The sequence below is a fragment of the Arachis ipaensis genome, chromosome B7 (genome assembly GCF_059453495.1).
Source record: "Arachis ipaensis isolate K30076 ecotype BB chromosome B7, ASM5945349v1, whole genome shotgun sequence".
In the NCBI taxonomy this organism is placed as follows: Eukaryota; Viridiplantae; Streptophyta; class Magnoliopsida; order Fabales; family Fabaceae; genus Arachis; species Arachis ipaensis.
The window spans coordinates 98,369,762-98,441,850 of record NC_142442.1 but is presented as its reverse complement, the minus strand read 5'-3'; the positions used below and the strand labels follow the sequence as shown (position 1 = coordinate 98,441,850).

The 72,089-nt window shown below is 39.4% G+C and overlaps 2 non-coding genes across 2 annotated transcripts; both read left to right on the top strand.

Annotated features, from left to right (window-relative positions):
* Positions 1 to 45,415: 45,415 nt before the first annotated feature.
* LOC148553476 (small nucleolar RNA R71) lies at positions 45,416 to 45,522 on the top strand. Its single transcript, XR_015893765.1, has one exon. It is a non-coding gene; the product is annotated as a small nucleolar RNA R71 (small nucleolar RNA).
* Positions 45,523 to 52,293: 6,771 nt separating this feature from the next.
* Positions 52,294 to 52,401, top strand: LOC148553475 (small nucleolar RNA R71). Its single transcript, XR_015893035.1, has one exon. It is a non-coding gene; the product is annotated as a small nucleolar RNA R71 (small nucleolar RNA).
* Positions 52,402 to 72,089: the final 19,688 nt, after the last annotated feature.

Sequence of the window (72,089 nt, the reverse complement as noted above, 5' to 3'; positions counted from 1 at the left end):
AGAGATAAAGAAAGCAAAAATAGGAATCAAACATCAACATTGCAGTTTAGGAACCAGGAAATCAAAAAGGATAAGAATACATGCCCTGGCATTCATGAATGGTTTGGTTAAAGCAGAGGAAAACAGAGTTCAAGATTCCAAAATCAAAACATGAATGAAAGTCAAAAAGATTTATAAAAATTTGGGCAGCATTCCGGCTAAAATTGGATTTTCCCGGAAAATAAATAGCAATCAAACAGTTCATATGAATTAAAAAAAATCAAGCTGCAGTTACATATAATGAACATAAACCTGAAAATTCACTGTAAAGAGCAGCAATATACAAGAAATACAGCATATGAACAAGATCACAGCAGCAGCAGATTTGCAAATTTGATAAAACAGAAACAAGAACAGTGCAAGTAAACAGACCTAAATCCACTAACCACATCCTAGGCTACCTAACAACCTAAAATCCACTACAACATACATATCTAACTATCCTAACATGAACATAAATGGAAAAATAAGAATAAACTACGAATAGATAAAAGGGATTGCGTGTTGTGGAACCTGGTAGGCGTAAGAAGGTGGTTGGGGTAGAGAGGTGGCTGGGGGGGTGGTGGAAGTGGCTGGCGGTGGTGCTGCGGTGGGGTTGCGGTTCAGAGGCAGGGAGGGGAGAAGAGGGGGTGGGTAATGGGGTAAGAGGGGAAGGGAGGGGGGAAAGGGGTTGGTGGTGCTGGTGGGGCACGACCGGTACGGACGGCGGCGGTAGGTGGTGGGCAGTGGCGGAGAGGGGAGGGAAAGCGAAGAAAGAAGAAAGAAGAGAAGAATGGGGGAGGGGGTGGTGCGGCGGTGGGGTCTGGGTGGTCGGCGGCGTCTGGGTGGTGGCGCGGTGGTGGCTGGGTGGTGGTTGTTGAGGCTTGGGGGAGAAGAGAGGGAGAAGAAGACTTTGGGGGGTGTCGCGACTGATGGGGTCTCGCGTGACTGAGGGGGTTATATTTTTGAATCCACGCGGCCGCGTGGGGCACGCGGTCGTGTGGTTGGGGTAATGGGGGTGACGCAATCGCGTGGGGCGCGCGATCGCATGGAGGGGGTAAAGGAAGGGATGACGCGATCGCATGGGGCATGCGATCGCGTCGCCGGAAATTGTGCTAAACTCACGAATCCAGCATCGTTCCAGCGCAACTCTCTGTCTCCTTTTGGGATTTGTGCAATCCATGCGATGCGATCGCGTCGCTCATGTGGTCGCGTGGGATTGGTTGTGTGCATGTGACGCGATCGCATGGGGCATGCGATCGCGTGGGCCATTTTGTGCTAGACGCACAATGGCCACACGATTCTAGCCCAACTTTCTGGAGGTTGGATGTTTACGCCGATCTCTAGGTCACGCGGCCGCGTGGATGACGCGGTCACGTGGGAAGTGTAGTTCGCCTTTTGACGCGATCGCATGGGTGATGCGGTCGTGTCGTGCACCCCTTTTTTTTTTTAGATATGCAGAATGCGGAATGCAATATGCAGAATGCAGTGCTTAATGTGAATGCTATGCATGATTCCAGGTTCAATAAAATAAGATAAAATTCAAAAACAAACAAAACTTAATAAAATTAAAATTGCAAAAGGAACAATCATACCGTGGTGGGTTGTCTTCCACCTAGCACTTTTAGTTAAAGTCCTTAAGTTGGACATTTGAAGAGCTTCCTGTTATGGTGGCTTGTGTTTAAATTCATCCAGAAATCTCCACCAGTGCTTGGAATGCCCATAGCCTCCGGGGTCCCAAACTAGGCATGTAAAGCTTCTGAGCAGCTTCAAATAGAGTCTCAGGCTCCCGGGGTGATGAATATCAGAATATTTTCCAGGATCCCAAACTTTGGTTCTAAATCCGCCTTCGTTTTGATCTATATTTTTCCATCCGGGCGGTTTAGAAAGTAAATTCTCCCCATGGTAACCAAACATTTTCCGAGATCCATTCGATTGATTTTGATGCCAATCCGTGCACTTCGAGTTAAAGCGTGGAACCTTATTGAACCTTGTGCACCAGCTCTGAGCACGAGCCATTTCCCTCTTACTCTTAAAGTCACAGAGAGCTCTAAGCTGGCCATCTATTTCAAGCAAACCGTATTCAAGTGAAAAAGTAAAGTTAAAGGTTAAGGATTGTACCCACTTGAAGCTTGTATTAGGTGGTAATGGCCTTGGGTAAGGTGTTTCTGGTGGTTCTGTAAGTTCTACTCCCCAGTAATTTTCTGTGAATTCCTCCACTTCTCTACAAGGATCTTCAAATGCATATGAGTCCTGGTCAAAGTCTTCTATATCTTCCTCATCACTTGAGTCATAGATTGGAGGTTGAGAGAAATCTAACTCCGCGTCATCTTCGTATTCACTTGGGGAAGATTTTTCGATCTCAGAGAATTCACTTGCGGATGCAAGTTCATTACTAAGAGAGCTTGACTTGCGACTATCATCATCAAGGGAATTTGTGTCCTGGGTTATTCCGTCTAGTTCTTCATAAAAGACTTGCCTTGGGGATTGTGCAATATCCTCCTTAGCATCAATTGTAACGTCCTTGACGGAGTTCTCCTCAGCTCTGGATTCCCATGGAGGTTCAGCATCTCCTAGATCTTTAACCAACTCTTCTTCTTGTACAATGACAGCTTCTTCCACTTGTTCTAGTATGAATTCATGCTCTGACTTGTCCACTGGAGTTTCTAGTGTCTCCTTCATACTACGCTCTTCATTAGATTGTCCACATGGGGCTGTGGTTGGTCCTTGAATGTTCGCGCGTCTAGAAGCTAATTGAATTACTGCTTGCTCTAGTTGTCGAATGGTTGCTTGAAGCTTATTTACTGTTTCCTTGAGGCAAACCTCTGATTCTCGGGGTGATGGATTTGGATATGAAACATAGGGAAGTGGTGGTGCTTGGGAGTGAGTGGATTGGAACTGGGGTGGGAAAGGATTATACGGTGACGAATGGTGAAGAGAAGCTTGTGAGTGTGGTGGTTCGAGGTGATGTTGAGAGGATGGTCTATAGGCACGGGGTGGGGCTTGTTGGTAGTTACAAGGTTGTCCACCATATCTATCAGTTGGGTATACATTGTAGAATGGTCGTTGTCCATGATATCTTGGAGGATGTTGTTGCCTAAAGGGTTGATTAGATCCTCTTGGCTCCATCCATCTTTGATTGGTCTGTCCTTGATACATATTCCTGCTGCAACTTCTATTTCCTTCAACAAAGTTAGAACCAAACTCAAAGCGAGAGAGGTGAGAGCTCATAGTATCAAATAAAATTAAAAAGGAAAAACAAAAATAAATAAACAAGCAAAAGAAAAATATTTACAATAACCAATAATGAGGCACACGTTAGCAGTTCCCCGGCAACGGTGCCATTTTTTGTCGTTAGTATTTTTGCCAGTAAAGAATGTCATAAAAACAGTCGCGTTGTAGACATAGTTTCTAAACTGACAGAAATCCCTTCGTACAAACGTTGTGGTTGTCACAAGTAACAAACCCCTTAAAATTGATAATCGAGTATTTAAACCTCGGGTCATCTTCTCAAGGAACTGCAGGGAAGTATGTTCTTATTATTGGTTATGGAGATTGTAAAATTGGGGTTTCAAGAATGAGGAACGAGTAATTTAATGGCAAGTAAATTAAATGGCAATTGAAAATAGATAAATACTATAAAGGAAACTCTTGGTAAGGTATGAGAAATTAGAGGTCCTATCCTAGTTATCCTTAGCAATGATGATGATGGTTGAATTCTAATTCCACTTTGTTAACCTTTACTAAGATAAAGGGAGATCAAGGGATTAATTGGTTTGATCTTCGAATCCTATTTATTTCTTAAGAAAAGATTGGGATTATGGAAGTTCAATTCAATTAACAAAGATAACAATTATCAATTATGCTGTTGAATTGGATAACTCCTGAATTACTGATTTCTTAACCAAGACCAAAAGGAGAAAAAATAAATCTACTTGGAATAAAAATGTCTTCAGAGTAAAAGTAACAATAGCATGAATAAGAGTAATCAATATTAAACTGAAATACCTCAAATAACATTAATAAAAGAGTAATCTGTAACATGAAAGGATTCATAAAGTAGCTTGCAAAAGTAAATAAAAGGAATATTGAACCTGATCTAAAGTGATAATCCTGAAAGTGAATAAAAATCCTAAATCTAAATCCTAATCCTAAAGAGAGAGAGAATCTCTCTCTAGACTAAATCTAATTCATGGAAAGTGGAAATTGGCGAGCTCTCCCTGAATGGATGCATTCCCTCACTTCATAACCTCTGGTCTATGCCTTCTGGATTTGGATTTGGGCTAAAAAGGGCTTCAGAAATTGCTGGGAGCATTTTTTGCAATTTCTGGTGCGTGGCCTCTGTCACGCGTCTGCGTGGGTCACGCGGTCGCGTCATTCGGAGCTTTTCTTGCCACGCGGTCGCGTCAGTCATGCGACCGCGTCATGTGCGTTCTGCTTAAGGCGCGCGGTCGCGTCAGTGATGCGGCCGCATCCCTGCTTTTTCGCGCTTGGCACGCGATCGCGTAGTACATGCGATCGCGTGGATGCCAGTTTCTTCAAGGACTCCGTTTTGTGCTTTCCTTCCATTTTTTATGTTTCCTTTCCATCCTTTGAGTCATTCCTGCCTTAGAAGATCTGAAACTACTCAACACACTGATCACGACATCGAATGGAAATAAAGGTAATTAAAATAATTAATTTTAAAGCATAGGAAACATGTTTTTCACATACATCACATAATAAGGAAGGAGAAGTAAAACCATGAAATTAATATGAATAAGTAGGTGAAGGATTGAATAAATCACTCAAACTAAGCACAAAATACATCACAAAATATGGGTTTATCAATAGCTATGCCTCGCATCGATTCATCGTTTAGATCTCGATTAAACTATGCCTATTCACAGTCATTAAGGTCCTATCCGCACCAAACAATCAACATTAAGGTGATCAGTCTTAATATCTCAAGTTAGGCACGAACATTCCCAAAATGAGCACTCATAGACATTCATGCCAAATGTATCTTGAAGATACCCTAACAGCATGAGACACACAAGCAGAGTATGCAATGAAGCATAGTCAGTCCACTCCCCAGGCTCTATTAGGAACAAACTGCTCTGATACCAAATTGTAACGACCCAACTCCCAGTATGCCATAGTCATACAAGAAGCCAAGTGTTACCAACTTGTTCTTCCTAATTATTAACTATTACTTAATATATGAGCCTGTTCCTTGTTAGAACGTTGCCAATTTTATGGGTAACTTTTTTTTTTACTTATATCCTTGCGAGCGAGGGAGTAAAAGAAATAAGCACACACTGATAGAAATAATAAGGAAGCACAAAGAAACATATAACTCAACTAATATTATACAACATGTATACTATAAAAAAACATATAGCGTTAACAAATGATTAAGTCAGTTTACATCCTCGTCATCCTACGTAGCTAATATATACACGACACTCCCAGGACCTGGCCCATACAAAAAGCCGCTAAGCTGGCGCCCAGGCTAGCCTAACCACTATATAACTCCTAGCTCTCGGCTGTACTAACATAAATGAGAGACTAACTAACAGATAACATTAGACTAGAGTGTCATCAAAAGAATTTCCCTACTGCTGTCAGACTATATCTACACGTGGTCGATCGGAAGATCGTCATGAGGCTCATCCATCTCCTCATCCTGCTCTATCTCTATCTCAGGATCCTCCTCCTCCTCATCGTCCACAGCTGCAGCCATACCCTCAGATCTACCAGAAACACTGCTGTCACTATGTATAAACCATTCGCGAGCACAGGTCCATTCGCGTAAATAGGAGCTACCCCATCGTCCGGTAGTGTCGGCTCAGCAGGCTGTGGAAAGTCTAGGATTGGCTCAGGGGAAAAGTCCCACTTTGGTAGAATCACAGGTACATAGTCAGCAGCTAACTCGGGCTCATCAGGTATGATAGGCTCAGGTGCCGCCTCATTCAAGGGTTGAGCTGGTATAGGGTGTCCGGTACTATCGAGAAAAGGATGCCCAGGTGCGTCAGGGTGTAACCAGGATAAGGAAAAGTCGTAATGAGCATCGGGGTCAAAATGCGGGATATACAAAGGATGTTGGAAGGGACGGTTTTGTAACGCGTAACGTCTCATACGAAGCTCCACACTCAGAATGTAGTAACCATAGTACACTGGATCGTCGTAAATGTATAGGTCGTCGACTCCATAGAATATCACGCCCGTTTCCATCTGAAGGGGAAGAAGGGAGAGAAGGGGGTAAGAACTAGGGAGTTCTTAGTAGGGTTGGGGTTATTAGTTACGTTCATTAATTCCGTGTTATTTAGCAGATAAATAGCAGAATACCGAGAAGCAGTGAACAGAAGAAACAGATAACTAGAGAAAATAGAGAAAACAGAAAGCAAAACACAAACAAGAGAATACAAGAAAACAAAACACAGACACAGTGAATAGAATACAAACAAAGAAAGCATACATTCCAACAACAACCATAACAGAGTAAATGCGCAACCAAGTATGACGCATGTCAAGCCCTAGTGCAGGTAATGAGCTCATCTGTCGATTTCTATCCGCTCCCGACGTAACCCGAAGCAGCTAAAACGGGTATGGCTTTCCAGTTGGCTATACCCCTGTGTATAGGAAATAACCCCTCTGGCACCACAGGGTCCACTGCAGGGATTTATGCCGACACACCTTCTGTATATAGGAAATAACCCCTCTGCCACTACAGAAATAGAACAGGTGGTCACGGTACTTCTGTAGCAGGAAATAAGCCATCTTCCTTACAGAAATGAAATATGGATCTGTACCGCAGGAAAGCGTTCTCAATGGTCGTACCACCATCTATCTGACTGCCTTCACGCAGCAGATCATCACATAATCATTCTCATTATCATCATTCATTATCATTCTCATTATTCATCATCACTTTCACATTCATATGTAGTACCTCTTTCTTTCTCTGTTCAATCATACTATACAAACTTTACATCTTTCACTTTTACAATATCTTAGCTCAAACCATTTCTCTTTATCATGTTACTCTTTTCTCTTTGTATCTCTTTACTCTATTTTGGTTTCTCTTTTCTCTGTATCTCTTTACTTTTCTCTGATTACTCTTTCTTCTGTATCTATATCACTCTTTTTCTCTTTATCTCTTTACTTTACTCTGGTTACTCTATTCTCTGTGTTACTTTATTCTGCTTTGATTTCTCTGCTTGACGTATGTATTTAAAGCTTATGTAAATTTCGGTATGAATAGTTAGTCTGTCCTAAGTATAGGTTCATTAAGTCTATACTGAGACATTTTAACTTTTCATATAATACCTAACCCTAGTTGTAACTCAAGGACTAACTATGTTGCCCTAGTTCGTTCACTAATCTCTGTTTGTTTTTCTGTCATTAATACTTTACAGACTTTTACTTCGATTTTTATCTTTTCTTCAACTTTTTTATCTTTCTTTTATCTTTGCCTCACTAATATGTTCTTACCACTCCCTAAGTGTTTTATGAAGGAAATTATGAGATTCTTCACTTAAAGTTGTCTTTTTAAAGCTTTTATAGAAAAATGCCTTTTCTGCATTATTTTATTATTTTTATTAAAATATTATTTTTAATTAAATATTATTATTTAATATTTTATTATTATTTATTATTTTATTAATATATTTTTGAAAATTACCTTCCTTTAACTTTTTACTTTATAAATTCACTTTTTACCACCCGTAACTTTTAATATTTATACTTTAACCACCCTAACTTTCAGAAATTACAAAATAACCCCTCAAACACCAAAATATTTACTTCCTTGCCCTTTCTAAGATCTAAAAGGTGTTCTTCAATGTTCTTCACCACACTCAAAGTGTTCTTCGTGTTCTTCATAAATTCTTCAGATTCTTTCTCTGTTTTTACCCGTTTTTCAGTCTTTTCAGCAACTGATTTTTACCATAATTCAAAATAAATTAGTAGCCACTAAAACCCCATCTTTTCTACATAATTTTAACACAAATTGAACCCCAATTTAAGGTTTAGGGTTCGTTTTTCCAGCATCCATGAAGAACACAAATTCAAAGTTGAATATCATCAAATTTCATCAAAATTTCACCAAAATTTTAACAAGAATCACTCATATAAACAATCAATTTCAAGCATAACCAAACCATATCATAATCACACAATTCAAACACAATCAATCAATATTAATTTTACCAAACCCTACCTGGTTTTGCTGCTCCAAATCCGGTTACTCTTTGAAGTGTTCTTAAAGCACTTTTTCCTCCTAAAACACATCAAGAACAACTTTAAAACTCTAAACCATCAACTAAACGAACTTTAGCACCATCTTAGGAAGGTTATCCTCACCTTAAACATGCAGAAAATCAAAGATCTTTGGCCCACAAGTCAAGCTAAGCAAGAGATCTAAGGAAGAACATCAAGAAAACACTTGTGTTAAGCATGTTTCCTTGAAAACCGAATTGAAGAGGGAAAGGGACAGCCATCTAACCTTATTTCCAGCCTTGATAAGTTACATGGTTATGTAGAGGAAGAAGAGAGGATCATTTTGGTGAAATCGGAATTTTGATTTGAGTTTTAGTTCAGAAGAAATCAAGCTTTGAAGATTAAGTGTTCATGAAGTTTTCTCTCTTTTCTCTCCTTTCAATTTTGGCCAAAGGGAGTAAATGACCAGCCTTGGATTGTCTTGGGGGTGTAAGGTGAGTTGTGATTGGTTGGCTTGGAGGTGGATTAAAATAATATTAAAATATCTCAGGTATATAACTACTAAAACTAGATGTATTGGAGCACTTGAAAAAACATCTCTAAAAATTATTTCTTGAGCTATTAGCATAAATGACACTAGTAAAATATTTATTATGAGAGTAAAAAATATATAATGAGACCTTAGCATTGCTAAAGTCATCAGAGAGTGCTGGTGCTAAGCTGCACCAGTAAACTGTGAACCCGGTTAAACCGATTTTTCTATTTTTAACTAAAACTGACCAGGTGATGTGTATTTTTGGAAAACGAATTCCAAACACACAAATCTAACCAGCAAGTGCAACGGGTCGCATCAAGTAATAATAACTCACGGGAGTGAGGTCGATCCCACAGGGATTGAAGGATTGAGCAATTTTAGTTTAGTGGTTGATTTAGTCAAGCGAATCAAGATTTGGTTAAGAGATTTATGATTTGCAGAATTTAAATTGCATAGAAAGTAAAGGGAATGGGTAAATTGCATGAAATTAAAGAGAACTGAAATTTAAAGTGCTGAATCTTAAAGAACAAGAAATTAAATGGCAGAAACTTAGAACGTAAGAAATGTAATTGCAGAATCTTAAAGTGCAAGAAATGTAAATGGCTTGAATTGTAAAGGGAATTGGGAATTGGATTTGCAGAAATTAAACAAGGAAAAGTAAAATTGCAACAAGCAGAGAAGTAAAGGATGACTTGAATTGAACCGGATCTTAAAACAGAAATGTAAATGAGCTTGAAAGCAGTAAACAGAGAATTGAAAATGGGAAATCCAGATCTCAGGACTCAAGAGACTAGATAACCAAGTCTAGATCTCAATGCCTTCCTAGATCCAACAAGAGTAATTGCAAAGGAAATGTAAATTGGAGAGAAAGTAGATGAGAGAGCAAGTAACAGAAACTGAAATTCAATTAAGCAGAAAATTAAACAAGATCCCAAGGTGAGATTGAAACAGAAGTTCTTCAATTCTCCACCCAAGATCCAAAGCAAGAAAATTAAAGAGTGCTGGGCAAGAACAAGGAAGAAGAGAGATCACTTCTCCCCAATTCTCTTGAATTAAAACAACAATGCTCGAATGTAAAAGTGAGCTCTCTACAAAACTACCCAATCAAAGCCGAAAAGAAAGCTCCTATGAAAACTAAAAGGGAAGCTCCCTGAAAAACTTAAATCCTATGCTATTTATACACTCTCTTCAAATGGTCTTCAAGCTTTCAATTGGGCCTTTGCTCTTGATGGAATTGGGTTGATAGAGGCCTTGGTTGATTGCTCTTGGAGTTTGGAGAAGAACCGAAGTGAACCGGGTTTGGAATCATGAAAGCTTGAGTAAAAGTTTGAGTAAAAGTTTGAGGCAAACTTTTACTCAAACTTTTCACATCAGCCACCCTATTTTGCTGCTACTAATGTTTGGGCAAAAGTTTGGGGTCAAACTTTTGCTCAAATGTTGGCCTCCCCTTGCACACTCACGGCGCCAACGTTTGCCAAAAAGTTTGAGGCAAATGTTGGCCCAAACTTTTGCTCTCCAGGGTGTGTTGTTCATGCGCCAACGTTTGCCAAAAAGTTTGAGGCAAACGTTGGCGCAAACTTTTGCTCTCCAGGGTGTTGATTTGTGATGCCAAAAGTTTGCCAAAAAGTTTGAGGCAAACTTTTGCTCAAGCTTTTTGCCCAAAAGTTTGCACAAAAGTTTGAGGCAAACTTTTGCTCTAGCTTTTTGCCCAAAAGTTCGCCCAAAAGTTTGAGGCAAACTTTTGGTCAAGCTTTTTACTCCCTGGTTCGTTTTCAATTACTCCAAAAGTTTGAGCTAAAGTTTGAGGCAAACTTTTGCTCAAACTTTTTGTCCTCTCTTCCTCCTAGCCATTCCATCTTGCTTCAACATTTCTCCAAGCTTTCTTCACATATCATTAATCAACCAAACACATCAAAGCTATGTTCAAAATCATGAGATATTCATTCTTTCATAATATGTGACAATTATAGCATAAAACCTCATGAAATTGCATTAATTCATCTATGGTTGATTAAATCAAAGGAAGCATGAAAATCTACCCAATTGGCTTGCTTATGGCTCAAGAAAGTGCATAATTCAATTGAAAACAAAAGAAAAAGGCTAGTGAAACTAGGCTAAGATGACTTGTCATCACAACACCAAACTTAAAGCTTGCTTGTCCCCAAGCAAGAAATGACTTATTGAGAAGAAAGAATGAAATGGAAGAGGATGTTCATGCTAGTAGAGTGTTATTGGTAGTTCATGGGGTTTTATGTGGATATGTAAACACTCACCTCTTATTGACTCTTAAGCCTAGAAAGTCTCCTTCAAGCTTCAAGTAACATACTGCTATGACCTCTCATTATTTCTTTATCCTTGGCTATTATTTTGTTCATAAGCTTTATTTGAGTGTCATGTGTAGCAAGTTCATTTCCTTTTCTTTATACTTGACACATTATTCACTATAGACACTTGGCTCACATTCCTTCTTAGAACATTGATGCCCAGCACCTCTTTGGGCTACTAAATGCCTTGTAGTTAGGTTGCTCTTGATAATGGACTTTCAGTTGATGATCTTGGGTTAGTTAACCCAAGTCACCAAGTGTTGATGCACTCCAAAGAGCTTAATAATCCAAGCAGATCCTAGTACAAAGACACCACAGGCATATATTCTAAGGTTCAAGCTATTGGTGTCTAGCTTTGTTTCTTTTTGTTTTTCTTTTGTTCTATTGCCATTTTTGGCTTTTCTTCTCTCTTTTTGTTTTTGTTTTTCTTCTCAACCAAGGACTTTTATTTGATTGAGATTCATAGACAGTAATCCACTTTCTACTTAGAGGGAGACATCCTAGTTCTTCTATTCACTAAAAGTGAGCTATTATACAATCACACATTCATACCACCACTTACTTTTATTGTACTTCTATCTAACAGAGAACTATCTCACTTCACATTCAAACATTTCTTTTATTGAATTAAAGATGCAGGGGACAAAGCATGCTTTTTGTTCAGTGAAAGTAAACACACAAGCACACACATAGGCTAGCTTACTTATTTTAAGAGTGATTCTACTTGTACTAGATGAACACTTTAGCAAGACACAAGTTAAAGCATTTTTCAACAGTAAGAGTTAAGTGTAGATACAACCTATTGGTTTGCAGTTCCTTTGTCCTTCCTTCTGTTGTGCCCTTTTGAGTTATGATGCATAGTGTCTTCAAATGGTAGTGAGTTCCCTGCACAATTCTCAAAAGTTGCTTGCTTCTCAAGCCCTTAGGTGACTGGTTAGTATGCATAAATTGAGTGTGGCTTTTGGGTTTGATTTGGTGTGGGAACACCAAACTTAATTCCTCGCCACTTCCTCTGATGCAACAGGTTGACTATATGTAAAATCTTGTTTCCTTACTAAAGGTTATGGAATTAAAACTAGAAATCAGTTAAGTAAGTGAATAACCTGTTTGATTACTTAGAGCTAGTATTGTGCAGGAGGTGAGAATGTGCTTTTAAATGAGGTTTTGGTGGAACACCAAACTTAGAATCCTTCATTCTCCCTTAAATTGTTTTGGTGTGCAACACCAAACTTAGCTCCTTGCAATGCATACCAATTATTCAACATTTTTATTGAAAAGGCTATGAAAAGAAAACTACCTCAGGTTGGGTTGCCTCCCAACAAGCGCTCTTTTAATGTCACTAGCTTGACATCTTGTTCTTTGATCATGGAGGTTGAAAATCATAGTGCCTCAGCTTTTCTCCTCTTACTGTGAACTTTCTTCCGGTCTCCTCTTTGATGATCTCTAGGTGTTCAAGTGAAAGGATCCGGTTCACAGTATAGCATTAAGATGATTGTGAGGACACCTTCATTGGTTGTCTGTTTAACACTACTTTATCCCCTGGTGAAAAGCCTTCAGTGGGGATTTTCTTGTTTTTCCACCCTTTTGGCCTCTTCTTCTTCTCTTCTTTCTTAAGAGATGATTCATGCCTTGGTGGTTCTTTATCTGGAATGTTGAGGTTCTCATCTGGGGGTTTTGGATCTAGTTCCTCCTTGATTTCTTTGGTCTGTTGCACCATCTCTACTTCTTTCAAGCATGGATGTAGAAGTCTTGGAGTTAACTCATTGAATGCCTCCTTCAAGCTTTGATCCTTGGCCTTATCCTTCATACAATCTTCTTCTTGAGTGGGCTCATGCAGGATTTTAAAAACATGGAATGCTAGGTGCTCATCATGCACTCTTAACAACAATTCTCCTTTTTCAACATCTATCAATGCTCTGCCCGTAGCCAGGAAAGGCCTCCCCAGTATGATGGGAGTGTTAGGGTCTTCATCAATATCCAGGATGACAAAATCAGCTGGGAGAAAGAATTTTCCCACTTTTACCAACACATTCTCCACAACTCCCAGTGCTTGCTTAATGGATTTGTCAGCCATTTGGAGAACTATTCGTGTGGACTTCAGCTCAGAAATTTGAAGTTTCCTCATTAGAGACAAAGGCATCAAGTTTATACCTGCACCGAGGTCACAAAATGACTTCTCAATTGTTATGTTTCCTATGGTGCAAGGTATGTAAAAACTCCCAGGATCATCTTTCTTCTCTGGCAACTCTCTTTGGAGGATAGCACTACATTCCTTTGTCATCTCAACAATCTGTCCTTCCTTCAGGGATCTTTTCTTTGTGAGTACTTCTTTCATAAATTTGGCATATAATGGCATCTGTTCAAGTGCTTCTAAGAAAGGAATATTGATGCTGAGAGTCTTGAATATATCCAGGAATTTTGAGTATTGCTTATCCTCGTTTTCTTTTTTGAACCTCTGAGGGTACGAAAGTTTGGGGACATCTGGCTTCACCCCTTCCTTCTTCTCTTGTAGCTGTGTTTCAAGGATGTCCTCATCTTTCTTTGAGCTTTTTGCATTCTTGGTCTTTCTCTCCTCTTCACTTTTCTCTTCTGTCTCTTCTTGTGGAACTTCTCTGTTGTGTTCTTCTTGATTGATGGCTTCCTTCTCCCTAGTTTTTTCACTTCCCACTATGATTGCTTTGCACTCCTCCCACTTTGTAGCTTTTCCTTTGTCCTTTGGATTGGAGATTGTATCACTTGGGAGAACATTGGTTGGCCGTTCAGCTTGTTTGGCCAATTGTCCCACTTGTCGTTCAAGGCTCTTCATGGTAGCTTCATTTCTCTCTTGCACTTTGACCAAGCTTTGAATGGACTGAGCAATTGCTTGTATGGCTGCCTCAAGACTTGAAATTCTACTTTCATGATGGTCTATTGGTGGTATGATGGGGGTGGAATGTGGTTGCTGGAAGTTATTTGTAGGGGTAGTGTGGTAGTTTTGGGGGTTAGATGTTGGTGCGGAAATGCTATTTTGATGAGTTTGTGGATTGTGGTGGGGTGGTTGATATGTATTTTGTGGTTTCTTGTATTGATTATTATTAGTGTTTTGCTGGTCGTGGTTTGAGTAAGTTGTGTTTCTTGAGTTGTTTTGGTTTGAGTTTTTCTGCCACAGTTGCTGGCTGTGGGTGTGGTTATCTCCCCATCTGAGATTTGGATGGTTCTTCCAGGATGGATTGTAGGTGTCACCATAGACTTCATTTTGGCCGGAGCTTTGGTTATGCACATATTGAGGTTGTTCCTGCTGCTGATCTTCTTGGTTTTCTTCATTTTGCCCCCATTTGGTTGATGGTTGGCTTGTATTCACTGCTGCAACTTGCAAGCTATCAATCTTTTTAGCCATCTGCTCAAATTGTTGTTGAATCTGCTCCTGCATTATCTTGTTTTGAGCTAGGAGGGTGTCAACCCCTTCCATTTCTAACACTACTTTCCTTTGTGATGGCTGGCGTTGTCTCTGATGAGCAAAGAAATATTGATTGTTTGCCACCATATCAATGAGGTTTTGGGCCTCTTCAGCTGTCTTCATGAGTTGCATTGAGCCTCCTGCTGAATAGTCAAGTGCCTCTTGAGCTTTCATTGTCAGTCCTTCATAGAAATTTTGGAGTTTATCCAATTCATTAAACATCTCAGGAGGGCACTTCCTGATTAGAGCTTTGTATCGTTCCCATGCTTCATACAGATTTTCAGCATCCAATTGTGTGAATGTTTGCACCTCAGTTTTTAGCCTGATGACTCTTTGAGGTGGATAGAATTTGGCTAGAAATTTAGTCACCAAATCATCCCAGCTAGTGATGCTTCCTTGAGGAAAAGTTTCAAGCCATTGTGCGGCCTTGTCCCTTAATGAGAACGGGAACAGCAGAAGCTTGTAGGTCTCAGGATTCACGCCATTGGACTTGACAGTGTCACAAATCCTTAAGAAGGTAGATAGATGTTGATTTGGATCCTCCAATGGTCCTCCCCCAAACGAGCAGTTATTTTGGACCAATGTAATGAGTTGTGGCTTCAATTCAAAGTTATTTGCATTGACATTAGGGGTGAGAATGCTGCTTCCACAATGTCTAGCATTTGCAAAGGTATAGGAGGCCAAAATTCTCCTCTGGGGTGGGTTGTTATTGTTGTTGTCTGCTCCACCAGGTGGATTGGTTGAATGTTCCTCCATATCTTGGAATTCTTCTTCTGATTCCTCTTCTCCAACAATATTTTTCCCTCTTTCAGCTCTTCTTAACCTCCTGAGAGTTCTTTCGTCTTGTTCATGAAAGGTGGGTATGGTTCTTCTTGTACCTGACATACAAGCAGAACATAAGAAACACACAAACCAGTGACACTTCAATCTACTGCTAGAATGAAGTTTTAGTTAGCTTAAGCAAAAATTCAAACAGTTAGCGGGTTAATTGAAAATTAAAGGACAGAAAAGAAAAAATGCTTGATCTAGATCTCTACCTCACTTAATCATTGTCAATCTAATCAATCCCCGGCAACGGCGCCAAAAACTTGATGTGTATTTTTGGAAAACGAATTCCAAACACACAAATCTAACCAGCAAGTGCACCGGGTCGCATCAAGTAATAATAACTCACGGGAGTGAGGTCGATCCCACAGGGATTGAAGGATTGAGCAATTTTAGTTTAGTGGTTGATTTAGTCAAGCGAATCAAGATTTGGTTGAGAGATTTATGATTTGCAGAATTTAAATTGCATAGAAAGTAAAGGGAATGGGTAAATTGCATGAAATTAAAGAGAACTGAAATTTGAAGTGCTGAATCTTAAAGAACAAGAAATTAAATGGCAGAAACTTAGAACGCAAGAAATGTAAATTGCAGAATCTTAAAGTGCAAGAAATGTAAATGGCTTGAATTGTAAAGGGAATTGGGAATTGGATTTGCAGAAATTAAACAAGGAAAAGTAAAATTGCAACAAGCAGAGAAGTAAAGGATGACTTGAATTGAACCGGATCTTAAAACAGAAATGTAAATGAGCTTGAAAGCAGTAAACAGAGAATTGAAAATGGGAAATCCAGATCTCAGGACTCAAGAGACTAGATAACCAAGTCTAGATCTCAATGCCTTCCTAGATCCAACAAGAGTAATTGCAAAGGAAATGTAAATTGGAGAGAAAGTAGATGAGAGAGCAAGTAACAGAAACTGAAATTCAATTAAGCAGAAAATTAAACAAGATCCCAAGGTGAGATTGAAACAGAAGTTCTTCAATTCTCCACCCAAGATCCAAAGCAAGAAAATTAAAGAGTGCTGGGCAAGAACAAGGAAGAAGAGAGATCACTTCTCCTCCCCAATTCTCTTGAATTAAAACAACAATGCTCGAATGTAAAAGTGAGCTCTCTACAAAACTACCCAATCAAAGCCGAAAAGAAAGCTCCTATGAAAACTAAAAGGGAAGCTCCCTGAAAAACTTAAATCCTATGCTATTTATACACTCTCTTCAAATGGTCTTCAAGCCTTCAATTGGGCCTTTGCTCTTGATGGAATTGGGTTGATAGAGGCCATGGTTGATTGCTCTTGGAGTTTGGAGAAGAACCAAAGTGAACCGGGTTTGGAATCATGAAAGCTTGAGTAAAAGTTTGAGTAAAAGTTTGAGGCAAACTTTTACTCAAACTTTTCACATCAGCCACCCTATTTTGCTGTTACCAACGTTTGGGCAAAAGTTTGGGGTCAAACTTTTGCTCAAATGTTGGCCTCCCCTTGCACACTCATGGCACCAACGTTTGCCAAAAAGTTTGAGGCAAACGTTGGCGCAAACTTTTGCTCTCCAGGGTGTGTTGTTCATGCGCCAACGTTTGCCAAAGAGTTTGAGGCAAACGTTGGCGCAAACTTTTGCTCTCCAGGGTGTTGATTTGTGATGCCAAAAGTTTGCCAAAAAGTTTGAGGCAAACATTTGCTCAAGCTTTTTGCCCAAAAGTTTGCACAAAAGTTTGAGGCAAACTTTTGCTCCAGCTTTTTGCCCAAAAGTTTGCCCAAAAGTTTGAGGCAAACTTTTGGTCAAGCTTTTTGCTCCCTGGTTCGTTTTCAATTACTCCAAAAGTTTGAGCTAAAGTTTGAGGCAAAATTTTGCTCAAACTTTTTGTCCTCTCTTTCTCCTAGCCATTCCTTCTTGCTTCAACCTTTCTCCAAGCTTTCTTCACCTATCATTAATCAACCAAACACATCAAAGCTATGCTCAAAATCATGAGATATTCATTCTTTCATAATATGTGACAATTATAGCATAAAACCTCATGAAATTGCATTAATTCATCTATGGTTGATTAAATCAAAGGAAGCATGAAAATCTACCCAATTGGCTTGCTTATGGCTCAAGAAAGTGCATAATTCAATTGAAAACAAAAGAAAAAGGCTAGTGAAACTAGGCTAAGATGACTTGTCATCACCAAGTAACCTTATAATATCATTCAAGAAGCTTCTAATACTAATATAATAATAATATCATCCTATTATCTCTCTTCTCTCACAAATCGAGTCTGGTTCGTCAAACTGAGACTATTTACGAAAAACCGAATCAAAACTCCTAACCGATACGGTTTAAAAACTAGGTTCTTCGTGACCGCGTTATCGAGTTTGCCTCGGAAGAGGTTCTAGCTTAAAGATAACATAATAACAATAAGGATTGAGATACTTGATAATATATCAAAGGTTTTTCCCTTACTGATCTTCCGGAGAAATCCGTACTTTCAGGAAAGATCTCGCGTACTCGAAAACTGAGGTTGTTACATTCTACCCTCCTAAAAGAAAATTTTGCCCTCAAAATTTTAGTTACCTGAGAATAGATGCGGGTAATCAGCTTTCATCTTATCTTCCAGTTCCCAAGTGTGCTCTTCTTCTTCTCTTGGTCCCCATGCTACCTTGACTAAGCGAACAGTCTTGCCTCTTAGTTGCTTATCACTTCTTTCTACGATCTGAACTGGTGATGCTTGATATGTCAAATCGTTTCGTAACTGTACTATTTCTGGTTGTAGAAAGTGACTCTCATCGGGAATATATTTCTTAAGTTGCGAGACATGAAAAACATCATGAAGGTTTGACAGATATGGAAGAAGGGCTACTTGATAAGCTACGAGACCGACTCTTTTAAGTATTTGGAAAGGTCCTATGTATCGAGGGTTAAGCTTTTTAGTCTTAAGGGCTCTACCTATTCTAGTAATCGGGGTTACTTTAAGAAAGACATGGTCTCACTCACTAAATTCTAAGGGTCTACGTCTATTATCGGCATAGCTCTTTTGACGGCTCTATGCTGTCTGGATCTTCTGGCGAATCCCCTTTATCTTCTCAGTAGTTTTTTGCACTAAGTCTGGACCTAAGACACTGGCCTCTCTGTCATCATTCCAACACAATAGTGTCTGACATCTCCTTCTGTAGAGAGCTTCATAAGGTGCCATCCCGATACTTTATTGGTAACTGTTGTTGTAGACAAACTCGACCAACGACAAATATTTATCCCAACTGCCTTGGTTATCCATCACACAAGATCTTAGCATGTCTTCTAATGTCTGGATTGTCCGCTTGGATTGTCCCTCTGTTTGAGGATGGTATGCTATACTCATGTGCAATTCTATCCCCAATGCTTTTTGAAAAGCTCCCCAGAATCTAGAGGTAAACCTCGGATCTCGATCTGAAACAATTGACGAAGGTATCCCGTGCAATCGTACGATTTCTTGAATATATATCCGTGCCATCCTTTCTAAAGTATAGTCAACTCAAATCGGAAGGTAGTGCGCTGACTTTGTCAACCAGTCCACAATTACCCAGATGGCATCGTGTCCTGTTGAGGTCCTTGGCAATCCTATGACAAAATCCATAGTGATCTGCTCCCATTTCCATTGTGGTATTTCCAAGGGTTGCAGGGTTCCTGACGGTTTCTGGTGTTCCACCTTCACCTTCTGGTAGGTTAAACATTTTGAGACATAATCAGCTACTTCTTTCTTTAAGCCCGGCCACCAGAACATTTGTTTCAAATCTTGATACATCTTTGTCACTCCAGGATGCATAGAGAATCTACTTTGATGAGCTTCTGCAAGAATCCTTTGCCATAAATCTCCAGAGCTAGGCACACAAATTCTATTCTTGTATCTCCAGAGACTGCTACGATCTAGTCTTACGACTTCTGGTTTCTCTACTTTCATCCGTTTCAGCATCGTCGTCATTTCTGAGTCTTGTGCTTGTGCTTGCTGAATCCTAATCTTAAAATTTGGTGTTAGCCCGATCGTAAATCAATCTTTGAGAACACAGTTGCACCTTTCAACTGATCCATCAAATCATCTATCCGTGGAAGTGGATACTTATTCTTGATAGTGACTTTATTTAGCTGTCGATAATCTACGCAAAGTCTCATTCCACCATCCTTCTTCTTTACTAGCAACACCGGTGCTCCCCAAGGTGATGCATTGGGACGAATAAATTTCTTTCCAAGTAGCTCATCCAACTGCTTCTTTAACTCTACAAGTTCCAGTGGTGACATCCGGTACGGTGCTATAAAAATTGGTCCAGTTCCAGGTACTAGTTCAATGCTGAATTCTATCTCTCGCTGAGGAGGAAACTCAGGTATGTCATTTGGGAAAACATCAGGAAATTCCTTCACCACTCGAATTTGTTCTAAGCTTAGTTCACTGTCACTCGAGCTAGCCGCTAATAGAACGTACCCCTCACAATCACTCCCGTCTAATGTAACTCTTACAGAATTCAGATATAAAGTATGAGACAGAAATGGTTTAATATCTAAACTATTAGATGGAATAACAGCAGTTCTTTCATAGCAATCAAGGAAAACATGATACTTGGACAACCAATATAATCCCAGAATAACTTCTAAACCACATAGAGGCAAACAGATTAGATCATGTATAAAAGTCCTATTCCTAATAGTGAATGGTACTTGCAGGCACACTAAACTAGTCAAAGCATTTTGGGATACAGGTGTATGGACAATTAGATCAAAGTTTAACTCAGAGAAATCTAGTCCCAACTCACGAGCAACAGTTAAAGAGATAAAGGAATGTGATGCACGCGAATCATACAGTACAGTTAGAAATCGATTTTTAACATAACACTAACCTTGGATCAGGGCGTCTGATTGCATAGGATCATCAGCAGTCATAGCAAACACTCGACCTTGTTTGCTGGGTTCGTACTGGATTCCGAACAAATTTTCTTGGGTAGATCCTAGCTGTGTGTCCAGATACCTCACGAGTAAAACAAGCGTTCGTTCCTTACAGCATCAAAATCTAACATAGCCATAGACATGGAGATCATAACAGCTATGAGGATAGCTGACGTTAGGATTTTTTCCAGTAAAGAATGTCATAAAAACAGTCGCGTTGTAGATATAGTTTCTAAACTGACAGAAATCCCTTCGTACAAACGTTGTAGTTGTCACAAGTAACAAACTCCTTAAAATTGATAACCGAGTATTTAAACCTCGGGTCGTCTTCTCAAGGAACTGCAGGGAAGTATGTTCTTATTATTGGTTATGGAGATTGTAAAATTGGGGTTTCAAGAATGAGGAACGGGTAATTTAATGGCAAGTAAATTAAATGGCAATTGAAAATAGATAAATACTATAAAGCAAACTTTTGGTAAGGTATGAGAAATTAGAGGTCCTATCCTAGTTATCCTTAGCAATGATGATGATGGTTGAATCCTAATTCCACTTTGTTAACCTTTACTAAGATAAAAGGAGGTCAAGGGATTAATTGGTTTGATCTTCGACTCCTATTTATTTCCTAAGAAAAGATTGGGATTATGGAAGTTCAATTCAATTAACAAGATAACAATTATCAATTATGCTGTTGAATTGGATAACTCCTGAGTTACTGATTTCTTAACCAAGACCAAAAGGAGAAAAAATAAATCTACTTGGAATAAAAATGTCTTCAGAGTAAAAGTAACAATAGCATGAATAAGAGTAATCAATATTAAACTGAAATACCTCAAATAACATTAATAAAAGAGTAATCTGTAACATGAAAGGATTCATAAAGTAGCTTGCAAAAGTAAATAAAAGGAATATTGAACCTGATCAAAAGAGATAATCCTGAAAGTGAATAAAAATCCTAAATCTAAATACTAATCCTAAAGAGAGAGAGAATCTCTCTCTAAACTAAATCTAATTCATGGAAAATGGAAATTGGCGAGCTCTCCCTGAATGGATGCATTCCCTCACTTCATAACCTCTAGTCTATGCCTTCTGGACTTGGATTTGGGCCAAAAAGGGCTTCAGAAATCGCTGGGAGCATTTTCTGCAATTTCTGGTGCGTGGCCTCTGTCATGCGTCCGTGTGGGTCACGCGGTCGTGTCATTCGGAGCTTTTCTTGCCACGCGGTCGCATCAGTCATGCAACCGCGTCATGTGCGCCTGCTTAAGGCGCACGGTCGCGTCAGTCATGCGGCCGCGTCGCTGCTTCTTCGCGCTTGGCACGCGATTGCATCGTCCATGCGATCGCGTGGATGCCAGTTTCTTCAAGGACTCCATTTTGTGCTTTCCTTCCATTTTGTATGTTTCCTTTCCATCCTTTGAGTCATTCCTGCCTTAGAAGATCTGAAACTACTCAACACACTGATCACGGCATCGAATGGAAATAAAGGTAATTAAAATAATTAATTTTAAAGCATAGGAAACATGTTTTTCACATACATCACATAATAAGGAAGGAGAAGTAAAACCATGAAATTAATATGAATAAGTAGGTGAAGGATTGAATAAATCACTCAAACTAAGCACAAAATACATCACAAAATGTGGGTTTATCAACCTCCCCACACTTAAACAATAGCATGTCCTCATGCTAAATCCAAGGTAATAAGTAAGGTTAAAATGATGGAATGTCATGCAATGCAATCTAATCTAAATGCAAGTACCTAAATGAATGATGCATCATGCAATTCTAATTTATTCACTCATATATAAAGCTTACAGGTAGTTAAATTAATTCACATTCTCAAGGAGTCATATATGTATATATAGCCAAGCCTTAGATAATCAATAAGCACTTTTTACAATTGAGATGGGAGAAAAAGTATTTTATGAACTTGCAAGACAATTAGATAATTCAAACAGAGATAAATGTTAATGAGCTATTGAACCCTCACTGGATTTGTGTTTACTCTCTAGTCACTCAGTGTTTATTGGGTTAATCACTCTATTCCTCTTTTTATTCTTCCTTTCTATAACTTTGTTCTTCATCTAAGCATTCAACAATTATAGAATAAAGTCATACCAAAATCATGAGGTCTTTAATTAAGGTTGTAATGGGGCCAAGGTAAAGGTAAGGATATATGTATAAGGCTAAGTGAGCTAATAAGTGAATCCTTAATTAGACTAAGATCTCACCTAACATACATACTTAGTAAAACAAAACTTCTTTACCTATTTTCCCATATTTTTCCCACTTTTGGATGTTACATGCTCATGTTTCAACTTTTGTTCTTATTCCATGTGCATTGCTTTTATTTTTGTATTTGGGGAATTCTTTTGTATCCCCTTTATTAAATACTGAAAAAAAAAATTTTTTTAATGCACATGGTAATTTAATCACTTTGATTTCTCATGAGCATGCTTCCCAAAAATTTCTTAAGTTGATTTATTTTATTCTTTTCAACTCTTCTACCTTTTGTTTTTATCATCCATGTTCCCAATAGGTTTCCCACATTTTAAACTATTCATAATTTTCTATCTTAAGCTAACCAAGGATTCAATTTGAGATTTTTTTTTTGTTTTTCTGCTTAAGGCTAGTAGTGTGGCTAATAGAATAAAAAGGGGATTTAAAGGCTCAAGGGGGCTAACAAGGGTGATGTGAAGGGTAGGTTATTTTTGGGATAAGTGAGATAAAATCAAATAATGGCCTCAATCATTCTTTTGGTATGTATCTATATTCTATATTCTATATTCTATAATTGGACATATAGATTAAAGCAAAGTAAAGAACATCAGAATATAAAAGAAGGGCGGAACACACAGGAATAAAAATTATGGTTTAAATGTAACCATACAATTAAGCTCAAAACTCACAGGCTATGTGTTCTCTAGCTCAAAAATCATTTATCACTTATGTATGTCATGCAGGTTTAGTTAAAAATTCTCATTATTCTCAATGTAAAACTTATATTGAATGGCTTTAAAGTTATAGTGTTTCTCCTTGATGAAGTGTTGTTAACTAACATGTAATGCTATATATACAAGGTGTGGGTTGTTTTGATTTTGTTAAAGTCTCTAGTTTACTTCCTTCTTCTTTTCAATCTATTCTTAGTTATTTTATGCTAAAAAGGATAAACTATACTAATCAATCCACGATTTCTATAACTAATAAGTTAGAATTGCAACTAAGTGGCTAAAATATGAACTAAAAATGCAAAATACAGAAGTAGAGTAAAAATACATAAAAGTAGCAATGTATAAATACTCAGAAAATAAAAATAAAAATAAAGAGAAAAATACAGAAAAATATCCAAAATAAAAGAAAAAGAGTCTATAGTGGTTCACCAAGATAATACGCCAGAGATGGCGACCTCCCCATACTTAAAATGAAGCATCGTCCCTGATGCTGACTCAAGCAGGGTGTGAAGGGGTGTCATCACTGGAAGGGATGGTAGCTAGTGTCTCTGTGGTGGTTGGCTGGGGGTCTGGCTACTGTAGAGGAGGGGCTGTCTGAATGGGATCTCAGGATCTGCAGCCTGGATCTGATGTGGGATCTCTGCCTGTAGTGTCGCCTGCTCGGTGTCGGCCTGGGGATGGGTCTCTGCCTCGGGCGCATCCGCCTCCTCCTCAGATGCCTCGGAAGGTGTGTCAGGCTCAGAGGGGATGTCGCTGGATCGTATCATCAGCTTCAGGTGCTCATAGCGTCGCTTGTTGCGACGCTCCATCTGGTCAAGTCGTCAAAACAAGCGGTGTACCAGATGATAGACAGACTCTGTAGCAGGTGGAGGTGCAGTGGTGGTGGCAGGGGTAGGTGGTGCAGCAGTGGAGGAAGAGGGACCGGCAGATGGTGTAGCTGTATCATCAGCATTGGCAGTCAGGAAAGAAGGTCTGTAGCCCAAGGCCAGGAAGTTCCTGCTGTGCGGGATAAGCTTCTTGCACTCTGCAGCAGGTGGCCTCTCATGAGCATCCTCCCATGGCACGTCAGCTCGACGGCCCAGCTGGGTAACCAGATAGGGAAAGGGAAGAGTGCTGCGGACGTGGACCCTGGCCATATAGTGCCGGATAAAGCGTGGCAGGTATAGGTCCTTGCCCTCCATCACACACCAAAGGAGGGTGATCAAATCGGCTGGTATCTCAGTCTCGTGAGTACTCGGCATAATGTAGTTGCTGAATATCTGATGCCATAGTTGAGCCTCATCGTTCAGGTAAATCCGCTTGATCCCTTTGGGCATGGTGGTGTTCTGACCCATAATCCAAGGAACTGTCGGGTCAAGGGCGATCCTCGCCTTTACTGCATCCCAGTCAAATCGCATATAGCGCATATCCTCCTCAGCTTTCTGATAGCCATCTGTCTGATCAGTTTTAGGCAGAAGTTTCAGAACCTCTTCTATTGCCTCCTCAGTAACCAGAATCTGCTTCCCTCTGAGGTTCACTGCATCTAGGGAAGTTTTGAAGTAGTTGCAGTAGAATTCCCTAACCCAAGATGCATTAACCTCAGTCAGAGGTCTCTCCAGATAGAACTAGCCTCTTTGTTTGATCTGATCAGAGGTGTATTGCTGGAGTTCTTCTGGGATCTTCAAAGTCCGCTCCAGGTATAGGTTCCTGGAGTTTGCAAACACCGGATACTTCAGCTCACAATATCGGTTTGCAAACTTTATTGGGTCAGTGGCAGGAAGTAGCTGGTCGGCCTTCTCCTGCGGGGTAAAGGCTTTCTCCCGCAAGGAGGCATCATGCATGAGGTCGATGATAGACACAGAGGCTTCTCCTCTTTTCTTTTTGCCAGAAGTGGCCTTGCCTTTTCCCCGTCTCTGGGAATCTGACATCCTGAAAAAACAGAAAACCAGGATATAATAAAAATAGGAAGGTAAATAGGCAAATAATCAAAGAAAACATAAAGTGGCAAAGGAGCAATAGGATAATGAATATGAGTTAAGTAAAATGTGCATTTAGGATTGTATAGGAGTGAAAAGTCTGAAAAGAAGAAATCACAATCCAAAATGTAATTGAATGCAAGTTAAATAGAAAAATTAACATCATGCCTTGGTTATAATGTTAAAAGGAAGTGAAAGAAAAAACAGAAAAAAGAAGTTTTGAAAAGGTTAGGTTGGTTAGAGTTAAAATTAGTGAGTTAGTGAAAAATAGGTTAAAGTAAGAGGCATAATGAAAATAGTCCAAGTAACAAGTAATCACAGGTAGAAGCTATAGGTAACTCATATTCAAACAAGTAAAACAGTTTGATGATGATTCAAATAGAGATAAAGAACGCAAAAATAGGAATCAAACATCAACATTGCAGTTTAGGAACCAGGAAATCAAAAAGGATAAGAATACATGCCCTGGCATTCATGAATGGTTTGGTTAAAGCAGAGGAAAACAGAGTTCAAGATTCCAAAATCAAAACATGAATGAAAGTCAAAAAGATTTATAAAAATTTGGGCAGCATTCGGGCTAAAATTGGATTTTCCCGGAAAATAAACAGCAATCAAACAGTTCATATGAATTAAAAAAAATCAAGCTGCAGTTACATATAATGAACATAAACCTGAAAATTCACTGTAAAGAGCAGCAATATACAAGAAATACAGCATATGAACAAGATCACAGCAGCAGCAGATTTGTGAATTTGATAAAACAGAAACAAGAACAGTGCAAGTAAACAGACCTAAATCCACTAACCACATCCAAGGCTACCTAACAACCTAAAATCCACTACAACATACATATCTAACTATCCTAACATGAACATAAATGGAAAAATAAGAATAAACTACGAATAGATAAAAGGGATTGCGTGTTGTGGAACCTGGTAGGCGTAAGAAGGTGGTTGGGGTAGAGAGGTGGCTGGGGGGTGGTGGAAGTGGCGTTCTGTGCGGTGGCTGGCGGTGGTGCTGCGGTGGGGTTGCGGTTCAGAGGCAGGGAGGGGAGAAGAGGGGGTGGGTAATGGGGTAAGAGGGGAAGGGAGGGGGGAAAGGGGTTGGTGCTGCTGGTGGGGCGCGATGGGTACGGACGGCGGCGGTAGGTGGTGGGCAGTGGCGGAGAGGGGAGGGAAAGGGAAGAAAGAAGAAAGAAGAGAAGAATGGGGGAGGGGGTGGTGCGGCGGTGGGGTCTGGGTGGTCGGCGGCGTCTGGGTGGTGGCGCGGTGGTGGCTGGGTGGTGGTTGTTGAGGGTTGGGGGAGAAGAGAGGGAGAAGAAGATTTTGGGGGGTGTCGCGACTGATGGGGTCTCGCGTGACTGGGGGGGTTATATTTTTGAATCCACGCGGCCGCTTGGGGCACGCGGTCCCGTGGTTGGGGTAATGGGGGTGACGCGATCGCGTGGGGCGCGTGATCGCATGGAGGGGGTAAAAGAAGGGATGACGCGATCGCATGGGGCATGCGATCGCGTCGCCGGAAATTGTGCTAAACGCACGAATCCAGCATCGTTCCAGCGCAACTCTCTGTCTCCTTTTGGGATTTGTGCAATCCATGCGATGCGATCGCGTCGCTCACGTGGTCGCGTGGGATTGGTTGTGTGCATGTGACGCGATCGCATGGGACATGCGATCGCGTGGGCCATTTTGTGCTAGACGCACAATGGCCGCACGATTCTAGCCCAACTTTCTGGACGTTGGATGTTTACGCCGATCTCCAGGTCACGCGGCCGCGTGGATGACGCGGTCACGTGGGAAGTGTAGTTCGCCTTTTAACGCGATCGCATGGGTGATGTGGTCGTGTCGCGCACCCCTTTTTTTTTTTTTAGATATGCAGAATGCGGAATGCAATATGCAGAATGCAGTGCTTAATGTGAATGCTATGCATGATTCCAGGTTCAATAAAATAAGATAAAATTCAAAAACAAACAAAACTAAATAAAATTAAAATTGCAAAAGGAACAATCATACCGTGGTGGGTTGTCTCCCACCTAGCACTTTTAGTTAAAGTCCTTAAGTTGGACATTTGAAGAGCTTCCTGTTATGGTGGCTTGTGTTTAAATTCATCCAGAAATCTCCACCAGTGCTTGGAATGCCCATAGCTTCCGGGGTCCCAAACTAGGCATGTAAAGCTTCTGAGCAGCTTCAAATAGAGTCTCAGGCTCCCGGGGTGATGAATATCAGAATATTTTCCAGGATCCCAAACTTTGGTTCTAAATCCACCTTCGTTTTGATCTATATTTTTCCATCCGGGCGGTTTAGAAAGTAAATTCTCCCCATGGTAACCAAACGTTTTCCGAGATCCATTCGATTGATTTTGATGCCAATCCGTGCACTTCGAGTTGAAGCGTGGAACCTTATTGAACCTTGTGCACCAGCTCTGAGCACGAGCCATTTCCCTCTTACTCTTAAAGCCATAGAGAGCTCTAAGCTGGCCATCTGTTTCAAGCAAACCGTATTCAAGTGAAAAAGTAAAGTTAAAGGTTAAGGATTGTACCCACTTGAAGCTTGTATTAGGTGGTAATGGCCTTGGGGAAGGTGTTTCTGGTGGTTCTGTAAGTTCTGCTCCCTAGTAATCTTCTGTGAATTCCTCCACTTCTCTGCAAGGATCTTCAAATGCATATGAGTCCTGGTCAAAGTCTTCTATATCTTCCTCATCACTTGAGTCATAGATTGGAGGTTGAGAGAAATCTAACTCCGCGTCATCTTCGTATTCACTTGGGGAAGATTTTTCGATCTCAGAGAATTCACTTGCGGATGCAAGTTCACTACTAAGAGAGCTTGACTTGCGACTATCATCATCAACGGAATTTGTGTCCTGGGTTATTCCGTCTAGTTCTTCATAAAAGACTTGCCTTGGGGATTGTGCAATATCCTCCTTAGCATCAATTGTAACGTCCTTGACGGAGTTCTCCTCAGCTCTGGATTCCCATGGAGGTTCAGCATCTCCTAGATCTTTAACCAACTCTTCTTCTTGTACAATGACAGCTTTTTCCACTTGTTCTAGTATGAATTCATGCTCTGTCTTGTCCACTGGAGTTTCTAGTGTCTCCTTCATGCTACGCTCTTCATTAGATTGTCCACATAGGGCTGTGGTTGGTCCTTGAATGTTCGCGCGTCTAGAAGCTAATTGAATTACTGCTTGCTCCAGTTGTCAAATGGTTGCTTGAAGCTTATTTACTATTTCCTTGAGGCAAACCTCTGATTCTCGGGGTGATGGATTTGGATATGAAACATAGGGAAGTGGTGGTGCTTGGGAGTGAGTGGATTGGAACTGGGGTGGGAAAGGATTATATGGTGACGAATGGTGAAGAAAAGCTTGTGAGTGTGGTGGTTCGAGGTGATGTTGAGAGGATGGTCTATAGGCACGGGGTGGGGCTTGTTGGTAGTTACAAGGTTGTCCACCATATCTATCAGTTGGGTATGCATTGTAGAATGGTCGTTGTCCATGATATCTTGGAGGATGTTGTTGCTTAAAGGGTTGATTAGATCCTCTTGGCTCCATCCATCCTTGATTGGTCTGACCTTGATACATATTCCTACTGCAACTTCTATTTCCTTCAACAAAGTTAGAACCAAACTCAAAGCGAGAGAGGTGAGAGTTCATAGTATCAAATAAAATTAAAAAGGAAAAACAAAAATAAATAAACAAGCAAAAGAAAAATATTTACAATAACCAATAATAAGGCACACGTTAGCAGTTCCCCGGCAACGGCGCCATTTTTTGACGTTAGGATTTTTGCTAGTAAAGAATGTCATAAAAACAGTCGCGTTGTAGATATAGTTTCTAAACCGACAGAAATCCCTTCGTACAAACGTTGTGGTTGTCACAAGTAACAAACCCCTTAAAATTGATAATCGAGTATTTAAACCTCGGGTCATCTTCTCAAGGAACTGCAGGGAAGTATGTTCTTATTATTGGTTATGGAGATTGTAAAATTGGGGTTTCAAGAATGAGGAACGAGTAATTTAATGGCAAGTAAATTAAATGGCAGTTGAAAATAGATAAATACTATAAAGGAAACTCTTGGTAAGGTATGAGAAATTAGAGGTCCAATCCTAGTTATCCTTAGCAATGATGATGATGGTTGAATTCTAATTCCACTTTGTTAACCATTACTAAGATAAAGGGAGGTCAAGGGATTAATTGCTTTGATCTTCGAATCCTATTTATTTCCTAAGAAAAGATTGGGATTATGGAAGTTCAATTCAATTAACAAAGATAACAATTATCAATTATGCTGTTGAATTGGATAACTCTTGAGTTACTGATTTCTTAACCAAGACCAAAAGGAGAAAAAATAAATCTACTTGGAATAAAAATGTCTTCAGAGTAAAAGTAACAATAGCATGAATAAGAGTAATCAATATTAAACTGAAATAACTCAAATAACATTAATAAAAGAGTAATCTGTAACATGAAAGGATTCATAAAGTAGCTTGCAAAAGTAAATAAAAGGAATATTGAACCTGATCAAAAGTGATAATCCTGAAGGTGAATAAAATTCCTAAATCTAAATCCTAATTCTAAAGAGAGAGAGAATCTCTCTCTAGACTAAATCTAATTCATGGAAAGTGGAAATTGGCGAGCTCTCCCTGAATGGATGCATTCCCTCACTTCATAACCTCTGGTCTATGCCTTCTGGACTTGGATTTGGGCTAAAAAGGGCTTCAGAAATCGCTGGGAGCGTTTTCCGCAATTTCTGGTGCGTGGCCTCTGTCACACGTCTGCGTGGGTCACGCGGTCGCGTCATTCGGAGCTTTTCTTGCCACGCGGTCGTGTCAGTCATGCGACCGCGTCATGTGCGTTCTGCTTAAGGCGCGCGGTCGCGTCAGTCATGCGGCCGCATCGCTGCTTCTTCGCGTTTGGCACGCGATCGCGTCGTACATGCGATTGCGTGGATGCCAGTTTCTTCAAGGACTCCGTTTTGTGCTTTCCTTCCATTTTTGTATGTTTCCTTTCCATCCTTTGAGTCATTCCTGCCTTAGAAGATCTGAAACTACTCAACAAACTGATCATGGCATCGAATGGAAATAAAGGTAATTAAAATAATTAATTTTAAAGCATAGGAAACATGTTTTTCACATACATCACATAATAAGGAAGGAGAAGTAAAACCATGAAATTAATATGAATAAGTAGGTGAAGGATTGAATAAATCACTCAAACTAAGCACAAAATACATCACAAAATATGGGTTTATCAATAGTTGTGCCTCGCATCGATTCATCGTTTAGAGCTCGATTAAACTATGCCTATTCGCAGTCATTAAGGTCCTATCCGCACCAAACAATCAACATTAAGGTGATCAGTCTTAATATCTCAAGTTAGGCACGAACATTCCCAAAATGAGCACTCATAGACATTGATGCCAAATGTATCTTGAAGATACCCTAACAGCATGAGACACACAAGCAGAGTATCCAATGAAGCATAGTCAGTCCACTCCCCAGGCTCTATTAGGAACGAACAGCTCTGATACCAAATTGTAACGACCCAACTCCCAGTATGCCATGGTCATAAAAGAAGCCAAGTGTTACCAACTTGTTCTTCCTAATTATTAACTATTACTTAATATATGAGCCTGTTCCTTGTTAGAACGTTGCCAATTTTATGGGTAACTTTTTTTTTTTACTTATATCGTTGCGAGCGAGGGAGTAAAAGAAATAAGCACACACTGATAGAAATAATAAGGAAGCACAAAGAAACATATAACTCAACTAATATTATACATCATGTATACTATAAAAAAAACATATAGCGTTAACAAATGATTAAGTCAGTTTACATCCTCGTCATCCTACGTAGCTAATATATACACGACACTCCCAGGACCTGGCCCATACAAAAAGCCGCTAAGCTGGCGCCCAGGCTAGCCTAACCACTATATAACTCCTAGCTCTCGGGTGTACTAACACAAATGAGAGACTAACTAACAGATAATGTTAGACTAGAGTGTCATCAAAAGAATTTCCCAACTGCTGTCAGACTATATCTACACGTGGTCGATCAGAAGATCGTCATGAGGCTCATCCATCTCCTCATCCTGCTCTATTTCTATCTCAGGATCCTCCTCCTCCTCATCGTCCACAGCTGTAGCCATACCCTCAGATCTACCAGAAACACTACTGTCACTATGTATAAACCATTCGCGAGCACAGGTCTGTTTGCGTAAATAGGAGCTACCCTATCGTCCGGTAGTGTTGGCTCAGCAGGCTGTGGAAAGTCTAGGATTGGCTCAGGGGAAAAGTCCCACTTTGGTAGAATCACAAGTACATAGTCACCAGCTAACTCGGGCTCGTCAGGTATGATAGGCTCAGGTGCCGCCTCATTCAAGGGTTGAGCTGGTATAGGGTGTCCGGTACTATCGAGAAAAGGATGCCCAGGTGCGTCAGGGTGTAACCAGGATAAGGAAAAGTCGTAATGAGCATCGGGGTCAAAATGCGGGATATACAAGGGATGTTGGAAGGGACGGTTTTGTAACGTGTAACGTCTCATACAAAGCTCCGCACTCAGAATGTAGTAACCATAGTACACTGGATCCTCATAAATGTGTAGGTCGTCGACTCCATAGAATATCACGCCCGTTTCCATCTGAAGGGGAGGAAGGGAGAGAAGGGGGTAAGAACTGGGGAGTTCTTAGTAGGGTCTGGGTTATTAGTTACATTCATTAATTCCGTGTTATTTAGCAGATAAATAGCAGAATACCGAGAAGCAGTGAACAAAAGAAATAGATAACTAGAGAAAACAGAGAAAACAGAAAGCAAAACACAAACAAGAGAATACAAGAAAACAAAACACAGACACAGTGAATAGATAACAAACAAAGAAAGCATACATTCAAACAACAACCATAACAGAGTAAATGCACAGCCAAGTATGATGCATGTCTAGCGCTAGTGCAGGTAATGAGCTCATCTGTCGGTTTCTACCCGCTCCTGACGTAATCCGAAGCAGCTGAAACGGGTATGGCTTTCCAGTTGGCTATACCCCTGTGTACAGGAAATAACCCCTCTGCCACCACAGGGTCCACTGCACGCAGGAAATAACACATCTGCCACTACAGGGATGTATGCCGACACACCTTCTATATACAGGAAATAACCCCTCTGCCACTACAGAAATGGAACAGGTGGTTGATAAACCCATATTTCATGAGTTCTTTTGTGCTTAATTTGAGTGATTTATACAATCCTTCACCTACTTATTCACATTAATTGCATGGTTTTACTTTCCCTTCCTTATTATGTGATGTAAATGAAAAACATGTTTCCTAAGCTTTAAAATTAATTATTTTAATTACCTTGATTTCCATTTGATGCCGTGATTAGTGTGTTGAGTAGTTTCAGATTTTCTAAGGCAGAATGACTTAAAGGATGGAAAAGGAAACATACAAAAATGGAAGGAGAAAGCAAAACGGAGCTTTGAAGGAAACTGGTATTCACGCGATCGCATGGATGACGCGATCGTGTGCCAAGCACGAATCAGCAGCGATGCGGTCGCATGACTGACGCGACCGCGCGCCTTAAGCAGAACGCACATGACGCGGTCGCATGATTGACGCAACCGCGTGACAAGGAAAAGCTCCAAATGACGCGATTGCGTGACCCACGCGGACGCGTGATAGAGGCCACGCACCAGAATTTACAGAATACGCCCCCAGCGAATTTTGAAGCCCTTTTGGCCCAGATCCAAGTACAGACAGCATAGACCAGAGGTTATAAAGTGTGGGAATGCACCCATTCAAAGAGAGCTCGCATATTTTACTTTTCAATGATTTAGATTTAGTTGAGAGGGAGATCTTCTCTCTCTCTTTTAGGATTTAGGATTTCTTCTTGTTTTAAGAGTAACTCTGGATCCCAGGTTTAATGTTCTTTTATTTTAGTTTTATTTATTCCAACATTTGAATTGATTATTATAATTTGATTTATGAATTATTCCACGTCACTGATTGTTCTTTGAATTAATGATATTTGAGGTATTTTCAGTTTATGATTGTTCTCTTTGATTTAAGTTATCATTGCTTCCCATCTAAGGACTTCTTTATTATTTCAGCAATTTTACTTTTTTTCCCCTTTTGGTTCTGGTTAAGGATTTAGTAACTCAACAGTTATTAAACTCAACATAATTGATAATCATTATCTTGCTAATTGAGCTGAACTTAAGTAATCCCAACCTTTTCTTAGGAAATAAATAGGATTCAAAGGCCAGATTAATTAGTCCATTGACTTTCCTTTGCCCTAGTAAAGGTTTACCAAGTGGAGTTTAGATTCAACTTTCATTATAGTTGAGAGAGATAACTAAGTTGGACCTCTAATTTCTCTTATCTTGCCAAAAGTTGTTTTATAGTTATTATTTATTTTTAATTTCCATTTAATTCACTCGTCATTTAAATTACTTGCTTCTCACCTTCTAAACCCCGATTACAACCTTTATAACCAATAATAAGAACATACTTCCTCGTAGTTCCTTGAGAAGACGACCCGAGGTTTGAATACTCGGTTAATTGTGTGTTTTCTTCTCTATAATTGCAAGGTTTGCTTTGTTCCATTCTATATGTCCATTATTTAGTGTATTTACATGCTTGCATATGATTGAGGCCATTATTTGTTATTAGCTCACTTATCCCAAATAAGCCCACCTTTTACATCACCCTTGTTAGCCACTTTGAACTTTTTAACCCCCTTCTATTTCATAACCACATTACTAGCCTTAAGCAGAAAAACAAAATAAAAATCCCAAGTTGAATCCATGGTTAGCTTAAGATAGATATTGTGTATAATTTAAGTGTGGAGAATTTTATGGGAACATGTGATGATATGAAAAAGTAGGGAATTAAATTGAATAAGTTATTTGAAAATTTGGGAAGCATGCTCATATGAAATCAAAATAATTAAATTACCATGTACATTGAAAAAAAATATTAAGTAATTAAATAAGGGGATTCAAAAAAAGGAAAAAAAAAGAAAGAAAAATAATATTACCTCAAATGCAAAATAAAAAGAATCAATGCACATGGGACAAAATTCAAAAATAAGTTTGATACATGAGCATGTAATACAAAAGTGGGAAAAATTTGGGTAGCTAGGTAAAGTATTTTTAAATTATATAAAGTATGTATATATTAGGTGAGATCTTAGACTAATCAAGGATTCATTTTGTTAGCTCACTTAACCTTATATATATATATGCCCTCACCCTTACCTAAGCCCCATTACAACCTTGAAAAAATCTCATGATGTTTCCATTGGTATATTAAATTTTTGTTGATTGGTTAGATGAAGAACAAAGTTTAGAAAGCATGACTAGAGAAGAGTAGAGTGATTAACCCTAGACACTTGAGAGTTAGAGTGATATACACTACCAGTAAGGGTTCAGTGCTTAATTCTATGTTCCCTGCTTTCATGAGCTATCTTCTTACAAATTTATTTGCTTTTTATTGTATGATTTGAATTAGTGAAATCTGATTTATGTTTGTCTTAAGAGCTTATTTACTTTTAACCAAGTAGGTAGAAACATTTTGCATGTAGTTGTATTCATACAGATAGGTTGCATTTCATACATTTTATCATTCCTCTTCACTTCTTTATAGCTTCTCTTGAGCTTAGCACGATGACATGCTAATGTTTAAGTGTGGGGAGGTTGATAAACCACTATTTTATGCCTGTCACGCGGGTGACCCGGGTTTGATCCCCGGCAACGGTGCTATTTTGAAGAACTGAAGAATGATGGTTTAGAAGTTATAGTAAACTCTCGTTGCAAGTATAGTTACTAAACCAAGCAATTAACTTTTCTTACAAACGTTTTGGTTGTCACAAGTAACAAACCCCTTTAAAATTTATAACCGAGTATTTAAACCTCGGGTCATCTTCTCAAGGAATTGCAGGCAAGTGTTCTTATTATTGGTTATGAGTCTTGTAAATTGGGGGTTTTGAAAGTAAGGAAGAAGTATGTTAAATAATAAGAAAAATAAAATAGTAATAATAAAATAAACTCTTGGCAAGGTATTAGAACTGGAAGTCCTATCCTTATCAATTGTGATGAGAATTGGATTTTAATCCCATTTTGTTAACCTCTAACTATAAAGGTAAATCAAGTGGATTAATTAGCTTGATCCTCAGGTCCTAGTCAATTCCTATGGAAAGACTAGATTTATTAGAGCAACTCCCAATTTCAACCACTGCTTTATTTGACAGCTCAAACGTTACCAATTACTTAACCAAAGCCAAAAAGAAGAAAATATCTAAATTAAATTAAAAGCATCAATATAAATAAAGCAAAACAATCTTAAATCTGAAATACCTCAAATAATATTAATTAAGAAAATCATAACATGAATGTAGCATAAGCCAAATTGAAAAGATAAATAATAATTAAAAGTATATAATAAAAGTAGAAAATAAATAAGAGGAACATTGAACCTGTGATGAAAAAGAAATAATCCTAAATCCTAAAACTAAATCCTAAGAGAGAGGAGAGAGCCTCTCTCTCTAAAAACTACATCTAAAACCTAAAACTATGTGTTGTGAGCTTATTCTCATGAATGAATGGATTCCCCCACTTTATAGCTTCTAATTTGTGTTTTCTGGGCCGCAAATTGGGTCGAAAACAGCCCAGAAATCGCTGAAGAAGAAATCTGCCACGCTAATTTTTGCCACTACGACGCGTCCGCGTAGAGCACGCGTTCGCGTCACCTAGCATCAAGGAAACTATGGTATATTATATACCAAATCGAAGCCCAAGACGTTAGCTTTCCAACGCAACTGGAACCGCATCATTTGGACCTCTGCAGGTAAAGTTATAGCCGTTTGAGTGCGAAGAGGTCATGCTAGACAGCTTAGCAATTTCTCCAACTTCTTGTATTCCTTCCACTTTGCATGCTTCCTTTCCATCCTCTGAGCCATTCCTGCCCTGTAATCTCTGAAATTACTTAACACACATATCAAGGCATCTAATGGTAATAAGAGAGGATTAAACATAGGGAACTTAAGGCCAAAGAAGCATGTTTTCAATCAAAGCACATAATTAGGAAGGCAAATGTAAAACCATGCAAATAGTATGAATAAGTGGGTAAAGAGTTGATAAAAACCACTCAATTAAGCACAAGATAAACCATAAAATAGTGGTTTATCAACCTCCCCACACTTAAACATTAGCATGTCCTCATGCTAAGCTCAAGAGAAGCTATAAAGGAGTGAAGAGGAATGATAGAATGTATGAAATGCAACCTATCTGTATGAATGCAACTACATGCAAAATGTTTCTACCTACTTGGTTAAAAGTAAATAAGCTCTCAAGACAAACATAAATCAGATTTCACTAATTCAAATCATACAATAAAAAGCAAATAAATTTGTAAGAAAATAGCTCATGAAAGCAGGGAACATAGAATTAAGCACTGAACCCTTACTGGTAGTGTATTGATGCACGGAAAACTTGCCTCATAACAAATTTCCTTCAGCAAGTGTACCGAATTTGTCGTCAAGTAAAAACTCACAATAGAGTGAGGTCGAATCCCACAAGGATTGATTGATCAACCAACTTTAATTAGAGGAATGTTCTAGTTGAGCGAATCAGAATTTGGGTTTAGAGTTGCAGAAAATTAAATGGCGGGAAAGTAAATAACAGAAAAGTAAATGCTAGAAATTAAGAGTTGAATGTAGATGACGGAAAGTAAATTGCAGAATCTTAAATGGGAATGGGGAAATTGCTCATAAAAGTAAATGACTGAAATTAAAGAGAATGGGTAAGATCAGAAATGGGGAGTTCATTGGGCTCAGGAGATGTTGCATTCTCCGGATCAATTTCATTTTCATCTCTTCCTCAATCAATGCACTCATTGATCTCCTTGGCAATTTTAAGTGATCGAATTACAATTCCTTGTAATTCAATCTCTCAAATCTTGATCAATAGCCAATTCCTTGGTAAATTTCTCATGAGAAGAGATGAAGTATGGTCACTGATTATACCACATGCATTTTCCAAATCAAGTGTTGAGAGGATTATAGTCACATATCCATCCAAACCTAATTTGGTCCAGCATGAGAAAGCATTTCTAGCATGATCTCTTCATTCCTCTTTCAAGGTTCAGAAGAGATCCAAGTTTGAATAGCTTCTTTTCCAAGATAACTACCCAATTGGATGAAGATCGAAAGCTTTCAAGTAAAATCAGGAGAAAATATAGAAGAAGAATAATGAAAACTAGTATTGATCCATCAAATTACAACAGAGCACCCTAACCCAATGAAAGGGGTTTAGTTGTTCATAGCTCTGGAAAATGAAAACAAAGATGGAGAATACATGAAGAAACTAGAAGTGCAGAGAAAGTAAAATACAGAGAGTATTTCTATGCCAAGAGGCTCCCTATAATTTCCAACTCCCAATTTAATTCAAAGCTACTCCTATATATACTACTCTTCTGTTCTTCTAGTTGGCTCTTCAAGTCTTAGGTATGGGCCTTTGGATCTTAAGTTTGAAGCACTTCTCTTCTTCATTGGGCTTGGTTTTACTTGCAGAGAGAAAGTGTGAAGTGGGCAGGGACTTTAGCTCAGGACGTTAGTGGTGTTAACGTTCAGTGAAAATATGGGTTCGAGAACGTTAGTGACAATCGCCTTTTTCACTAACGTTCCTCACCAAAGTAAGAGCCACGTTAACTTCAACGTTAGTGGCACAAATGTTGCCACTAATGTTGCCTCTTTGTCCTTCGCACACGTTATTGGGACTTGCCTTTCCTAATAACGTTGAGAAGTCTCCCTCTTCCCTACGTTAGAGTCCACGTTAACTTAGTTAACCTGGCACATAGGCTTGCCAATCTTCGAGAACGTTAGTGACACTTACCATTGTCACTAACGTTCCAATGTGCCCCTATTTCTCATGTTAGAGTCCACGTTAACTAGGTTAACGTGGCTTCTAACGTGGCCATGCTAGCCATCTCCAATGTTAGTGACAAAGTTGAGTGTCACTAACGTTGGCTCATCATTCCCTTATCCACGTTAGCTTCCACGTTAACTAAGTTAACGTGGGAGTTAACGTGGCTCATAGTGGCTTGTGTGGGCTCATTCCAACGTTAGTGACAATGTTGGGTGTCACTAACGTTGGCGATCACCTCCCTTCTTCACGTTAACTTCCACGTTAACTAAGTTAACGTGGGAGTTAACGTGGCTTATTGTGGCTTGTGTGGGTTCCTTCCAACGTTAGTGACAATGTTTGGTGTCACTAACGTTGTCGACCACCTTGTTTCTTCACGTTAGCTTCCACGTTAACTAGGTTAACTTGGGAGTTAACGTGGCTTATTGTGACTTGGCCAACGTTAGTGATAAAGTTGAATGTCACTAATGTTGGCTTCCCCTTTACTTCTCAACGTTAGAGGCAACGTTAACTAAGTTAACGTGGCCACTTATGAGCTTGGTCCAACGTTAGTGATAATGTTAAGTGTCACTAACGTTGGCTCCATTTCCTTTCTTCCACGTTAGAGTTCATGTTAACTTAGTTAACGTGACTCTTAACGTGGGCAATGATGGCTTCGAGAGCATTATTGGCAATTACTTTTCTCATTAACTTTGCAAGTTACTCCCATTCCACGTTAGTGTTAACGTTAGTGTAACTAACGTAGCCACTAATGTGGTTCTTCTTTGCTTCCTTTGTCCTGAAATCAAGCAATAAAGTGCATCAAAGTTCTAATCCAAGTCATGGGAAATGCAACATCCAATTTGTCATTACATTCATGCAAAATCCTCATGAAATCATGTAAAGTGCACAATGTATGCTTGAATCAAGATGTAAGTGAATATCTACCCAAAACTAGCTTATTTCCTAAGGAAATGCATGAAACTACCCTAAAAATAGTAAAAAAAAGGTCAGTGAAACTGGCCAAAATGCCCTGGCATCACAATACCAAACTTAAAGCTTGCTTGTCCCTAAGCAAGTACTAGAACAAGAGAATGATGAATGGAATTCCAAGAGAAATGAATCATTCTTGTGGAAGTCATGTCCCTGGTTTTATGATGGTTTCATGCATAGCAACTTAGGTTCATTCCTGGCTTTCAGACCTTTATCATGTCCTAGAATACTCACTGTGATTGCATCCCATGAGACTTTTATTCATTGATCCTTTTATTGTTATTTCAGGGATTATTTGTGTTCTTAGGCTAAGTGCTCTGTAAGGGGGCGACTCTTTAAGATAAGCTTTCAGTCAACACTCCCGAACCAGTTGGTTCAAGGTGCTGGGTGTTAAGACACCCCTAAGGACTTACTCCCTCAAGTCTCTTTCCCCCATACATACACACCACAGGCATATAGTTTATTTTTTTTTTCTTGAGTCCTTGGTGTCCAGCACCTCTTTGGGTTACTAAATGCTCTGTAGTGATGGTTACTCTTGATAGTGGACTTTCAGCTGATAATCCCGAGTTAGTTAACCGAAGTTATCAAGTGCTAAGGCACCCCTAAGAGCTTATTCATCCAAGTAGATCCCTCATACAGGAGCACCACAGACACATGCCTCAAGATTAAAACCATTGGTGCCTAGCCTCATTGCTTACCCTTTTTCTTTTATTTTTTTCAACCTTTATTGTTCTTTCCCTTTTTCTTATTAGGATCTTCTTAATTAGCTAGTCTCATGGGGTGTGTCTCAAGCATAGTATTCATGACAGATAGTTGTCCTCCAACCTTGTGGTTGAACCAACTTAGCTAACTTATGACTATACCATAAACTCATGAACTTCCTCCATAATATGAACTCCTCTCTGGTTTTTAAAAACACTCATTCTCTTTTCATTTGATTCAAAGGGACAAGCATACAAGTAAGCAAAGTAAGGATGCAGTGACATAAAGACTAGCAAACATAGACCTCTTCAACAAAAAACTTAAAAGACAGAATTTAAAAAAAAAAAAGGTTCAAACTAACATTTAATTATTAATCAAGATTGCATTTGGACTTCCAGTTTTCAACATTCTAAGTACATGGAATTAAGTGACAATACAACCTTTAGGGGATGGTTTCTAGTTGCCCCCTTTTTGTCATCATCCTGGTCTTTGTTACCTCACTTCCTTGGGTGAAGGTGCACCATTTCCTCATAAGATTCCTGCAAAGTTATTGGAAGTTGCTTGTTCCCAAAGCACTTGAGAAATAGTTAGATTGCATATATGCTTGTGACTTCTGAACTTAATTTAGTGTGTCAACACCAAACTTAGTTCCTTGCCCAGTACAGAACCTTGCATATATGCAGAGAACCTCATATCTTGTTGTTTAACAAAACAATTATCAACTAAAACCTAACTAAATCTAAGTGGTTTCCATTGATTGATTGGAGCTAGCAATGTGCTTTGGGAATGGAGTGTGATTCCTTTGGTGGAACACCAAACTTAGAATCACACTTTCACTCTTGAATTGTTTTGGTGTGGAACACCAAACTTAGCTCCTCGCAATACAGAGGAAACAACTTGCGATCCTTATTGAAATAAAGATGAAAAGGAAACTACCTGAGGTTGGGTTGCCTCCCAACAGAGCGCTCTTTCATCGTCGCTAGCTCGACGGTTCCTCCTTTACATGAGATGGTAATTCACTCTGGGGTTTTCCCCCATGTTGCCCAGATAATGCTTGAGTCTTTGTCCGTTCACTGTAAAAGTCCTTTCTGAACCTTCATCCATGATTTCGATGTGTCCATATGGCGAAACTTTTGTGACAAGAAAAGGTCCGGACCACCTTGATTTGAGTTTTCCTGGGAATAGTCTCAACTTGGAATTGTAAAGGAGTACTCGCTGCCCCTTTTCGAAACTCCTGGGTGCAAGATGCAGGTCATGTCTTCTCTTTGCCTTCTCTTTATACATCTTGGTATTTTCATAGGCTTGTGACCTGAATTCCTCCATCTCTTGCAGCTGCAAGATCCTCTTTGCACCAGCAGCAATGCTGTCAAAATTTAGTATCTTGATAGCCCAGAGAGCCTTGTGTTCCAGCTCCAGTGGTAAATGACAAGCCTTCCCATACACTAGTTGATATGGGGACATTCCAAGTGGTGTTTTGAATGCTGTTCTGTATGCCCAAAGAGCATCATCCAGCTTCTTCGACCAATCCTTTCTTGATGCACCCACAGTCTTTTCCAGGATCCTCTTTAGCTCTCTGTTGGATATCTCAGTTTGTCCACTTGTTTGGGAATGGTAGGGCGTGGCTACCTTGTGTTTTATCCCATATCGTAGGAGAAGAGCTTCTAGTGGTCTGTTACAAAAATGGCTCCCTCCATCACTGATGAGTGCTCGTGGGACTCCAAACCAGCTAAAGATATTCTTCCTGAGGAAGTTTATGACTAGCCTGTTATCTTTCGTTGGGGTTGCAATAGCTTCTACCCACTTGGAAACATAATCCACTGCTACCAGGATGTACTTGTTTGCATATGAGGTTGGGAATGGTCCCATGAAATCGATTCCCCACACATCAAACAATTCTAGTTCCAAGATGAAATTTTGTGGCATCTCATTTCTTTTAGGCAGGTTTCCAGATCTTTGGCATTCATTGCAGCTCTTTACTAGTTCTTTGGCATCCTTGAAAAGAGTGGGCCAAAAGAATCCGCTTTGTAACACCTTAGTTGCAGTTCTATCCCCTCCAAAGTGGCCTCCATAGCATGAGCCGTGGCAATTCCATAGGACCTCTCGTCCTTCTTCTTCTGAAACACATCTTCTAAGGATTCTATCTGAACACTTCTTGAATAGATATGGCTCATCTCAGACAAAGTACTTTGCATCATTCATGAGCTTCCTTTTTTGATGTTTATTAATCTCTGGAGGCAATGCACCAGTTACCTTGAAGTTGGCAATGTCTGCGAATTATGGTGCTTTGTGAACTATCATCAACTGCTCATCAGGGAAGAACTCGTTCACACTTGTATCAGGTGTTCCACCTTTATCATGAGGAATCCTGGATAGGTGATCTGCTACTTTGTTCTCCACTCCTTTCTTGTCTCTGATTTCAATATTGAATTCCTGCAATAATAAGATCCATCTTATTAGTCTTGGCTTTGATTCTTGCTTGGCAAACAAATATTTAAGTGCTGTGTGATCTGTAAAAACAATCACTTTAGCACCAATGAGGTACGATCTAAACTTGTCAAATGCAAAAACTATTGCCAGCAACTCCTTTTCAGTAGTGGTATAATTTCTTTGAGTATCATTAAGGACTTTGCTCGCATAGTATATCACATGGACTAAGTTATCTTTCCTCTGTCCCAGCACTGCCCCAACTGCAAAATTAGATGCGTCACACATCAATTCAAATGGTAAATTCCAATCAGGTGGGGAAATGATAGGAGCAGAGGACAACCTCATTTTCAAATTTTCAAAGGCTAACATGCATGTTTCATCAAAGATAAATGGTGTATCAGATACAAGGAGATTGCTTAAGGGCTTGGCTATCTTTGAAAAATCTTTAATAAACCTTCTGTAAAAACCAGCATGCCCTAAAAAGCTCCTAATTGCCCTGACATCACTGGGTGAAGGCAGTTTTTCAATAAGTTCTACTTTGGCTCTGTCAACCTCAATGCCTTGGTTAGAAACTTTGTGACCAAAGACTATTCTTCCTGTCACCATAAAGTGACATTTCTCCCAGTTCAAGACCAGATTAGTCTCTTGGCATCTTTTTAATACCAAGGCGAGGTGATGTAGGCAACTAGGAAAGGAATCTCCGAATACCGAGAAGTCATCCATAAAAACTTCAATGAATTTTTCTATCATATCTGAAAAGATAGAAAGCATGCAGCGTTGGAAAGTCGCAGGTGCATTACATAGCCAAATGGCATGTGTCTGTAGGCAAACACTCCATATGGGCAAGTGAATGAGGTTTTCTCTTGATCTCTGGGATCAACCACTATTTGGTTATATCCTGAATAACCGTCGAGAAAACAATAATAAGCGTGCCCTGCGAGTCTTTCCAACATCTGATCCATGAATGGAAGGGGGAAATGATCTTTTCGTGTAGCCTCATCGAGCTTCCTGTAGTCTATGCACATCCGCCATCCTGTGACTGTCCTTGTAGGAATTAGTTCGTTCTTCTCATTGGGAACCATGGTAATTCCTCCCTTTTTTGGGACAACATGCACGGGGCTAACCCAGGGGCTGTCTGAGATCGGGTAGATTACCCCTCCCTGCCATAACTTCATAACTTCTTTCTGTACCACTTCCTTCATGATTGGGTTCAACCTCCTTTGGGATTGAATGGATGGTTTGGCATTATCTTCCAGCAGTATCTTGTGCATGCATATGGCCGAACTTATCCCCTTCAAGTCAGTAAGAGTCCAACCAATGGCATCTTTATGGTTTTGCAGTACTTTGAGTAGTTCATCCTCTTGATCTTGGCTGAGGCATGAGCTTATGATTACTGGGTAATTTTCATCTTCTCCTAAGTATGCATATTTGAGAGAGGGTGGCAGTGCTTTCAGTTCAAGTTTGGGTGCTTCTGACTTTTCGTTCTCTTCCTTTGGTGCACCTTGTATTTGAATCTCTGTTGTTGCAACCTCTTCACTGAACGTAGACTCCTCCTCTATTAAACCTTCAGGTTCTTCTTCTTCAAAACTTTCTTGCACTGCATCTTCAAGTGAGTCCAACCTTATACAGTCTCCCAATTGCTCTGGTGGGTAACTCATGGCCTTGAACACACTGATCGTCATCTTTTCATTGTGTAATCTCAGGGTGAGATCTCCTTTTTGTACATCAATGACAGCTCCAGCAGTGGCCAAGAATGGCCTTCCCAGGATGATGGAAGCCTTGGCTTCCTCCTGCATGTCCAGCACTACAAAGTCTGCTGGGAAGATAAAATCTTCCACTTTCACCAGCAAATCTTCTACGACACCAAGCGGGAACTTGAACGATCGGTCTGACAATTGTAAGGCCATCTTTGTTGGTTTAGCTTCCTCAATCTTCATCTTTCTCATCATAGCTACCGACATCAAATTGATGCTGGCTCCTAAGTCACAAAGAGCCTTTTCCACTATGATTTCCCCTATAATACAAGGGATCTGAAAACTCCCGGGATCCTTCAATTTCTGGGGTAGTTTGTGCTGAATGATAGCACTACATTCTTCGGTTAATATCACAGTCTCGTTGTTTTTCCAGCTTCTTTTCTTAGTCATTAGCTTCTTTAAAAACTTGGCGTAGAGTGGCATTTGTTCTATTGCTTCAGCAAAGGGTATGTTGATTTGTAGTTTCTTGAAGATCTCCAAAAATCTCGAAAACTGGTTGTCATCCCCCTTCTTCTTTAATTGCTGAGGATACGGGACTCTTGGTACGTCTGGCTTCAGTACTCCTTCCCCTTTTTGTGAACTCAGATTAGGAACTTGAGCTCCATCCTGCTCTTCTTTCTCTTTATCTGAGTCCTTTTCTTGTGGTTTCTGGGGAGTTTCCTTCAGTTCCTTCCCACTCCGAAGGGTGATAGCCTGACACTCCTCCCTCCTCCCTTTGTGTTGAGCAAGTATTGCTGCGAAGGTTGTGGCTGGAAATTTGCTTGAATAAGTAGCCAATTTGTGTCTCAAATTTCTTGATAGCAGCATCCTGATTCTGCATATTGAACATCACTTCTTCTCGGAACGTTTTACTATCTTGAATCTATTTGCCTATGCCTTCAAGTAGATTCTCAATCCTTGAGAGTCTGTCATCAAATGATTGTAGATCGGGATTAGAGGTGGAAGGATGAGGTAAGTTATTTTGGTTTTGATGTGGATGTGGAGAGGTGTTGTTCTGGGGGTGTTGATATGGTCTAGATGTGAAATGTTGGTGGCTCGCATTGTTGGGATTTGGGCATCTTTGATCAATGCTTTGGTCTTGTTGATTTTCCCACCCAAAGTTTGGGTGATTCCTCCATCCAGGGTTGTAGGTCTTGGAGTATGGATCATGGTCTTGCCTAGGTGAATTCCCAATGTAGTTGGCTTGCTCCTGACTACCTTCTGCTTCTTCATTCACTCCTTCTTGGGTTGTTGATGAAGTGGAGATTGCTGCTACTTGGTTCCTCTCCATCTTCTTGGTGAGGTCAGCCAGCTGCTGGGTAATGAGCTTGTTTTGGGCCAGCAGAGCATCTACATTGTTTAGCTCCATCACTCCTCTAGTGTTTCCTCTTTCGGAAGCATAGAAGTAGTCATTCTCTGCTACAGTTTCAATGACATCTATGGCTTCCTCAATGGTCTTCTTCTTGTTCAAAGATCCTCCGGATGAATGGTCTACTGCCATCTTTGATTCATATGACAGGCCTTCATAGAAAATGTGCAGCTGCACCCATTCGTTGAACATATCTGGTGGGCACCTCCTTGTTAGGTCCTTAAACCTCTCCCATGCTTCATAAAGAGTCTCACCATCTTGTTGCCTGAAAGTTTGGACCTCAGCTCTCAGCCTATTGATTCGTTGAGGAGGGTAAAATCTTGCTAAGAATTTGTTCACCACATCTTCCCAAGTTATCAAGCTCTCCTTTGGGAAAGACTCCAGCCACTTGGCTGCCTTATCCTTGAGTGAGAATAGAAATAAGAGCAGTCTATAGGTGTCAGGATGAGCACCATTAGACTTTACTGTGTCACATATTCTTAGGAAGGTGGTTAGATGTTGATTGGGGTCTTCTTGGACACTTCCTCCAAACGAACAGTTGTTCTGAACAAGGGTGATGAGCTGTGGCTTCAGTTCAAAATTGTTGGCGTGGATGGTTGGCTTTTGAATGCTACTTCCACAGTTTCCTGGGTTTGGATTGATGTAAGAGCCTAAAACCCTTCTATCCTCCCCAGCATGATTTGCTCGACCTCTTTCGCCATGGTTGTGAGTCTCTTCTTCATGATGGTTTTCCATGTTTTCTTCCATGTTTAGTTCAAAGTATTCCTCCTCTTCCTCAGCACCAACTACTCTTTTTTCTCTTGCTTCCCTTCTTAATATTAAGAAGGTCCTCTCAGGTTCAGAATCAAAGGAAGTTGAAGCCCCGCTTCTTCTCCCTGTCATACAACCAACAAGTACAAGCAAGGAAAATAGATGCAGAAAGTATTTCTGTCAGAATTACTGTTAATGTGAGTGATGCAATATATCAAACAGTTAGTGGGTTAGTAAAATAAATTGTAAATAACAAAGAAAAAGTAAGGGGAAGGGAAGAAATGAACTAAAACAGAAAGTAAATTACTCAAACAGAAAATTAAATCAAACAAAACAAAAATGCTCAATCTGTTATCTTCCAATTTAATCATTGTTGATGCACAATCAATCCCCGGCAACGGCGCCATAAACTTGATGCACGGAAAACTTGTCTCATAACAAATTTCCTTCGGCAAGTGTACCGAATTTGTCGTCAAGTAAAAACTCACAATAGAGTGAGGTCGAATCCCACAAGGATTGATTGATCAAGCAACTTTAATTAGAGGAATATTCTAGTTGAGCGAATCAGAATTTGGGTTTAGAGTTGCAGAAAATTAAATGGCGGGAAAGTAAATAACAGAAAAGTAAATGCTAGAAATTAAGAGCTGAATGTAGATGACGGAAAGTAAATTGTAGAATCTTAAATGGGAATGGGGAATTGCTCATAAAAGTAAATGACTGAAATTAAAGAGAATGGGTAAGATCAGAAATGGGGAGTTCATTGGGCTCAGGAGATGTTGCATTCTCCTGATCAATTTCATTTTCATCTCTTCCTCAATCAATGCACTCATTGATCTCCTTGGCAATCTTAAGTGATCGAATTACAATTCCTTGTAATTCAATCTCTCAAATCTTGATCAATAGCCAATTCCTTGGTCAGTTGCTCATGAGAAGAAATGAAGTATGGTCACTGATTATACCAATGCATTTCCCAAATCAAGTGTTGAGAGGATTATAGTCACATATCCATCCAAACCCAATTTGGTCCAGCATGAGAAAGCGTTTCTTGCATGATCTCTTCATTCCTCTTTCAAGGTTCAGAAGAGATCCAACTTTGAATAGCTTCTTCTCCAAGATAACTACCTAATTGGATGAAGATCGAAAGCTTTCAAGTAAAATCAGGAGAAAAGATAGAAGAAGAATAATGAAAACTAGTATTGATCCATCAAATTACAACAGAGCTCCCTAACCCAATGAAAGGGGTTTAGTTGTTCATAGCTCTGGAAAATGAAAACAAAGATGGAGAATACATGATGAAACTAGAAGTGCAGAGAAAGTAAAATACAGAGAGTAGTTCTATGCCAAAAGGCTCCCTATAATTTCCAACTCCCAATTTAATTTAAAGCTACTCCTATATATACTACTCTTTTGTTCTTCTAGTTGGCTCTTCAAGTCTTGGGTATGGAACTCTACCATTGAAAATACATAAGTGAAGGGTTCAGGCATGGCCGAGAGGCCAGCCCTCAAACGTGATCTAAGATAGCATACAACTGATCAAAGATATCTAATACAGTAGTAAAAAGTCCTATTTATAATAAACTAGCTACTAGGGTTTACAGAAGTAGGTAATTGATGCATAAATCCACTTCCGGGGCCCACTTGTTGTGTGCTTGGGCTGAGCTTGAAGTCTACACATGGAGAGGTCATTCTTGTAGTTGGACGCCACCTTTTGTGCCATTTTGGGCATTGAACTCCACTTTGCAACTTGTTTCTGGCGCTGGACGCCAGAATTGGGTAGAGAGCTGGCGTTGAACGCCAGTTTGCGTCATCTAAACTTGGGCAAAGTATGGACTATTATATATTTCTGGAAAGCCTTGGATTTCTACTTTCCAACGCAATTGGAAGCGCGCCATTTTGAGTTCTGTAGCTCCAGAAAATCCATTTTGAGTGTAGGGAGGTCAGAATCCAACAGCATCAGCAGTCCTTCTTCAACCTCTGAATCTGATTTTTGTCCAAGTCCCTCAATTTCAGCCAGAAAATACCTGAAATCACAAAAAAATACACAAACTCATAGTAGTGTCCAGATATGTGAATTTAACATAAAAACTAATGAAAACATCCCTAAAAGTAACTAGATTCTACTAAAAACATACTAAAAAACAATGCCAAAAAGCGTATAAATTATCCGCTCATCACAACACCAAACTTAAATTGTTGCTTGTCCCCAAGTAACTGAAAATCAAATAGGATAAAAAGAAGAGAATATACTATAAATTCCAAACTATCAATGAAACATAGCTCCAATCAGATGAGCGGGACTTGTAGCTTTTTGCCTCTTGAATAGTTTTGGCATCTCACTTTATCCATTGAAGTTCAGAATGATTGGCTTCTATAGGAACTCTGAGTTTAGATAGTGTTATTGATTCTCCTAGTTCAGTATGATGATTCTTGAACACAGCTTCTTTATGAGTCTTGGCCGTGGCCCTAAGCACTTTGTTTTCCAGTATTACCACCGGATACATAAATGCCACAGACACATAATTGGGTGAACCTTTTCAGATTGTGACTCAGCTTTACTAAAGTCCCCAATTAGAGGTGTCCAGGGTTCTTAAGCACACTCTTTTTTTGCTTTGGACCTTGACTTTAACCGCTCAGTCTCAAGTTTTCACTTGACACCTACACGCCACAAGCACATGGTTAGGGATAGCTTGGTTTAGCCGCTTAGGCCAGGATTTTATTCCTTTAGGCCCTCCTATCCACTGATGCTCAAAGCCTTGGGATCCTTTTTATTTGCCCTTGCCTTTTGGTTTTAAGGGTTATTGGCTTTTTGCTCTTGCCTCTTGGTTTTAAGAGCTTTTGGCTTTTTCTGCTTCCTTTTTCTTTTTCTTTCTATTTTTTTTGCCTATTTTATTTTATTTTTTTCTGCAAGCTTTGTTCTTTGCTGCTTTTTCTTACTTCAAGAATCATTTTTATGATTTTTCAGATTATCAAATAACATGTCTCCTTATCATCATTCTTTCAAGAGCCAACATATTTAACATTCTTAAACAACAACTTCAAAAGACATATGCACTGTTCAAGCATTCATTCAGAAAAACAAGAAGCATTGTCACCACATCAATATAATTAAACTAAGTTCAAGGATAAATTCGAAACTCATGTACTTCTTGTTCTTTTGAATTAGAACATTTTTCATTTAAGAGAGGTGATGGATTCATAGGACATTCATAACTTTAGGACAAAGTTACTAACTACTAATGATCATGTAATGAAGAAACAAACATAGATAAGCACTTAACATATAGAAAACGAAAAACAGAGAAAGTAAGAACAAGGAATGAGTCCACCTTAGTGATGGTGGCGTTTCCTTCTTGAGGAACCAATGATGTCCTTGAGCTCTTCTATGTCTCTTCCTTGATCATGGTTCTTGGTGATCCATGCGTTGGCATAGAATTCTTGAACCATTAGGATGCCGACTTGTTGGATGGGATTTGTTAGAACTTCCCAACCTCTTCTTTGAATTTCATGTCGGATCTCCGGATACTCATTTCTTTTGAGTTTGAAAGGAACCTCGGGGATCACCTTCTTCTTGGCCACAACATCATAGAAGTGGTCTTGATGAGCTTTGGAGATGAATCTTTCCATCTCCCATGACTCGGAGGTGGAAGATTTTGTCTTCCCTTTCCCTTTTCTAGAGGATTCTCTGGTCTTAGGTGCCATCAATGGTAATGGAAAAACAAAAAGCTTATGCTTTTACCACACCAAACTGAGAATATTGCTCACCCTCGAGCAAGAAAAGAAAGAATTAGATGAAGAAGAAGAAGAAAATATGGAGAAGAGGGAGGAGGTGTGTTTCGGCCAAGAAGGGAAAGAGAGGGTTGTGTTGTGTGAAAATGAAGAAGAATGGAGGGCTATATATAGGGAAGGGAGGGGGGTTAAGTTTCGGCCATATAGGGTGGGGTTGGGTGGGAAATTGATTTTGAATTTTGAAGGTAGGTGGAGTTTATGAGGTAGGTTTATGGGGAAGAGTGGATGGATGTGAGTGGTGAAGAGGTGATGGGGAAGAGAGTTTATGGGATTGTGTGAAAGAGGGGTGAGAAGAAGTAAGTGGAGGTAGGTGGGGATCCTGTGGGGTCCACAGATCCTGAGGTGATCCTGTGGGGTCCACAGATCCTGAGGTTCTTAAGGATTTACAACCTTGCACCAAATTAGGCATGTAAAATGCCTTTGCACACAACTCTGGGCGTTCAGCGCCAAATTGGTGCTTGTTCTGGGCGTTGAACGCCCATTTGTTGCCCATTTCTGGCGTTGAACGCCAGAACCATGCTTGTTCTGGGCGTTCAGCGCCAGCTCTTCTCCAGGGTGCATTTCTGGTGTTCAGCGCCAGAACCATGCTCTGTTCTGGCGTTGAACGCCCAAAACATGCTTCTTACTGGCGTTTAAACGCTAGTAAGGCCTTCCTCCAGGGTGTGATTTTTCTTCTGCTATTTTTGATTCCGTTTTCAATTTTTTTGGATTTATTTTGTGACTCCACATGATCATGTACCTATAAAGACATATAACTAATAAAAATATAATTAAATAAAAATTGGGTTGCCTCCCAACAAGCACTTCTTTATTGTCAATAGCTTGACAGTGGGCTCTCATGGAGCTTCACAGTTGTGCAGAGCTTTGTTGAGACTCTCCAACACCAAACTTAGAGTTTGGATATGGGAGTTCAACACCAAACTTAGAGTTTGGTTGTGGCCTCCCAACACCAAACTTAGAGTTTGACCGTGGGGGCTCTGGTTGTCTCTGCAATGAGAGAAGCTTACTGTGCTTCCTCTCCATGGGTACAGAGAGAGATCCTTGAGTTTTAAACACAAGGGTGTCCTCATTTAATTGAAGGATCAATTCTCCTCTGTCCACATCAATCACAGCTCTTGCTGTTGCCAGGAAAGGTCTTCCTAGGATGATGGATTCATCCTCATCCTTCCCAGTATCTAGGACTATGAAATCTGTAGGGATGTAAAGGCCTTCAACCTTTACTAACACGTCCTCTACTTGTCCATAAGCCTATTTTCTTGAATTATCTGGCATCTCTAATGAGATTTTAGCAGCTTGCACCCCATAGATTCGCAGTTTCTCTATTACAGAGAGGGGCATGAGGTTTATCCCTGAACCAAGGTTACACAGAGCCTTAAAGATCATGGTGCCTATGGTACAAGGTATTATGAACTTTCCCGGATCCTGTTTCTTCTGAGGCAATGTCAGTTGATCCAGATCACTTAGTTCATTGGTGAACAAGGGAGGTTGATCTTCCTAAGTCTCAATACCATAATTTGGCATTTAGCTTCATGATTGCACCAAGGAACTTGGCAGCTTGCTCTTCAGTAACATCCTCATTCTCTTCAGAAGAGGAATACTCATCAGAGCTCATGAATGGTATAAGGAGGTTCAATGGAATCTCTATGGTCTCTAGATGAGCCTCAGAGTCCTTTTGTTCCTCAGAGGGAAGCTCCTTATTGATCACTGGACGTCCCAGGAGGTCTTCCTCCTTGGGATTCACGTCCTCTCCTTCCCTTACAGGTTCGGCCATGGTGCTTATGTCAATGGCCTTGCACTCTCCTTTTGGATTCTCTTCTGTATTGCTTGGGAGGGTACTAGGAGGGATTTCAGCGATCCTTTTACTCAGCTGGCCCACTTGTGCTTCCAAATTTCTAATGGAAGACCTTGTTTCATTCATGAAACTTACAGTGGCCTTGGATAGATCAGAGACTAAGTTTGCTAAATTAGAGGTACTTTGTTCAGAGTTCTCTGTCTGTTGCTGAGTGGATGATGGAAAAGGTTTATTATTGTTAAACCTGTTTCTTCCACCATTATTAAAGCCTTGTTGAGGCCTTTGATCCTTCCGTGAGAGATTTGGATGATTTCTCCATGATGGATTATAGGTGTTTCCATATGGTTCACCCATGTAATTTACCTCTGCTATTGCAGGGTTCTCAGGATCATAAGCTTCTTCTTCATAAGAAGCCTCTTGAGTACTGTTGGATGCAGCTTGCATTCTAGTCAGACTCTGAGAAATCATATTGACTTGCTGAGTCAATATTTTGTTTGAGCCAATATGGCATTCAGAGTATCAATTTCAAGAACTCCCTTCTTCATAGGCGTCCCATTACTCACATGATTCCTCTCAGAAGTGTACATGAACTGGTTATTAGCAACCATGTCCATGAGTTCTTGAGCTTCTGCAGGCATTTTCTTTAGGTGAATGGATCCACCTGCAGAAGTATCCAATGACATCTTTGATAGCTCAGATAAACCATCATAGAATATATCCAGGATGGTCCATTCTGAAAGCATGTCAGAAGGACACTTTTTGGTCAACTGTTTGTATCTTTCCCAAGCTTCATAGAGGGATTCACCATCTTTTTGTTTGAAGGTTTGAACATCCACTCTAAGCTTGCTCAGCTTTTGAGGAGGAAAGAACTTGGCTAAGAAAGTCGTGACCAACTTATCCCAAGAGTTCAGGCTGTCTTTAGGTTGAGAGTCCAACCATATTCTAGCTCTGTCTCTTACAGCAAAAGGGAAAAGCATCAGCCTGTAGACTTCAGGATTTACTCCATTAGCCTTAACAGTATCACAGATCTGCAAGAATTCAGTTAAGAACTGAAAAGGATCTTCAGATGGAAGTCCATGAAACTTGCAGTTTTGTTGCATCAGAGAAACTAGCTGAGGTTTCAGCTTAAAATTGTTTGCTCCAATGGTAGGAATGGAGATGCTTCTTCCATGTAAATTGGAATTAGGTGCAGTAAAGTCACCAAGCATTCTGCTTGCATTATTGTTGTTGGGTTCGGCTGCCATCTCCTTTACTTGTTCGAAATTTTCAATAAGGTTGTCTCTGGATTGTTGTAATTTAGCTTCTCTTAGTTTTCTCTTCAGAGTCCTTTCAGGTTCTGGATCAGCTTCAACAAGAATGCCTTTTTCTTTGTCCCTGCTCATAAGAAAGAGAAGAGAAAAAGAAAAGAAGAGGAATCCTCTATGTCACAGTAAAGAGGTTCCTTATTGTTAGTAGAAGAAGAAAAGGAATAGGGGTGAAGAAAAATGAAGAATCCAAACACAAAGGTGATGATAGGAGCAGAGATGTGAGATGAAGAGAAGTGTTAGTAGATGAATAAATAAATAGAAGGAGATGAGAGAGAAAGAAGATTTTCGAAAATAATTTTTGAAAAAGAGTTAGTGATTTTCGAAAATAGTTTTTGAAAAAGGTTGGTAGTTTTTGAAAATTTTAAAATCAAAAGTTAAAATAATTAGTTAATCAAAAAGAATTTTTGAAAAAGAGGGAAGATATTTTCAAAAATTAGAGAGAGAGAGTTAGTTAGGTAGTTTTGAAAAAGATAAGAAACAAACAAAAAGTTAGTTAGTTAGTTGAAACAAATTTTGAAAAGATAAGAAGTTAGGAAGTTAGAAAAGATATTTTGAAATCAAATTTTTGAAAAAAAGATAAGAAGAGAAGATATTTTTGAAAAGATATGATTGAAATTATTTTTTGAAAAAGATTTGATTTTTAGAATCACAATTAATGACTTATTCACTAGAAATCACAAGATATGATTCTAGAACTCAAAGTTTGAATCTTTCTTAACAAGCAAGTAACAAACTTGAAATTTTTGAATCAAAACATTAATTGTTATTGTTATTTTCGAAAATTTGATATAAAAATAAGAAAAAGATTTTTGAAAAATATTTTTAAAATTTTTGAAAATAACTAAGAAAAATGAAAAAGATTTGATTTTTGAAAAAGATTTTGAAAAAGATAAGATTTTTAAATTGAAAATTTGATTTGACTCATAAAAACAACTAGATTTTTAAAATTTTTGAAAAAGTCAAATCTAATTTTCGAAATTTTAAGAGAGAAAAAGGGAAAGATATTTTTTTTATTTTTCAATTTTTATGATGAGAGAGAAAAAACATGAAAATGATGCAACGCATGAAAATTTTGGATCAAAACAATGATGAACATCAAGAACATATTTTTGAAAAATTTTTAATGCAAGGAAAACATGCAAGACACCAAACTTAGAATTCTTTAATGCTTAGACACTAAGAATTCAAGAATGCATATGAAAAACAAGAAAAGACACAAAACATGCAAATGCAAAGATCAAACAAGAAGACTTACCAAGAACAACTTGAAGATCATGAAGAACACTATGAATGCATGAATTTTTGAAAAATGCAAGATGAATATGCAATTGACACCAAACTTTCAACTTGACTCAAGACTCAAACAAGAAACATGAAATATTTTTGATTTTTTTGATTTTATGATTTTTTTGTATTTTCTTTTAATTTTTTTTTCGAAAATCATTTTGAAAAAGAAAAATAAGGATTCCAAAATTTTTAATATGAATTCCAGGAGTCTTATGCTCTTTAGTCTAAAGCTCCAATCAAAGGGTCAGGCATGGCTTAATAGCCAGCCAAGCTCTAGCATGTAAATTACATCCATTGAGGTGATTAGTTGAAGACCAATCCCAAAGAAGTTTGGGTATGGCTTTACAGCCAGATAGGATTCAACATGTTTCATGAAACACTAGAATTCATTCTTAAAAATTCTGAAGAAAAATATATTTTTGAAAACATTTTTTTTTTTCGAAAACAGATAAAAAATTTTTTTTTTGAAAGATTTTTGAAAAATTTTTTTGAAAAGAAAATAAGAAGAAAATTACCTAATCTGAGCAACAAGATGAACCGTCAGTTGTCCAAACTCGAACAATCCCCGGCAACGACGTCAAAAACTTGGTGCACGAAATTGTGATCTCTGGTAACGGCTCCAAAAACTTGGTGCTCTAATCTCAATTCGTAATTTGTCACAACTTCGATACAACTAACCAGCAAGTGCACTGGGTTGTCCAAGTAATAAACCTTACGTGAGTAAGGGTCGATCCCACGGAGATTGTTGGTATGAAGCAAGCTATGGTCACCTTGTAAATCTCAGTCAGGCGGATAATAATTGATTATAGATTTTTCGAAAATAATACTAATTAAACAGAAACTAAGGATAGAAATACTTATGTAAATCATTGGTGAGAATTTCAGATAAGCGTATGGAGATGCTTTCATCCCTCTGAACCTCTGCTTTCCCGCTGTCTTCATTCAATCAGTCTTACTCCTTTCCATGGCAAGCTTTATGCAAGGGCATCACCGTTGTCAGTGGCTACAATCCCCTCCTCTTGTGAAAATGGTCCAAATGCTCTGTCACGGCACGGCTAATCATCTGAGGTTCCCGATCATACTGGAATAGGATTTACTATCCTTTTGCGTCTGTCACTACGCCCAGCACTCGCGAGTTTGAATCAATTTCAATCGCCTTGGAAGGAGGTTCTATAACCTAACTTTCCCATGGAGGTTCAGCATCTCCTAAGTCTGCAACCACTTCTTCCTTTTCAATAATTACAGCTTCCTCCACTTGTTTCAGTACAAAGTCATGCTCCGTACTGTCCATTGGAGTTTCTAGTATCTCCTTTATGCTACGCTCTTTTATTGATTCTCCACATGTAGCCATGGGAGCACTTTGAGTGTCCGAGCATTGGGAAGCTAATCGACTTATCGCTTGATTTAGTTGATATAGAATTGCATGAAATCGATCCGCTGCTTCCTTGAGATGATCCCTTGATTCTTCCTTCACTAATTCTTCAACCACTCCTTCGACTTCAAGAGTTTTTACTACCTTCACCTTTAGGGCCTCGTCTAGCTCCTTATGAAGTATGGATTCATGAAGATGAATCCTTCTCTCTTGTTCCATGTCAATAGCATCATTGAGATCATGTTGCTCTTAGATTGATGGATGTGGGTGCTCTTCCATGGATAGTGGTGATGGGATGGAGAGATCATTCTGTGGTTGACAAGAAAGTGCACTAGAGCTTGAGGGTTGATTGTTGAAGGTATTTGGTGGTCTGATTTGGGCAAAGAGAGCTTGTATAGTAGAGTTTAGATCGGCAAGTGCTTTCTCCATGGAGGTTCGGGGTGGATATGAGGGTTCATTTGTTGGGAGAAAGGGTTCTTGGTAGGAAGGTGGTTCATCTTGACAATGATAAGGAGATCGTGTATATTGAGGTGGTGGTTCATGAGAGTAATTGTGTTGGAATGGGGGTGGTTCTATGTATGGTTCATTTGGCTCATAAGGTGGTTGGTATGGTGGATACGGGTTAGGGTCATATGGAGATGAATGGTGGAAAGGGGCTTGTGAGTATGGTGGTCCAAAGCTATTTTGAGGAGGTGGTTCATTGGCATATGATGGAGCTTGCTGGTAACTACAAGGAGGTCCACCATATCTATTGTCTTGGCATGCATTGTAGGATGGTCGTTGTCCATGGTATCCTGGAAGGTGACGTTGCCGAAAGGGTTGATCAGATCCTCGTGGCTCCTTCCATCTCTGATTGTTTTGACCTTGATGCATGTTCCTGTTATAATTTCCATTCCTTGCAACAACATTGGAACCAAACTCAAAGCGAGAGGGGTGAGAACTCATAGAAACTAATAAAAATTAAAAACAAAAATAAAAATAAATAAACAACCAAAATAAAATATTTACAATAACCAATAATAAGGCACACGTTTGCAATTCCCCGGCAACGGCGCCATTTTGAAGAACTGAAGATTGATGGTTTAGAAGTTATAGTAAACTCTCGTTGCAAGTATAGTTACTAAACCAAGCAATCAATGTTTCTTACAAACGTTTTGGTTGTCAAAAGTAACAAACCCCTTTAAAATTGATAACCAAGTATTTAAACCTCGGGTCGTCTTCTCAAGAAATTGCAGGGAGGTGCTCTTATTATTGGTTATGAGTCCTGAAAATTGGGAGTTTTGAAAGTAAGGTAGAAGTATGTTAAATAATAAGAAAAATAAAATAGTAATAATAAAATAAACTCTTGGCAAGGTATTAGAACAGGAAGTCCTATCCTTATCAATTGTGATTAGAATTGGATTTTAATCCCACTTTGTTAACCTCTAACTATGAAGGTAAATCAAGTGGATTAATTAGCTTGATCCTCAGGTCCTAGTCAATTCCTATGGAAAGACTAGAGTTATTGGAGCAACTTCCAAATTCAACCACTGCTTTATTTGACAGCTCAAGCATTATCAATTACTTAACCAAAGCCAAAAGGAAGAAAATATCTAAATTAAATTAAAAGCATCAATATAAATAAATCAAAGCAATCTTAATTTTGAAATACCTCAAATAATATTAATTAAGAAAATCATAACATGAATGTAGCATTGGTGCACGAAATTGTGATCTCTGGTAATGGCTCCAAAAACTTGGTGCTCTAATCTCAATTCGTAATTTGTCACAACTTCGATACAACTAACCAGCAAGTGCACTGGGTCGTCCAAGTAATAAACCTTACGTGAGTAAGGGTCGATCCCACGGAGATTGTTGGTATGAAGCAAGCTATGGTCACCTTGTAAATCTCAGTCAGGCGGATAATAATTGATTATGGAGTTTTCGAAAATAATACTAATTAAACAGAAACTAAGGATAGAAATACTTATGTAAATCATTGGTGAGAATTTCAGATAAGCGTATGGAGATGCTTTCGTCCCTCTGAACCTCTGCTTTCCCGCTGTCTTCATTCAATCAGTCTTACTCCTTTCCATGGCAAGCTTTATGCAAGGGCATCACCGTTGTCAGTGGATACAATCCCCTCCTCTAGTGAAAATGGTCCAAATGCTCTGTCACGGCACGGCTAATCATCTGAGGTACCCGATCATACTGGAATAGGATTTACTATCCTTCTGCGTCTGTAACTACGCCCAGCACTCGCGAGTTTGAAGTACGTCACAGCCATCCCTTCTCGGATCCTACTCGGAATATCACAGACAAGGTTTAGACTTTCCGGACCTCAAGAATGGCTATCCATGGGTTCTAACTTATACCACGAAGATCCTGATTAAGAGATCCAAGAGATATTCATCATGTTCTTGGGTGCGAATGGATATCTTAGAAGCGGAATAAGTTGAATTGAATAGAAAGATAGTAGTACTTTGCATTAATCTTTGAGGAACAGCAGAGCTCCACACCTTAATCTATGGAGTGTAGAAACTCTACCGTTGAAAATACATAAGTGAAGGGTTCAGGCATGGCCGAGAGGCCAGCCCTCAAACGTGATCTAAGATAGCATACAACTGATCAAAGATATCTAATACAGTAGTAAAAAGTCCTATTTATAATAAACTAGCTACTAGGGTTTACAGAAGTAGGTAATTGATGCATAAATCCACTTTCGGGGCCCACTTGGTGTGTGCTTGGGCTGAGCTTGAAGTCTACACGTGGAGAGGTCATTCTTGGAGTTGGACGCCACCTTTTGTGCCATTTTGGGCGTTGAACTCCACTTTGCAACTTGTTTCTGGCACTGGACGCCAGAATTGGGCAGAGAGCAGACGTTGAACGCCAGTTTTCGTCATCTAAACTTGGGCAAAGTATGGACTATTATATATTTCTGGAAAGCCCTGGATGTCTACTTTCCAACGCAATCAGAAGTGCGCCATTTTGAGTTCTGTAGCTCCAGAAAATCTATTTTGAGTACAGGGAGGTCAGAATCCAACAGCATCAGCAGTCCTTCTTCAACCTCTGAATTTGATTTTTGCTCAAGTCCCTCAATTTCAGCCAAAAAATACCTGAAATCACAGAAAAACACACAAACTCATAGTAGTGTCCAGATATATGAATTTAACATAAAAACTAATGAAAACATCCCTAAAAGTAACTAGATTCTACTAAAAACATACTAAAAACAATGCCAAAAAGCGTATAAATTATCCGCTCATCAAGCATAAGCCAAATTGAAAAGATAAATAATAATTAAAAGTATATAATAAAAGTAGAAAATAAATAAGAGGAACATTGAACCTGTGATGAAAAAGAAATAATCTTAAATCCTAAAACTAAATCCTAAGAGAGAGGAGAGAGCCTCTCTCTCTAAAAACTACATCTAAAACCTAAAACTGTGTGTTGTGAGCTTATTCTCATGAATGAATGGATTCTCCCACTTTATAGCCTCTAATATATGTTTTCTAGGCCGCAAACTGGGTCGAAAACAGCCCAGAAATCGCTGGAGAAGAAATCTGCCATGCTGATTTTCGCCACTGCGACGCGTCCGCGTGGAGCACGCATTCGCATCGCCTAGCGTCAGGGTTTATATATTTGGCCTTAAGTTTCCTATGTTTAATCCTCTCTTATTACCATTAGATGCCTTGATATTTGTGTTAAGTGACTTCAGAGATTACTGGGCAGGAATGGCTCAGAGGATGGAAAGGAAGCATGCAAAAGTGGAAGGAATACAAGAAGTTGGAGAAACTGCTAAGCTGTCCAGCCTGACCTCTTCGCACTCAAACAGCTATAACTTTAGCTACAAAGGTCCAAATGATGCGGTTCCAGTTGCGTTGGAAAGCTAACATTCAGGGCTTCGATTTGATATATAATATGCCATAGTTCTCCTGATACTAGGCAACGCCAACGCGTGCTCCACACGGACGCATCGTAGTGGCAAAAATCAGCGTGGCAGATTTCTTCTCCAGCGATTTCTGGGCTGTTTTCGACCCAGTTTGCGGCCCAGAAATTACATATTAGAGGCTATAAAGTGGAGAAATCCATTCATTCATGAGAATTAGCTCACAACACACAGTTTTAGGTTTTAGATGTAATTTTTAGAGAGAGAGGCTCTCTCCTCTCTCTTAGGATTTAGTTTTAGGATTTAGGATTATTTCTTTTTCATCACAGGTTCAATGTTCCTCTTATTTATTGTCTACTTTTATTATATACTCTTAATTATTATTTATCTTTTCAATTTGGCTTATGCTACATTCATGTTATGATTTTCTTAATTAATATTATTTGAGGTATTTCAAATTTAAGATTGCTTTGCTTTATTTATATTGATGCTTTTAATTTAATTTAGATATTTTCTTCCTTTTGGCTTTGGTTAAGTAATTGGTAACGCTTGAGCTGTCAAATAAAGCAGTGGTTGAAATTGGGAGTTGCTTCAATAACTCTAGTCTTTCCATAGGAATTGACTAGGACCTGAGGATCAAGCTAATTAATCCACTTGATTTGCTGGATCCCCTGATTTCACAATGCAACCGTTTCAAGCGCATCACCCAGCAGTGGCTACAGATTTTGAAATAAAGACTGCACTGCTCAACTTGATGCCTAAGTTTCATGGCTTACCTGCTCAAGAGCCTATCAAGCACCTGGGGGATTTCCAAGCAGCCTGTTCTACTGTCAGGCGTGATGGTGTAGTTGAAACTTCTATTTTGTTGAAAGCTTTCCCATTCTCTCTTGAGGGGAAGGCGAGAGAGTGGTACTACACTCAACCCGCAGCAACTGTTTCTGACTGGGATACGCTTAGAAGAGAATTTTTAGAAAAATTCTTCCCAGCTGAAGTTACTGATAAACTGAGGAAGGACATTTCCATGATTGTTCAGGATGAATTCGAGACTCTCTACGAATACTGGGAGTGCTTCAACAACCTTCTTGAAGCATGTCCCCACCATATGATTGACAAGATAGTGCTGCTCAGTTACGTCACACAGGGCATGAGGCTCCAAGATAAAACCACATTGGAAAGTGCTAGCAATGGGTCTATGAAAAAGTACAAGACCACTGATGAGGCATGGCAATTGATCAGCGACTTGGCTGAGTCTACAAGGAATCACAGGCAGAAATAAGGCCGATCAAAAGCTGTTGCGGAGGTATCTTCTAGCAAGGAAACTACTACTCTGACTCAGAGTATATGTGAAATGACCAACTTACTGAAGCAGGTGCAGTTGAGTCAACAACAAGCACAGCAGAGCCAATAGTTAGTCCCACAGAGAGTGTGTGGGATCTGTGCTGATTACAACCATTATACTGATGAATGTCTGCAGCTCCAGCAGGAAAACAACATCGTGGCAGCCACTCATAACTTCTATGACCGTCCCAACCAAGGGTACAATCAAGGTGGCAGTTACAACCATGGATGGCAGGACAATTCTAACCAAGGTTGGAGAGATAATTCTAACCAGAATTGGAAGGATAACAATAACAGAAGAGGCAGAGACAATCAAGGATATCAGAGGTGGAATAATAACAACAATAGGCAGCAGAACCAGAACCAACCTTACAGAGTACCTCACCTGAGGCAGTCCCAAGGACCACAACACAACCAACAACAAGTTCCGCAGATCACTCAATCTAATTCTTTTCTGAGTGAAGAGGCACTTCAATCCATTGCGCAAGGACAAAAGAACGTGGAAAGTTCAGTTAATGGCCTAGCATCTGCTATACAAGCTCTCATCTCTCAGCTGGTATCACCCAATACTTCAATTACTCAACATGCAAGCTCCAAAGGGTGGCATCAATGCCATCACCCTAAGGTCCAGAACCACACTGCAAGAGAGGAATCAGGAGGAGCCAATCCCATCAGAATACGCCTCAGCTGAGGAGGTGGTAGAAGTAGAGGATGCTAAGCAGGAGAAGCTCAACCACAGAAAGAAGCACCAAAGGAGGCAGACCCTGCAGAAAATGCCCTCCCTATTCCATTTCCATAAATTGCAAGGAAGCCAAGGAAGCCAAGGAAGCAGATTGAGGTAACTGTTCCCCTTTTTGATGTTATTCAGCAGGTACCTAAATATGCAAAGTTTCTAAAAGATTTATGTATACATAAAGACAAAATTAATGAATTAGAAACTATTCCTTTAGGAAGTTCTATATCTGCTTTAATGGGAGGTATACCTGAAAAGTGTAGTGATCCAGGTCCATGTATGGTTAATTGTACTATTGGTGGTGTGATATTTTCTGACTGCATGTGTGATCTAGGAGCATGTGTTAGTATAATGCCTTTGTTTATTGATACGCACAAAACTTGTCTCTCAACAAATTTTCTTCGGCAAGTGTACCGAATTTGTCGTCAAGTAAAAACTCACAATAGAGTGAGGTCAAATCCCACAAAGATTGAATGATCAAGCAACTTTAATTAGAGGAATGTTCTAGTTGAGCGAACCAGAATTTGATTTGAGATTTGCAGAAAATTAAATGGCGGGAAAGTAAATAGCAGAAACAGTAAATGCTAGAAATAAAGAGCTGAATGTAAATGGTGGAAAGTAAATTGCAGAATCTTAAATGGGAATTGGGTAATTGCTCATAAAAGTAAATGGCAGAAATTAAAGAGAATGGGTAAGATCAGAAATGGGGAGTTCATTGGGCTCAGGAGATGTTGCATTCTCCGGATCAAGTTCATTTTCATCTCTTCCTCAATCAATGCATTCATTGATCTCCTTGGCAATCTTAAGTGATCGAATTCCAATTTCTTGGTAATTCAATCTGTCAAATCTTGATCAATAGCCAATTTCTTGGTCAATTGCTCATGAGAAGAGATGAAGTATGGTCACTAATTATACCACATGTATTTCCCAAATCAAGTGTTGGTAGGATTATAGTCACATATCCATCCAAACCCAATTTGGTCCAGCAAGAGAAAGCATTTCTAGCATAATCTCTTCATTCCTCTTTCAAGGTTCAGAAGAGATCCAAGTTTGAATAGCTTCTTTTCCAAGATAACTACCCAATTGGATGAAGATCAAAAGCTCTCTAGTAAAATCAAGAGAAAAGATAGAAGAAGGAGAATGAAAACTAATATTGATCCATCAAATTACAACAGAGCTCCCTAACCCAATGAAAGGGGTTTAGTTGTTCATAGCTCTGAAAAATGAAAACCAAGATGGAGAATACATGATGAAAGTAAAACTAGAAGTGCAGAGAAAGTAAAATACAGAGAGTAGTTCTATGCCAAAGGCTCCCTAAAGTTTCCAACCCCCCAAACTAATTCAAAGCTACTCCTATATATACTACTCTTCCGATCTTCTAGTTGGCTCTTCAAGTCCTGGGTATGGGCCTCTGGATCTTGAGTTTTGAAGCAGTTATCCTTTTCCTTGGGCTTAGCTTTGCTTGCAGAGAGAAAAGGTGAAGTGGGCAGAGACTTTGACTCAGGACGTTAGTGGTGTCAACGTTAAGTGAAAGTGTGGGTTCGAGAACGTTAGTGACAATCACCTTTTTCACTAATGTTCCTAACCCAAATATGATCACGTTGACTTCAACGTTAGTGGCACTAACGTGACCACTAACTTTGCCTCTTGGTCCTTCGCACACGTTATTGGGACTTACCTTTCCCAATAACGTGGAGAGTCCTCCCTTGTCCCTACGTTAGCGTCCACGTTAACTAGGTTAACGTGGTTTCTAACGTAGTAATGCCAATCCTTCGAGAACGTTAGTGACACATACCTTTGTCACTAACGTTTCAATGTGCCCCTATTTCCCACGTTAGAGTCCACGTTAACTAAGTTAACGTGGCTTCTAACGTAGTCATGCTAGCCATCTCCAACGTTAGTGACAAAGGTGAGTGTCACTAACGTTGGCTCATCATCTCTTTATCCACATTAGCTTCCACGTTAACTAAGTTAACGTGGGAGTTAACGTTGCTCATGGTGGCTCTTGGTGGTTCACCCCAACATTAGTGACAAAGGTAAGTGTCACTAACGTTGGCTATCAATTGCTCTCTCCACGTTAGCTTTCACGTTAACTAAGTTAACGTGGGAGTTAACGTGGCTTATGGAGGCTTGGCCAACGTTAGTGAAAAAGGTGAATGTTACTAACGTTGGCTTCTCTTTTGCTTCTTAACGTTAGAGTCCACGTTAACTAAGTTAACGTGGCTCTTAACGTGGCCACTTATGAGCTTGGTCCAACGTTAGTGACAAAGGTAAGTGTCACTAACGTTGGCTCCATTTTCTTTCTTCCATATTAGAGTTCACGTTAACTTAGTTAACGTGACTCTTAACGTGGGTTATGATGGCTTCGAGGGCATTATTGGCGATTACTTTTCTCATTAACGTTGCAAGTTAGCTCCCATTCCACGTTAGTGGTCACGTTAGTTAGACTACCGTGGCTGCTAACGTGGTTCTTCCTTGCTTCCTTTGTCCTGAAATCAAGCAATAAAGTGCATCAAAGTTCTAATCCAAATCATGAGACATGCATCCTCTGATTTGTCATATAATTCATGAAAAATTCTCATGAAATCATGTAAAGTGCACAATGTATGCTTGAATCAAGATGTAAGTGAATATCTACCCAAAACTAGCTTATTTTCTAAGAAAATGCATGAAACTACCTTAAAAATAGTAAAGAAAAGGTCAGTGAAACTGGCCAAAATGCCCTGGCATCACTTATATATGATACTTTGAGGCTCCCTCCCTTAAAAAGGTCGGCAGCTCATTTTGTGTTAGCAGATAAAAGCATTATTACAGTGGTTGGAGTAGCTGAAGATGTATTAATGAGCATTAAGGGACTCACATTTCCCATTGACTTCTATATTCTAGAAATTCCCCCTAATGACTCAGAAAGGCCATCATCAATCCTGCTTGGAAGACCATTCCTGAAGACTTCAAAATTCAAGCTAGACGCATTTTCCAGAACTTATTCCTTTGAAATAGATGGCAGAATAGTGAAATTCAGTTTAAATGGAGCTATGAAGCACCCTTCGGATGACCTTTCTATCTCCCAGTGTGACATCATAGATGAAACCGTAGCTGAAGTTCACCAGGTGGAATTAGAAGAGAAATACACAGGACAAGGTCCAAGTGTGGGGACACTTTTGCAGGACAACGAGGGCACTTTGCCATTATCACCAGCCCCAGATAATCCAGAGCCTGACCATGAGCAGAAATTGGAATTAAAGCCCCTCCCTCTACACCTCAAGTATGCTTACCTTGAGGACAAGCAGAAGTTTCCAGTTATCATTGCAAGGGAACTCACTTCCCAACAAGAAGAACAGCTACTCAATCTGCTGAGGAAACACAAGAAAGTAATTGGATGGAGCCTGGTGATGCCAGGGCATCTTAGCCAGTTTCACTGACCTTTTCTTTATTGTTTTTAAGGTAGTTTCATGCATTTTCTTAGGAAATAAGATAGTTTTGGGTGGATATTCACTTACATCTTGATTCAAACATACATTGTGCATTTTACATGATTTCATCAGGATTTTGCATGAATTATATGATAAATTGGATGATGCATGATCCATGATTAAGAGCAAGACTTTGATGCACTTTGTTTGATTGATTTTAGGCCAAAAGAAGAAGAGAAGAAGCCATGTTAGTAGCTACGTTAGTTACACTAATGTGGGCACTAACGTGGAAGGAAGGAGAGCCCCAACGTTAGTGAGAAAAGTTAGTGGCATTAACTTTGAAGAAAGGGAATTTGAGCCAACGTTAGTGACACTTAACATTATCACTAACGTTGGCCAATGCTCACAAGTGGCCACGTTAGAGTCCACGTTAATTTAGTTAACGTGGCCTCTAACGTTAAAAGGGGGAAAGGAAGCAAACGTTAGTGACATTCAACATTGTCACTAACGTTGGCCTAAGTGCACAATGCCACGTTAACTCCGACGTTAACTTGGTTAACGTGGAAGCTAACGTGAAGAGGCAAGAGTGGTCGACAACGTTAGTGACACCCAACATTGTCACTAACGTTGGAAGCAACCACATATCCCCAAGAAGCCACGTTAACTCCCACGTTAAACTAGTTAACGTGGAAGTTAACGTGAAGAAGAAGAAGTTGTCGACAACGTTAGTGACACCAAACATTGTCACTAACATTGCCAACACAAGCCACAAAGAGCCACGTTAACTCCCATGTTAACTTAGTTAACGTGGTAGTTAACGTGGGCAAAAGTCCTACCTGGCAGCTTGACTATGCCTTCTTCAAACAAGAATAACTTGAGCCACAAAACTCCAAATGAGGTGATTCCAGTGGCATTGGAAAGTAGGATTCCAGAGCTTTCCAAGAATATATGGAACTACATGGTTGACACTAAATTTGAGGGAGAAAACCTGCCCCGAAAGTGCAATGATGAACATGGTGTCAACCTGTATTAAGGCCAACTGACCTCTTTACCTTCCAAGAAGTATAACTCGAGTTGTAGAGCTCCAAATGATGCGCTTCCAAAGGCATTGGAAAGTAGACATCCAGGACTTTCCAACGATATATAATAGTATGGGGTGGACACTAAGTTTGAGCTTCAGAAACGGGAAATCGCTGGCGTTATTGGCAATCAACATTTCCAGTAACGTTGGCATATATGCCAGCGACCATGTCCACTTCAAAGTAGCATAACTTGAGCTACAGAGATCCAATTGAGGTGATTCTAGTTGCGGTAGAAAGCTGACATTCAGAGCTTTCCAAAAATATATAATACTCTATAGTGGGCATGAAATTTGAGCACAAACAGGAGGCATCTTTTAAGCCCCAAAAATACCAACTGGGCAGCAAGTGCAACGTTAGCCACAATAACTTCAGCACCAACGCCACACTTGTAGCGTTAGTGTGGCTAACTTTAGCACTAACTTTAGCACCTGGGCCTCAACTTAACTCACTTCTCTCTCAAGTCCACTTCAAAGCTCAAGCAAGCAAGCCCACAATTGTCAACCAATCAAGACCACAAGAAGCATCTAGAATAGGAATTTTCATTTTATTGTAATTTGCTTTTATTTTCATTTTGTAATTTAGGAGAGCCTATATAAAGGCCTTAGTTTTTACATTCAAAGCATTCTGTAATTCTGGAGAATTGAAGGAAGGGGAAGAGAGTGAAGATCAATTCGAACTTCTGTAAATTGGCACACTCCAAGGGGAGTGGGTCTTCGGACCCCTCCCCTCAACTACTCTTCTTCCTTTTCTCTTCTTTTCTTCCTTAGGAGTAGTTTCATTTTAGTTGTAATTTTCATTTATTAATTTTGAAGTTTCAATTTCAGTTTCAATCTTCATCTTTACTTTTCTGCACTTTCTTTCTTTTCAATTTTGGTAGAGCAATGATCAACTAGCTCTTTTCATTGGGTTAGAGAGCTCTATTGTGATTCAATGGATTAAGTGTAGTTCTTATTCTTCTTCTTCTTTCTTTTCTCTTGATTTTACTTGAAAGCTTTCGATCTTCATCCAATTGGGTAGTGATCTTGGAAAAGAAACTATTCATACTTGGATCTCTTCTGAACCTTGGAAGAGGAATGAAGAGATCAAGCTAGAAATGCTTTCTCATGCTGGACCAAATTGGGTTTGGATGGATATGTGACTATAATCCTCTCAATACTTGATTTAGGAAATGCATGTGGTATAATCAGTGACCATACTTCATCTCTTCTCATGAGCAATTGACCAAGGAATTGGCCATTGATCAAGATTTGAGAGATTGAATTACAAGAAATTGTAATTCAATCACTTAAGATTGCCAAGGAGATCAATGAGTGCATTGATTGAGGAAGAGATGGGAATGAACTTGATCCGGAGGATTGCAATATCTCTTGATCCCAATGTTCATTTTATTTTTAGTTCTTACATTTACTTTTCTTGCCATTTTACTTTTCTGCACTTTATTGCTTTCTTTACTTTTCTGTCAATTTACAATTCTTGCTGCTCATCACTCCAATATGATTTGTCTAACTAGGATAATCAATTAACCATTGATTGCTTAATCTGTTAATCTCTGTGGGATTCGACCTCACTCTATTGTGAGTTTTACTTGACGACAATTCGGTACACTTGCCGAAGGGGAATTTGTTGAGAGACAAATTTTCCACGCATCAAGTTTATGGCGCTGTTGCCGGAGATTAATTGTGATTAACAAACTACCAGTTGGTTGATTACCTAGATTAGACATTTTCTTTTGTTTTGCTTTATTCATGTAATTGCTTTAGTTCTTTATTTTCTATGCTCTCTAACTGTTTGTGTTAATGCCTCACCAAGAAGCCCCTGTTCGTGACAGCTTTGGCTCTTGGTGATTTTGTTATTACTACAACAGTTCTTTACTCAGCTTCTTTCCAAATAAAATTGGCATATGATCACATTCTAAGTTTGGTGTTGCCCTGCAACAATCTGTTTTCAATCTTTTTGGATACTTGCATCAATTCTAAGAGAAAGTGTCACACTAAGTTTGGTGTGCCACTTATTTTTCTATGCAATGTATCCAGCAACACCACTTGTTTGTATAATCATAATGCCTTTGCTTCTTAGGCTTGCAGTGTTACCCTTAATTTTTGCTTGCTTAACCACATACATCACTTACATTTCAGTATGTAAGACGTTCATGACCCATCATAGACCCCACCACCACTGTTTTATTTGCTGCTTGAAGACAAGCAATTAGTCTAAATTGGTGTGGGAAGGGAGAAAAGTAGGAGAAGAAGGACAACAACAATAAAAATGAACTACAAGGTGGTAAAGTTCCTTTTTCCTCTTACTTATTTCCAGTACATTCAATTGCATGATTGTCTTCTAAGTTCTTTGTATGTTTGTGTGCTTGTTCCTTGTAAATAAGCATGTCAATTCTGTCTTTTAAACTTTTTATTGATTAAGGCTGTGTTTTCTAGTCTGAATGTCATTATTGCATCCTTACTTTGCTTACTTGTATGCTTGTCCCTTTTAAATCAAATGAAAGGAGAATGAGTGTTTTTAAAAGACCAGAGTAGAGTTCATACTATGGAATGAGTTCATGAGTTTGTGGTATGATCATAAGTTAGCTAAGTTGGTTCAACCTTAAGGTGGAATGACAACTATCTATCCTGAATCATATGCTTTGAAAACACCCCATGAGACTAGCTAAATAATAAGATCCTAATAAGAAAAAGGGAAAGAACAATAAAGGTTGAAAAATAAAAGAAAAAGAGTAAGCAATAAGGCAAGGCACCAATGGTTTTAATCTTGAGGCATGTGTCTGTGGTGCTCCTGTGTGAGGGATCTACTTGGATGAATAAGCTCTTAGGGGTGCCTTATCACTTGGTAACTTGGGTTAACTAACTCGGGATTATTAGCTGAAAGTCCACTATCAAGAGTAACCCTTACTACAGAGCATTTAGTAACCCAAAGAGGTGCTGGACACCAAGGTCTCAAGAAAAGAAAATAAATAAACTATATGCCTGTGGTGTGTATGTATGGGGGAGAGACTTGAGCAAGTAAGTCCTTAGGGGTGCTTCAACACCTAGCACCTTGAACCAACTGGTTCGGGAGTGTTGGCTGAAAGCTTATTTTAAAGAGTTGCCCCCTTACAGAACACTTAGCTTAAGAACAAAAATAAGCCCTGAAATGACAACAAAAGGATCAATGAATAAAAGTCTCATAGGATGCAATCAAAGTGAGTGTTTTAGGACATGATAAAGGTCTGAAAGCCAGTAAAGGAATGAACCTAAGTTGCTATGCATGAAACCACCATAAAATCAGTGACATGACTTCCACAAGAATGACTCATTTCTCTTGGCATTCCATTCATCATTCTCTTGTTCCAGAACTTGCTTAGGGACAAGCAAGCTTTAAGTTTGGTGTTGTGATGCCAGGGCATCTTGGCCAGTTTCACTGACATTTTCTTTACTGTTTTTAAGGTAGTTTCATGCATTTTCTTAGGAAATAAGCTAGTTTTGGGTGGATATTCACTTACATCTTGATTCAAATATACATTGTGCATTTTACATGATTTCATCAGGATTTTGCATGAATTATATGATAAATTGGATGATGCATGATCCATGATTAAGAGCAAGACTTTGATGCACTTTGTTTGATTGATTTCAGGCCAAAAGAAGAAGAGAAGAAGCCATGTTTGTAGCTACGTTAGTTACACTAATGTGGGCACTAACGTGGAAGGAAGGAAAGCCCCAACGTTAGTGAGAAAAGTTAGTGGCATTAACTTTGAAGAAAGGCAATTTGAGCCAACATTAGTGACACTTAACATTATCACTAACGTTGGCCAATGCTCACAAGTGGCCACGTTAGAGTCCACGTTAATTTAGTTAACGTGGCCTCTAACGTTAAAAGGGGGAAAGGAAGCAAACATTAGTGACATTCAACATTGTCACTAACGTTGGCCTAAGTGCACAATGCCACGTTAACTCCCACGTTAACTTGGTTAACGTGGAAGCTAATGTGAAGAGGCAAGAGTGGTCGACAAGGTTATTGACACCCAACATTGTCACTAACGTTGGAAGCAACCACATATCCCCAAGAAGCCACGTTAACTCCCACGTTAACCTAGTTAACGTGGAAATTAACGTGAAGAAGAAGAAGTTGTCGACAACGTTAATGACACCAAACATTGTCACTAACGTTGCCAACACAAGCCACAAAGAGCCACGTTAACTCCCACGTTAACTTAGTTAATGTGGTAGTTAACGTGGGCAAAAGTCCCACCTGGCAGCTTGACTATGCCTTCTTCAAACAAGAATAACTTGAGCCACAAAACTATAAATGAGGTGATTCCAGTGGCATTGGAAAGTAGGATTCCAGAGCTTTTCAAGCATATATGGCACTACATGGTTGACACTAAATTTGAGGGAGAAACCTGCCCCGAAAGTACAATGATGAACATGGTGTCAACCTGTATTAAGGCCAACTCACCTCTTCACCTTCCAAGAAATATAACTCGAGTTGTAGAGCTCCAAATGATGAGCTTCCAAAGGCATTGGAAAGTAGACACCCAGGGCTTTCCAACGATATATAATAGTATGGGGTGGACACTAAGTTTGAGCTTCATAAACGGGAAATCGCTGGCGTTATTGGCAATCAACATTTCCAGTAACGTTGGCATATATGCCAGCGACCATGTCCACTTCAAAGGAGCATAACTTGAGCTACAGAGGTCCAATTGAGGTGATTCTAGTTGCGTTAGAAAGCTGACATTTAGAGCTTTCCAACGATATAATACTCTATAGTGGGCATGAAATTTGAGCACAAACAAGAGGCATCTTTTAAGCCCCAAAAATACCAACTGGGCAACAAGTGCAACGTTAGCCACAATAACTTCAGCACCAACGCCACACTTGTAGCGTTAGTGTGGCTAACTTTAGCACTAACTTTATCACCTGGGCCTCAACTTAACTCACTTCTCTCTCAAGTCCACTTCAAAACTCAAGCAAGCAAGCCCATAATTGTCAACCAATCAAGACCACAAGAAGCATCCAGAATAGGAATTTTCATTTTATTGTAATTTGCTTTTATTTTCATTTTGTAATTTAGGAGAGCCTATATAAAGGCCTTAGTTTTTACATTCAAAGCATTCTAGAATTCTGGAGAATTGAAGGAAGGGGGAGAGAGTGAAGACCAATTCGAATTTCTGTGAATTGGCACACTCCAAGGGGAGTGGGTCTTCGGACCCCTCCCCTCAACTACTCTTCTTCCTTTTCTCTTCTTTTCTTCCTTAGGAGTAGTTTCATTTTAGTTGTAATTTTCATTTATGAATTTTGAAGTTTCAATTTCAGTTTCAATCTTCATCTTTACTTTTCTGCACTTTCTTTCTTTTCTATTTTGGTAGATTAATGATCAACTAACTCTTTTCATTGGGTTAGAGAGCTCTATTGTGATTCAATGGATTAAGTGTAGTTCTTATTCTTTTTCTTCTTTCTTTTCTCTTGATTTTACTTGAAAGCTTTCGATCTTCATCCAATTGGGTAGTGATCTTGGAAAAGAAACTATTCATACTTGGATCTCTTCTGAACCTTGGAAGAGGAATGAAGAGATCAAGCTAGAAATGCTTTCTCATGCTGGACCAAATTGGGTTTGGATGGATATGTGACTATAAACCTCTCAATACTTGATTTGGGAAATGCATGTGGTATAATCAGTGACCATACTTCATCTCTTCTCATGAGCAATTGACCAAGGAATTGGCTATTGATCAAGATTTGAGAGATTGAATTACAAGAAATTGTAATTCAATCACTTAAGATTGCCAAGGAGATCAATGAGTGCATTGATTGAGGAAGAGATGGGAATGAACTTGATCCGGAGGATTGCAATATCTCTTGATCCCAATGTTCATTTTATTTTTAGTTCTTACATTTACTTTTCTTGCCATTTTACTTTTCTGCACTTTATTGCTTTCTTTACTTTTCTATCAATTTACAATTCTTGCTGCTCATCACTCCAATATGATTCGTCTAACTAGGATAATCAATTAACCATAGATTGCTTAATCCGTTAATCTCTGTTGGATTCGACCTCACTCTATTGTGAGTTTTACTTGACGATAATTCGGTACACTTGCCGAAGGGGAATTTGTTGAGAGACAAATTTTCCACGCATC